The sequence below is a fragment of the Vanellus vanellus genome (assembly GCF_965231255.1).
Source record: "Vanellus vanellus genome assembly, chromosome: Z".
Lineage (NCBI taxonomy): Eukaryota > Metazoa > Chordata > Aves > Charadriiformes > Charadriidae > Vanellus > Vanellus vanellus.
Genome location: NC_138908.1, coordinates 30,349,059 through 30,421,147, shown reverse-complemented (window position 1 = coordinate 30,421,147; position 72,089 = coordinate 30,349,059). Strand labels below are relative to the sequence as shown.

The following is a 72,089-nucleotide window of genomic DNA, read 5'->3' as shown; positions in this document are numbered from 1 at the left end:
AGTGGGAGCCACAACAACTCAGGATGAGCGAAATATTGATAAGGAATGAGTCCTGCTGTTGAGCTCCTCCTTTAGGTGCTGTTTCTGTCTGGACTGTGTTCGTTTTTTTCCCTCAGAAAGTGCTCTAGTCCACAGTTTGACAGCAGTATCAAAAACACCTCTTGGCTATACATACTGCGGTTTCAAAAGTGGTTTTAACAGAGAAGTGATACGGTATCTGTCAATACAGTTGTGTATTGTGCTGTTGCATCTCTCAGTCTATCTCTCTAGCTATTGATCACTTATTTTAAAATTTGAGCACTAAGTAAAAATTAGTATTAGTGTCTTAGAAATATAGGTTTGAGAGAGATGAGGAGGGAGAGAGAATCAAAGAACCTAATATGTGGAGCAGCATGTTCATTTGCTTAGTGGTTAAATTAATGAGGTACTGTGTCTCAATGTCATCTGTTACTGAATAAAATCTATACATTAATGGCATCAGAAATCAAAGAAAGCATAATTCAGTGCTGTTGGAAGGATAGAATTGTAGTTCCTTTCATGATATAGTCAGGGCAAATTTTTTGTAAGTGTGAACTGCTTCTTACAGCCATTACAGTTTTTAGATCTGCTTGTCAGATAGAATCATAGAATTGCCCAGGTTGGAAGGGAACATCAAGTCCAATTATCAACCTAACACTGCCAAAACCACCACTAAACCATGTCCCGAAGCACCACGTCTACACGTCTTTTAAATATCTCCAGGGATGGTGACTCCAGCACTTCCCTGGGCAGCCTGTTCCAATGCTTGATAACCCTACCAGTGAAGAAATTTTTCCTAATATCCAATCTAAACCTCCCCTGATGCAACTTGAGGCCATTTCCTCTTGTCCTACTGCTTCTTACTAGCTAGAAGAAATTGACCCCCACCTCACTACAACCTCCTTTCAGGTAGTTGTAGAGAGTGATTAAGGTCTCCCCTCAGCCTCCTTTTCTCCAGGCTAAACAGCCCCAGCTCCCTCAGCCACTCCTCATAAGACTTGTGCTCCAGACTCCTCACCAGCTCTGTTGCCCTTCTCAGGACATGCTCCAGCACCTCAGTGTCTTTCTTGTAGTGAGGGGCCCAAAACTGAACATTGTATTTGAGGTGAAGCCTCACCACCTTTTTTTTGAGAAGGTGATAGGTAAAATGGGTGATGAGTTGCTGCAGGTTTAACACAGTTACTAATTCAGTTTATAAATGTTGTGATGGCTGTTATTGCAAGGTTCTTTTGTTAGCTTTAAAGTGGTCAAGTCCTGGATTCAAGGGACACCTAATCCTACCATAAAGCCAAAGTCTGACTCAATCCATTTTCTGAGGAAAACACTCAACCCTGCAAGTTTTCATTCTCAAGCCTTGGAAGACAACTAAAACAAATTCCCTCATAAGTTACAAAACCAACGTAAACTCATGTCAAGTAAATATTGTGGAAATACTTTGTAGTATCAACCATACTTCACATTCTTGAAAAGTAAAGGCTAGCAATAAATTATTTTCAGAATTCACCTGCTATCCCAAATTCCCAAGTAAGGTGTTTTGCTGTGGTGCATATATTCCGTATTAACTTTTAAAAAAAGATGTAGTGGCAATGAAAAATGTGTTTGCATATGATAATTTACTTGCACAAAGCAGACAATTACCTTACAAAGGTCTTGGAAAACAGAAAAGTATGTTGAGCCAACACATATTATTTTCCATAAAAAGATATACTGCAATGACAAATGCCTTTAAATATTCAAAAGTTAAAAGAAAATACAGCTACAGATGAACATGCAACTTAAGCAATGCCTTTGTAAATACATATTCATTTCTAATCTATTCTGGCCTGGCTTTGAGTACTTTATACTGCTGCTGACTGGCAATATGAAATCATAGCATTTCCCCAGCACATGTACATGCAAGGTTTAAGGCATTCAAGAGCTAGATACGCAATTAAAAGAGGAAAAGTCATAGCACTTTGCAAGAACGTGTACCTGTATTTGACTGCTTTGCTACAACTGTAATAATTTCTTGGTTTTGACAGTCTGAAAACCCCACAGACACCCTCTTTCTATTCTAGGTTTCCATACCAGTTTCCTGGACCTTGCAGGACACAACTGCTGTTCAAATTGTGCAAGAGATGTGTTTAATAATAGTGTAACTAGGTATGTTCAATGCACAGTTTTCAAAGTCTTTTAACTTGGATCAAAGACAGTTCCAGAACAAATAATGCATAAATGGAATAGCTAATATAATAAACCTATCCCTGCCAGCAGTTTTTCAAACTGGGCTGCTCAAAATGATTTGTTTTTAAGACTGAAGCATGTTTTCTTCCTGAATTCTGCACTATGACTTAAACACCTTTAAACTAAAAACAAGTATTGGAAAGCATTTCAACACATTTCAGAAAGCTGTGACTTTGTTTAAAATGGGAGTTAGGTGGGAACTGTTTTGTAGTCTCTCAATAGTTTCCAGTGCTATCAAATTAATAACACACAAAATCTTGTTTGTGTGTGAAATTATTTGGTTTTCTTCTGTTATAATTTCTATATATAGTGACTCTGTACTATCCTGATATAAATAGCTATGTTTCCGCATTTAGTACAGTCAAGCATTAAAGTACGGAGGGAAAAATGAAAAGATTTCTACAATTCTCTGTAGTAAGTTGCTTTGTGTCAGTGACCAAATGTGACCAACAAGCCAGACAACAGACATGGGTACTGTTATAATGGGCTGTCATTCCCTCCCTGAAGATTCCAATAGCATGGACGTATGTATTTGGTCATATGATGGAGGTAAAATGACATGTTAGGAAATACATTGCATAAACTTTAGCTAATGTGGTGAAAATGCATCTGCTCTTGTGTCCAGCTTAGCCCATAAAAGTGCACTGGAGTCATCTGGAAGGGAAAAATGCATTTTGGTCACATCACAAGTAATGCTTGGTCATAGGATAAGTTATGGGATACAGCTGAAGAAGCTTTGTGTGCTTAACCTAGAGTCTCAACTCTCTGTACAGCAAATATTCAACTTACTCATCTGTCTCCAAAAAGTAATCATACTTTGATTAGGGCTGAAGCAAATGCATGTTGTGTCTTGAAATGATTTAGATTGACTGTTTTCCAGGCTATATCTGCTTTGGGATAAACAGATTTGTGTCCTTTGTTGACAGGAACACTTTTCTAGTACAACCATGTCGTGAGGGGAAAAAAAGAGAATGTCTTCACAGCATATGTTACAGTGCATGCCATTCAGCAGCTAGGCACAGTAAACGACCTTACCCCTGAATATCTTTCCTTTGAGCTGGCTAAATCTAACTAGAATATTCAGCTTGCTCCATGTAGCTCAATTCAATGACCTGCAGTTGACAGTCATAGTTAACAGTAGCAGTTAAAGAACTATTCACACCTGGATACAAAGAAAACAGGTGCGTTTAGTTCCATCTTCAAGAACAACTTTCTTGAGCTAGTCCCTTCACCTCAGAATCTACCCCCTTCACCCAGTATTGGAAAAATCGGGTGGTAGCAATGTTCATGCCCATAAGCTCACAAGTCTCCTGCTGTCAGAAAGGTAGAGTACTTTGCTACAAGAAGATGCTTTCTATAAAAAATGCGCAAACACAAACAAACAAAAAAGTGTCCTTTCATAAATCACATTCTGTGTAGTTTGCCTTTTGCATGTTTGCTGTCATTCTATGCAGGTTCCTTTTGATATTTCCATAATCATAACACCAGTGTATTCTTGAACCCCACTGGAATCCAGGCTAAGTCAGACAAGGTTAACTTGGCCAGCTGCCTCCCTGTCAAGAATCATTCAAGGACAATTTCTATCAGTTCGACTGGAGGCATTCAACAGTAGCCAAAATGTTTTTATGCTGGGGTTTTTTATACGTATATTTTATTAGTTATTCCTTTCTATGCTTTTTCCTAATGAGAATTGCTACCATTTTCTGGTTCTGGTGACACCTCTGTCAAGTTGCAGAGAATTGGAGGTGGAAGAATTTCTTTAAGCAGCCAAGCACCCTAAAAGAAATTACTTGAAGTTTCAGTTCTGAAAAGAAATAGTTTTCAAAATATGTTCTTCTGGAAGACATTCTTCAGGTGTTGTTGATCTTCTTATTAATGTTCTTCTGGAAAGGAGGCAGTAAAATAACTGCCAGAATCCTCCAAAGAATTGCCACCTGCCATATCAGCTGTCACAATTCCTGTTGCTGTTATCATTGAACAGGCACACAGTGAAAACCTCTCAAGGCAAGCTGGTTTGAGACCCATTTTAGTAAACTTTCCACAAAGATACAGAGGTGAAAAGCCCTACCCCAAAGAATTTCCAGTTGCCAAGCCAACGTAATATGTGGATAAGGCAGACAGAAATCTGAAATACTGCCAGGAGAGAGCCAGGAGACTAATTTTCAGATTGTATTTTAGTGCATGCCTTCATAAAGTTAAGCAATGGTTTTACATATTCAAGTTTGCATCTTTCCTGCTTAGGAGGGGGAAAGTGTCTTACAGCTAAGGACAGCTATGACTTCTCAAGACTGCCAACACTGCTCTGACAGAAGTCAAACTGAAGATTTGGTAGAAAGAAAAAGCCTGACCTGTGGAGAACTATCAGTGAGATGGAGAAATAAAAGAAAGGTAGAATACAGTAGAAAGAATTCATGTTCTAGATCATTAAGCAATATTGAGGGCTCAGGGGAATTAAATTACAGACAAGACCAGCCAGAGACGAGTTTCCAGCAATCAAGGCACTGAATAAGTGCATCAGCTCTTTCTCTAAAACAAGAACATTTTCAACAATAGCATGTGACTGTTTCTTGAGCATCCAGCTTTAACACCTTTGATTTTCAGAGACAGCGAACAAGTTGCCAACTTCAGTGCCTGAATCACGAGTCACATGTAAATCAAATCGTACATTTGAAGATATGTATCCTGAGTGTTGCATGCTTCCTGTGTGAGAAAGAGTAGCAGGTTTTTGCACATAGCCTGGTGTACCATTCCAGAATGACCAGAACAAGATCAAAGGTCTGAAACCTGGAGAAGGCTAAGAAGGTGTTGTGGATTATGAACTGAGACTGATTCATAATTTAGGGTTTTTTTCCTTTTCTCTTCCTTACTATTGAATGCAAAAGAGACAGTATTTGTTTATCGTTCAGACTGTTCTTGCAGTTTTGCTTTTTGGGTAAGCGAGTGGAAACAGATTCTACCAAATTTGAAGTATGTGACCAGAACTTGTACACAGAAAACTTGATATAAGTTATCAGTTGCTTGCCATTTTCCAGTCAATTATCTAAGATGACAAGTATCAGCTCTGAAGTAATCAAAGCTTTGTATTGCTATATAAAGCCTTTCTAGGTAATTTAGAATGGCACGATGGCACCAGCAAATTTCCACCTCTGAGTCAACATCTGGAACCATGGAATGATGGGGAACACGAGTAAATGCCACTTTTTAGTTGTACTATAGCCAATACATGATGACCTCGTGTGTCACACACATCACAGCTGGCAAGAAGCAAAAGACATCATTGGTGTTATTACCTGTTGGCAGCTTTAAGAGAAAGCCCTAGTATGAATACCTGAGTATGTTTCACTCCCAGAGGGCCAAAGACTGGGAACGGACTGCTCTACTGCAGTTCTTCCATGAAAATCAATGTCACTTGTCAACTTGGTTTCTGGTCTGATCTTCAAGCTTGTTTTAAAATTATTTTAGATGAAAAATAATACTGTTTTGTACTTGTGTAATGTCTTTTATGAGCACAGGGAATGCTTTTCTTATCAAAAGCCAAACTCTCATAGAATCATAGAATCATAGAATTAGTGAGGTTGGAAGGGACTTTTAAGATCATCAAGTCCAATCATTAACCTACCCTGATAAAAACACCACCACTTCTAAACCATGTCCCTAAGCACCTCATCTACTCTTTTCTTAAACACCTCCAGGGATGGTGAATCCACCACCTCTCTGGGCAGCCTATTCCAATGTTTAATAACCCTTTCAGTGAAAAAATGCTTCCTAATATCCAATCTAAACCTGCCCTGACATAACTTGAACCCATTTCCTCTTGTCCTATCACTTGTCACCAGGGAGAAGAGGTCAGCTCCCATCTCTCTAAAACCTCCTTTCAGGTAGTTGGAGAGGGTGATAAGGTCTCCCTTCAGCCTCCTCTTCTCCAGGCTAAACAACCCCAGTTCCCTCAGTCGTTCCTCATAAGGTTTGTCCTCCAGACCCTTCACCAGCTTTGTAGCCCTTCTCTGGACACACTCCAACACCTCAATGTCCTTCTTGTAGTGAGGGGCCCAAAACTGAACACAGTACTCGAGGTGAGGCCTCACCAGTGCCGAGTACAGGGGGATGATTACTTCCCTAGTCCGGCTCACCACACTATTCCTGATGCAGGCCAGGATGGTGTTGGCCTTCTTGGCTGCCTGGGCACACTGCTGGCTCATATTCAGCCGGCTGTCCACCAACACCCCCAGGTCCTTTTCTGCCAGGCAGCTTTCGAGCCACTCCGCCCCCAGTCTGTAGCGCTGCATGGGGTTGTTGTGACCCAAGTGCAGGACCCGGCACTTGGCTTTGTTGAACCTCATACCATTGGCCTCAGCCCATCTGTCCAGCCTGTCCAGATCCCTCTGCAGACCCAATCTACCCTCAAGCAGATCAACATGCCCCCCTAGTTTACTGTTGTTTGCGAACTTACTGAGGGTGCATTCGATCCCCTCATCCAGATCATTGATAAAGATATTAAAGAGAACGGGCCCCAGCACCGATCCCTGGGGGACACCACTTGTGACTCAAAAAGATGAGTCTCAAAAGAGAATAGCAATAAGAAATACAGTTTAAATTTCACTTTTGGCTCACAAAATTATATTCCTCAATGTACAGATTAAAACACTAAATCTGAAAAGAAGGGTATTTTGGGGTGGCCAGTTTTTGTAGTCATCTCTATTTATTAATTTCTGTTACCTTTTCAGTACTCCTGAGTATGACAGCATCTGCCAAATTGAATATTTAATATGGAGTCAGTGTGTGGGCACAATAAGCAGCAGCAGACTTTAAACCAGGTGAACTCATCTCAGGGACTTACATGGCACCAGTTCAGTGCTTTGTTTTTATGGGTCATTGTTAAGAAGAGCAGAACTGAGAAAAACTTGTGGGTCAACACGAAGAACAGTTTTATAAATGAAAGAAAGCAAAGTAAAATAAGGCATTTATTAATTACTTCAAGTTGGCAGGTAAATGCTTATCCCCTTCCTGGTAAGAAGGGCCTCAGCACATGCACAGCATGGAATATCCCTTTGATCAATTTAAGTCAGCTGTCCCAGCTGTGTCACCTCCCAGCTTCTTGTGCACTCTTCAGTGTTGTGCAAGCACTGGCCAAAACACTGGTGTGTAGTTGTCACAAATCCAACACACAGTACCATACAAACTACTGTGAAGAAAAATAGCTGCATTCCAGACAGATGGAGTACATCCCAGTATAGTCATTTTCAGTGGTATAGAACAATAAATAGCAAAAAAACAGTGGTAATCTTAGGGATTTGGGGCTAATACATTGTATTTCATGGGGTACATAAACAGATGTTGTGGTTTAGACTATGACCTTGAGACCATTTGGATTCCAGAAATCTAAATTTCTGAAACATATAAAAATTCATTTGAAATTAAATTTCTGTCTTGGATATCATTTGCACTTCCTTCTTTATCAAGTGTATGACTCTGCATCAAACAAAACCCCCACTCAAATATATATGGTATTTTAGTGTTTACTTAAATTCAGCCTAATAAGGGCATTTGGCAGAACATTGCGTAGAGTTTTTTCTGTCAGAAAATGGGATGAATCTGGGCATCCCTAAACTGAATAAATTAAAATATTTGGCCTGCCTTGATTCTTGCTGAACAGCTCTTCATATGGACTCTCATGGCTTTATGTTATTTTTTAGCTCAACATGTCTGTAAAGGTAGAAGGGTAGATGGGATTTCCACCAGGGAAAACGTATGAAGAATTTTCATTAATCTGCTGGGGAAAATATTAGACATGCGGATGACAGCCTGGCCTAGGTGATGGGCTATTATTCCTGAATCTGCCACTGATACACTGTGCAACCTTGGATAAATCATGCTGCCTGTCTTTTTTGATTGACCACCTGCTGCTTCTCCTTTTTTTTTTTTAACTATTTAGGCTATACGCCCTTTGAGGATGTCCCTTACAATTTGTATATACAGTGCCCACTGCAGTAGGGCCCTGATTTTATTTATACCATCTAAACACAAGTGGAACACAAATAATGCAAAGGAAAAAGTACAGACTCCCAAGTGCATGATACCTCAAAGAAGCTTTTAGTCACAGGAAGAGCAGAGCCCACTGGGATGAAAAAATGTCCTGAGAAAATTGGGAAGATACATCCACAATGTGTATTTTGTTCCCTCATGAGGCTCCTGGTTTTCTCTGCTCCTGTCTTGCTTCCTTCATGTAGCCAGGCAGCTCAAATAATTCGTATTCTTACCAGCTCTGCCAGCTCTGTAGGTTTTTGATGAAAACATTTTTATAGCCATGAACATTAAAAAAAAAGTTTTTTTTTAAAAGTGGGAAATGTAAAAATTTTAATAAAAAATTAAGTCTGCATTCCATGGGATTCAGAGAAGCACGGAAAAAACACTCCACCATTGGACTGATGTTCAGTCCATCAACATACTCACTGCCCTTTCTCCGTGCTTCACTAATTTGGATTAAAACGTTCTTCAGTACGAACAGCTCACCTTGATCACATATTTTATGTAGTAAGCATTTATCTTCTTCATTCCAGACATCCATATACTCATTAGGGCCCCATGGCTGGCACATGCTGTCAGAAATACCAGTGCATCTAGCAGACATATACTTTCCTATGAATGAGAGAACAACAAGTAGGTCGTTTGCAAGAGCACACCAGCTGCCTAAGGAGTTAAAAATTTTGACAGAACAAGAGGGAATGGCTTCAAGCTCCAACAGGGTAGATTTACACTGAACATTAGGAAAGAATTTTTCACAGAAAGAGTGGTCGGGCATTGGAATAGACTGCCCAGGGAGGTGGTTGAGTCACCATCCCTGGATGTGTTTAAGAGACGTTTAGATGTGGTGTTGGGGGATATGGTGTAGGGGAGAACTTTGTAGAGTAGGGTAGATGGTTGGACTCGATGATCCCAAGGGTCTCTTCCAGCCTAGACAATTCTATGATTCTATGATTCTATGCTCACAGAATTTTAAAAATTTTGATTGCATGGGGCCTCTAGTCCTCCAGTTTGCTGTGGGATTATCACCAGCCTTTGATCAGGTCAGCCGTGTCTCTGTCTAGCACCATCAGACCTCCAAGGACAGAACTTCCATGACTGCCCTTGCAATCAATTCCAGTCCTGTCCAGTCCTTCTAGTGAGGAAAACTTTCCTAACCTTCAAATCCGCAGTCTCTGTCATGTGTTATATTGTCTGGCACTGTTGAGACGAGTTTGGTTCCATTGTCTTTGTGACTATCCTGATGTGTGTATTAGCTGTTAGATTGCCTCTTACCCACCTTTTTGCCACATTAAACAAATTCAACTCCCTGAGCTTCTCCCTACCAGGACACATGCTTTTTATCCCTGACAATCTTAGACTGTGATGGACACTCCAGTTTTTCCACATCCCACTTGAACTGGAAGTCCAACATTGGAGAGTGTTCCTGGTTCAGCCTCACCAGTGCTAGGCAGACAGAGAAAGATAATGTCTCTTCTCAGTTTGCTGGCTGTGGTCCCCCTAGCATAACCCTATATGTGGTTTGCTTTATTCACAATGAGAGTGCACCAGTAGTTCATGTTCAGCTTAGTTTTCTCTGCAATGTACCAGTGTCTGTTTAGGAAAGTGAGGTGTGGTTCAATAAGAGCTGTTATTGGACAATGATGTGACTTTTCAGGATGCTCCCATTTGGACATGTAGTCCTGCTGCTCTGAATGCAAAGGGGAGCAGAAAGTTCAGTGCAATGACAAAGCAGGCAGGGCCCACCACCACAGCAGCCCAGACCGCCGGATAAGTCAAGGCCACACTGGTAAGGAAGGATGTGGCTCAGGTCCAGGGTCTGGGTATGCATCAATGGGGCAAATGGCCAGGCACGGGCAAGGTTACAATGTCAGCTCAGGCAGACACCATGCTGGAAAGCCTCAGCTCCAAAGCAGCATCCAAGGAAGGAGGAGAGGGTCTTCCTCAGGCTTCTGGTTTTGTCTCCACCAAGGCAGGCTGAGGCTTTTCTTATATTGGAGCTGGCCTTGAGTGCAGAGAGCTAGACTGACAAGAGTGGGGGTGCCTGCGCCAAGCCCTGATAACTCCAATCACTTCACTGTTAAATGGCAATATAAACAAGAGGACAAATATAAACAAAGCTTGGGTATCACAAGAACAGACTTTTTCAGCTAATTGTTCACAGTTTTTCTGTTACTAGTTTTGTTTTTATTATGGATATCTTATATAGATTGCATTTTTGTTAAATGTCCAAAAGTCTACCATAAAGTTATGCAAATGAGATTTGTAGGGCCCTGGATAGAGCAGGTTGGAATTAAATTCCTCTTTACACTGAAAAACACTACTCCCAGTGATTCCCTTGGATTTTAGAGTTCTAGTATAGAAGTGAATCTGTTTTCAGCTTCAGTCCTTACATTCTCAAGAGACATTTAGAAATACCTCACATCTTTTGATCTCTTGTATTTACAAGGTTACTATAATATTTAACTGATTTCTTTGCCTAAAATCATTTTAAAAACACTGAAGGACTTTAGACTCAACTAAAGGATTTGCTAGGGTTTCTTAGCAATATTTAAATTTTATTTTAGCAGTATTGCCAGGTCACACAACCCTTAGGCAAAACAGAGTCTGCAGGACTTTTCCACAAGATTCAGTGGAAAGATCCACAGACATTAAAAGGTCTCAGTTTCTTTCCTTAACTTGTTCTTCTGCTTCCTGTGGAAAGATGTGATTTGGCAATCCCAAAGATGGAAACTTAAAGGTGTATTTAAACAGCAAACAATTCAATAGTATTAACTGGATAAAGCTTTACACAGAAGCTGTCATATTGTTATTACTGGAAGCAAATTGAATTGCATATTTTCTGAGGTAATAGACTAGGCAATGACCTCCAAAATTCTTTCTGTGTGGATCAGAAGCATTATACTGTTACCCTTTTTTGACCTAAATAGTTGGCCAAAGTTCAGAACCCTGCTGTTGCTTCCATTTGGAGAACATAGAGCAGGTAAAATGTATATAACCTTGTTTATTTATAATGGCTACCTTAAGTCTTCTTTCAGAGGGTCCAGGAAGAACCAAAGAACAGGGACTTGAATTTTGCTTCTTCAATATCCTTCACCTAGTACTTGTGCTGAAGACTCTCTGTCTTTTTCATTCTTCATGGGACAACATGACCAGTATTTGTTGAGTTACCTTCCTGCCTATACTGATTATTGTTTCTTTTTCTCCTGTTGTGTACTTAGGATTGTACTCCTCCTGCTTCAACTAAGTGTCTTTTAGACTTAATTTGAATTAAGGTTGGTGACCACATGTCTGCATCAAGAATGCGTAACTCAACTCATTATAACAGGTTTCTCCGTCCAATTTGATATGATGCTAGCTGTTCAGGCAACTGTCTTTGTCAGTACAAATAATTCTGACAGCAGAGAATTTAACAAGCCACACTCTTGTCTTTTGGTGAAAGCTATTAAAACTCATTGTGGAAAAGGAGGTGTTACAAGTCATCGTACTGCTTTCAAATACTTGTCTTCAGCATTAAAATGGAAAATAAATTCATTTGCTGTTTCTCCAACACTTTTTCCCAGATGTAAGGTACAATTTGCACGGTAGTTGCCTTGCAAGTAGTTTTGCCTCCTTCAGTGCTCTAAGTACTACTTTGCTCTTACAAAACTCTGCCAAGTGACAGGAAAGAATAGTAGCATCTCCCATAATGAGAACTAGTTTTCACTTGTTTGTCCTGTACCAAACTTTAACAATGATGTGAAATTTCATACAGTAGCTGTCAGCTTAGGGTCAAGTTGATATTTCAAGAGAAACCTAATTTCAACAGGAAATACAAATTCAGGATTTTTTCAGAATAAGGTCTGGGACAGCGATGTTTTGTCCCTTCTTGCCATTATGATTTTATTTTATATTATTTTATTGAACAGCTTTAGGATGGCAGGGAATATTTTGGAGCAGGTATTTCAAGTTTGAAGAATGGAAGAACACATTAGACTCATGAACATGCTTTTTGATAGCCTTCTGAAAATTCTGACTGGACACAAAAGAAAAATTTTTCACTATGAGAACAATCAGCCATTGCAATAATCTCATCAGGGAAGTGATGGATTCCCCATCATTGGACACTTTTAAGATTCAGCTAGGCAGGGTGCTCAGGCATCTTGTCTAAACTGTGCTTTTGCCAAGAAAAGTTGGACCAGATGATCCTTGAGGTCCCTTCCAACCTGGTATTCTACGATTCTATGATTCTGTGATTTGGAAAATGGCCTGGATAACAGACTTTAACAATCGGACAGCCCTGAAGTGGTCAGACAGTTGGACAAAATGATAGTTTTAGGTCCCTTCCAATTGAACTACTCCTATTCTATTCTATTCTATTCTATTCTATTCTATTCTATTCTATTCTATTCTATTCTATTCTATTCTATTCTATTCTATTCCATTCCATTCCATTCCATTCCTTCTCCACAAAACACAACTATTCTCTCTCTAGTACATTATTTATACATTAATTCATCAATAAAAAAAAGTTTCCAATATTTCCATTTCAAAGTTAGGAGCAATTGAATCTCTTGAGCCTCTGAACTATTTGCAACCTAGCATAGATGTTAAAACTGATTTCTGAAAGCATTGAATGTTGGTTAAAATCAACAACAAACACTAACTTAATACCACAGCTGCCGTCTTGATCCTAGACTCACAGAATGGTTTGGGTTGGGGGGGGATCTTAAAGATCATCTAGTTCCACCCCCCCTGCCATTGGCAGGGGTACCTTCCACTTGACCAGGCTGCTCAAAGCCCCATTCAACCTGGCCTTGAACACTTCCAGGGATGCAACATCCATGACTTCCCTGGCCAACCTGTTCCACTGTTTCACCACCCTCACAGTGAAGTATTTCTTCCTAATATCTAATTTAAGTCTACCCTCTTTCAGTTTAAAACCATTACCGCTCACCCTATTGCTACACTCCCTGGCAAAGAGACCCACCCCATCTTTCTTGTAGGCCCCTAAGCCCTATGCAGCAGCTTGCTCACTCCCACCTGGTGGGATGGGTAAGAGAATCGAAAGGGTAAAAGTGCAAAAACTCATGGGTTGAAATAGAGACGGTTTAATAGGGAAAGCAAAAGCTGTGTGTGCAAGAAAGCAAAATAAGGAATTCATTCACAATTTCCCATTGGCAGGCAGGTGTTCAGCCCTCTCCAGGAAAACAGGGCTTCATCGCAGGTAATGGTTACTTGGGAGGACAAATGCCATAACTCCATATGCCTTCCCCCATCCTTCTTTTCCCCAGCTTTTATTGCCAAGCACAATGCTTGTATATCCCTTTGGTTGGCGTCAGCTCTCCCGGCTGCATCCCGTCCCAGGTTTCCTGCACCCCCAGCTGCTCCCCGGGGGAGCAGCATGGGAAGCAGAGAAGGCTTTGATGCTGTGTAAGCACTGTTCAGCAACAGCCAAAACATCCATGTGTTGTCAACACTGTTTTGGTCACAAATCCAAAACATAGCACCATATGAGCTATTGTGAAGAAGATTAACTCTACCCCAGCCAAAACCAGCACAAACATTTAAAAAAAAAAAAAAAGGAGGGGGAAGAAAAAAAAAAAGTGGAATAAATGCTTAAAGAGCAGTTATTTTAATGAAAAGGTAGAAAAGACATTGATAAAATCTTCGGTATGTAGCAGCCACCATCCAACCCATACTGGGACATGTGTACAACTGTATTTCTGTGCAGTAAAAGACATAAAGTATAAAAAGCAAGAAATAAGAAAGCCTACACTTTGTCACCTAAATGACCACATTTTGGTACCAATACTGCTATCTGTCCAAACAGCACAATGATTTATAAAACTGCTGAAGTTTAACAGTACCTGCAGACTGAATTTCACTAGAGCCCAAATTTGACAGGAAACTGACAGGACAGACTTTTAACTCAGCTTATACAGTCTCATTATTGCTGGCTTAGACCAACTTCTCTAAAAGACAATGGTCACATTCCTGCTGGTTTCAGGGGGAATGGAACAGAGCTCTTTTAAGCTCTTTGGGAGTTACAATACTTGTGCCATTTGTCCACAGCTGCAGATGCAGCTCACTGTCAGGATGATTTGTGTCTGTGCATCACTGACAGCCTGCTTAGTAACCAGGGTAATTAACCCTTTTTCAGTGCGGTCATAAACTCGTAACCTTGTACAGAGGTCCCTCCCATGCTTTTGTAGACCTCTAATACAGTTCATGTGGATTTGCCAAACCTTCACAGTTCTCTGTGCCAGAGAACACAACCAGAACACAACTAGAAGCTTTCCAGTTACACCAGAGTACCTTATGTTCTTGGGACACACTCCCTTTTTCTTTGGCAGTGAAACAGAGCTATCTGTATTTTCTGTGAGAGAACTGATAAAACCAAAGTTAAGCAGCTGGGTAGTGTGATTTCAGTGATAGAAAAAACATTTCGTGTGAGTAATGTACTGATATACGACTTGAAGCATGTGTCTATAGCTCATTGCAGCAATCACTTGGTGAGTTACACCAAAGATTGTGATCAAGAGGAGAAATGGAAATGTGCAAAACTGTCTCAATGGTTTCATTGGAGAAGATTTAATTATTTTTTTTCTCAAAAATTGAATTATCAAGGAAGCTTTTCTTTTTAAATTCAGTATTTGGTCAATGTCAAAAGCACTAGTGAGGTATAAACATCAGGAATCTTTTTGAACCCACAGAGTGGTCAGAGCCCAGGTTGCAGTGTTGCAAGCTTTCCCACAGTTTTGTCAGTGTGTCTTGAGCCTAAGTAGGAAAATAACATTAGGGCTGAGAAAGCAGTTTTGACTCCACCCCTCATAGGTTCCTTGCTAAAGCACAAAACTGCCAGTGCCAAGGGTGGCTTGGCAAATCAGACCCATACCCAGAGATCTGTGACAAGAAACTATACCTCTCTAGTTCCAAGACTGCAGATACTCAATGGGCAGCAAAGAGTTGCAACTACAGATTCTGTGAGACACATTGTGCATACTTATTTCCTTCACTCGTCCTGTGATGACATTCCTGGTGAGCCTGAAATGTTAACATGAAATAACTGGTCTACTTTTTGTGCTATGGGCTGTGTTTTGGAACAATAAAAAAGGAGCTTTCCTTGAGTGAGAAATTGTGGATAAGATAAAAGACTTTTGTCCAAAAGAAAGGCCCATAATTTCCTATTCTGATGTGACACTGTATGCTCACACGCACATACACATGCTGAATTACCTGGAGGGACAAAAAAATGTATTCCCTGAGTAGTACTCTTTCTGTCAGGACACTTTTGGCATTGTGTGACAGCCAGATGATGAATGAATAATTAAGCTGTGATGAGGTACTACAAAGAATGTGTGACTGTCATGAAATTAACCCTTCCCAGGGTCTTTAAGGCATCAGTGGCAGATGAGTCCCCAAGTCAATCAGATGTGATTGCATCATGTGAACAGCATTCCCTAGACTTGCCTTATTTCCTCTTGTAAAATTCCTGTCAGTTTTTGCCCATAAATAATTCAGGCAAATGGCTTTAGCCGCTGCAAGCTGCCAATTATTCCAATGCCACCACTCACCATCATTAGTTACCTTTGTGTTAGCTACTCCATTATGTATATCCCAATTTCCAGATGAGAAAAACATTAGGTTTTTTGCTCTAGGACACTTGTTTTCCAAATTCCTCTATATGAAACAACGTATTTCACTCAGATTGGTACCTTGCTCTGACTGTTAAATTTATTCATATTTTAAAATATCTAGCAGTTAGTCCTACATGTTTCTCTGGATGTAGTAAATCAGCAAAGCTTGACTGACTTTGATACAGCAGTTTCTACCAAACAAGTATTTCACTCTGTAATTCTGTTCTTCAAGTTTTGAAGGTGACGTATTCAACCAGTGATGTTGACTTAGTTGGTTATCTTAGCCATCACTGCTTATTTGCATTGTGTAACTTTCTGGAAGACAAAACCATACGGGGTTGGTCACTATATAACCACTTCAAAAAAGATGTCTCCCATGAGCAAACCATGATATGAAGCTATTTGTGTACTAAATGAGTGGTCATTACTGTCTTTAGTGTCCTGAAAAATTAACTTATTTTGAGCAGGTTTAATTCATTATGCAATAACAAAACTGAAAGAGAGGGTTATTTTGTTGTTTTGGGTTTTTTTTTTAACATGATGACTGGCAAGAGTAACAATGATTTCCAGTGGTGACTGTTGAGGAGCCCACAAACTGAAGACAGTACCATTTTGACTTATTATTTACAAGGTAAATTACAAGATACCTCTCTAAATTATTAAGATGCAAACTACAACTCTTTTTTTTTTTTTTTTTTTTGCATTTTAATCTGAATCTGTAAAAGAAAATTTACTTGTACTTAATCATCAGTAATATTTGTCCAATCTACCAAGCAATGAATTTAGCATTTTCATTTTGGAATCACTAATCTAGGGAGGAATGTGTGGATGAATGTAGAAGAGCTGTATTTTGGGAGTTAGTACCATGGTTTTGCCTGAAGACTTAAGTAAGACTGAATATAGGTAGGTGGAAGACATGTTGCTGAGTATGTTGGTGACATTCAGTAAGTTCCAGTGACAGTAGTCATGCACAAAACCAGTGTAGTTTTTCCAATTTGCTACATTGACTATTTTCAAGTGGATTCTTTCTCTCTTCTTAATACACTGTTAAAATCACAGCAAGAAAGCATTTCTCTTGAGACTGTCATGCCTAATACATTGTGTTGGCAGCTTTTTGTCAATCCTTATGAAAAAAAAAGTATTGTAAACTTTATCATATGAAGTATGTGGTTTCGTTTTGTACCGTAGCACCACAATGCATTACTTCCAATACTTTACTACAGTTTGTGATCTTTTGTGAGAGAGAGAGATTTCTGGCCTTGAATCAGCTGTTAACCTTTTTCCGGGTAGCCTAAATTGCTGTTCTTTGGTGACTAAATGATGCTTCACATGCTACTAAGCCACAGCAAATCAATAAATTCTTAGGGTCATCATCATCATCATTGTGTCACAGCTCAGACCTGAACTGAGTGATTAGTTCCATTATCAGAGCCTTAGCACCCTGTGGCAAAAGCACACTCAGTGCTTTTTGGAAAATTTACATACAATCCAAAGGAAGCATGAAACACCCACAAACGTCTGTAATTCAGACTATCTAGCCTCTTGAAATGCCAAGATTCTTCTTTTGTCTATACTGAGTGAGGATTTTAGAGAGGAGGTTCAAAAAGGAGAGAGGAATTAATCTCGGTAATGGGCCAGGAAAGCCCTTTCGCCTGGCAAAGCAATATTCTGGAGTCCTTAATCCCAAGGCAAGGTAAGAAAAGAATGCAGAGAGGTTTCCACTATGCTGATTTGCATCATGTGGGGAAACATGGCTAGTTACTAGTAGGCAATGTCTGTGAAATGACCTCTTCTATTACTGTATTGTCCAAGGATTAATAGTGTAGACACTCAGATATTGCTCTTCCCTTGGGTTTGGGATTTTTTTCTGTTTAGCTTTAGTGCATCTATCTTTAATTCAATTACTGTTGTAACTATACAAAATCTTTGTGGATAATAATTTACGAAGCTGAAAACAACAACAAAAAGCTGTGGGGTTTGGGTCATCCTCATTGAGAAAAAATTGGCAAGGTCTCTTTAAATTACCTCTTCCTTTATCAGAATGCTGTGGAGGCAGATAAAACTCAATGGACTCCTCTCCAGTAAGATCTGTGACTATCTCCCAAGCAATAAACTACACAGAAGATAGTTTTATAAGCTGCTTGAGAAAAAAAAATCACCCTGTAGCTTCTCTTACTTTATACATTCAATGTGAAACAGCAAATATTGCTACTGACTTTTAAAAAATACATTTTAAATTAGCATAGCATTTAAAAATACCACCTCATTCTACAATATTTTTTGAAATAATTGCACTATTGCATGTATAAGAAGAACTGCTATTGGCTGTCAGAATTAAAATATTTCTTTACTGAAAAAGAAGTGATGTCACTTCCACTAACCGTATAGACGCAACAGACAGATGTGGTTTATAAAAGATGACTTGCGATAAAAGGAACTCTTAATGTTGAATGCTGTGGGTTGACCTTGGCTGGATGCCAGATGCCCACCAAAGCTGCTCTACCACTCCCCTCCTCAGCTGAACGGGGGAGGGAAAATATAATGAAAGGCTCATGGGTTGAGATAAGGACAGGGAGATCATTCGCCAATTACCGTCACAGGCAAAACAGACTCGACTTGGGGAAATTAATTTAATTTACTGCCAATTAGAAGTCAGAGTAGGGCAATGAGAAATAAAACCAAATCTTAAAACACCTTTCCCCCACCTCTCCCTTCTTCCTGGGCTCAACTTCACTCCTGATTTCTCTACCTTTTCCCCTCACAGCAGAGCAGGGTGATGGGAAATGGTCCCTATCAGTTCAGTACATGTTGTCTCTGTTACTCCTTCCTCCTTGGGGACAGGACTCCTCACACTCTTCCCCAGCTCCAGCGTGGGGTCCCTCCCATGGGAGAGAGTTCTCCACAAACTTTCTCCAACATAAATCTTTCCCATGGGCTACAGTTCTTCATGAACTGCTCCAGTGTGGGTCCTTTCCATGGGATGCAGTCCTTCAGGAACAGACTGCTCCAGCGTGGGTCCCCACGGGGTCACAAGTCCTGCCAGCAAACCTGCTCCATCATGTGCTCCTCTCTCCTTGGGGCCACAGGTCCTGCCAGGAGCCTGCTCCAGCATGGGCTTTCCACGGGGCCACAGACTCCTTTGGGTATCCACTTGCATTGTCTCTATCAGACATGGGGGAAGATTTTAGCAGCTTCTCACAGAAGGCACCCCTGTAGCCCCCCCCCCTAAAACTATGCCATGCCAAGCCAATACATTGAAATAAAAGCTCAAGTCTCCTGACTTTTGTTCGAGGCAGGTCCTGGTACTGTGAATTATTTTGAGAAATGCCTTTTCAAATGAACCATGCTATTATAGTAGACCTATTGAGAATTACAAGAGCAAACGGTCCATTCAGGATTTGGGAAGAATCTAGGCAGACCTGAAGATATGTAGGATGCGGTTAGGCAGAAGAATGGAGCACATGTTTATATGAAAACAAAACATCAGGACAAAATCATTATTAGAAGATCTTTTCAGCAGAGAGTGGAAGTCATGACTTGCTGTTTGTAGTTTGTTGGGTTTTGTTATATCGAGGTTAATTATTGGCTTAGCAAAGTGTGGTCTAGAGGTAAATGACTAGACTAAAGTGCATAAGAGCCTGATTCTGTTCCCATTTTTGTTTCTTTTGCTGTTTGACCTGAAATGTTCATAAGTAACAGTGAGGAATACAGAATATTGTCTGAAACTAATTATTCATACATCAAGTGCGAAGCTTTCATAAGATTGTGCCCTGGAAGACCAGGAGTACTGATTTTCTTTTTTCTGTGAAGAAACACACCAAATGCGTATGGGTGAGTGTGTCTGTGTAAGCATTTGTGTAAACAATATGTAAATACAGAAATATTCTGTGAGGGTGATATCAATGTGATCTACATTTCATATATATTGCAATCTCAGAAGATCAAACTAACTGAGATACCTTGGGACTTATGTGAAGTCCTGACTGCTCAGCATCCCACCCACACGTGAGCCAAAGATGACAGTCACACTATAGTGATTGCTTTAAGTAAAGTTCAGGCAGAATCCTGCGGGGAGAAAAAGGACTTTTGATTCTTACATAGTCTTTCCTTGATCTTGAAACACGATTAAGTTAGGTAAAGTGACAAAATGGCACTAAAGTACATTGTGCTCACCATGTTTTGGGAACACAAAAGTGCCTGTCGAATCATTATTAATTTCTTAGCAATAATGTCCTATTTCCCTCCCTGTTCACATATTCAGTTCACTAGTACTGACGTGGGCAGTCAACACAGCGTTGCTAGCTTTATACCAGCTCTACATGTTTATATGTAGGCCAATTTGCAGGGACGTTTTTCAAACCTTATTGTGTCAATTTGTCATACTGTATCATGGTGAACTGTAGGGTGAAGACAAGAATGTTTGGTGGTAATAGACATTTTACCAAGGTGATTCAGCATCCACTTCAGGCCCTTTAGGAAGACCTATACCTGTGCATTTGAATGGATAGATTTTGTCTGAAACTTAGACTTTTGCTGTAATATGCCTCCTTTTTTCTAACCAAGCAGGTAATGTATTCAAGGGATAAGAGAATTGCTTCCTATCAAGAGGAGACTGCAGGCAGCAAGATCTCAGTTTTCTCTGGTTTAACTTTAGTATTGGGGCTTTTCTGTTATCATGGTACAGAAAAGGATGTCTGGTAATGCAGAACCATCCAGCACTCAATCTGTAGTCTCCCAGTCATGTGGTTCATTGCCTTGCAGTAAGAGACCATTTTAAACATAAAACTGGCTTTTAGCTTGAATGAACGTTTGTGATGTTTGTATAGGTCCTTCTTAATTCAGCTATTCAACCCTGGAAAGGGAGTCTTCTCGCTTGTATAACCAATGAGGACTCACACCTTGCCACTACTTTACCATGAGTTCATGATCATCAGAATTAACTGGCTCAGTTATTGTCATGAGAACTACTTAACAGTTTAAAAAGTGAAAAGCTTTGTATCTAGATTGTTACTGATACTCAAGGACAAAGTATTTGCTTCCACAGACTTTATAGGGAATTTTCTTTGAATTTGTGAAACTACTGCATTTTTTTCTTATATGTAATAGCACAAATATTTTCATTCTTATACGTCACAGACCTGCTTTCTGTGACAGTTCTTTTAAAGAAGGTTCCTAGGGTGGTGCCATTGCACAAGCGGTGCTCATAAAAGGGCTTAACAAATAACACCATAATTGTGTTTATGTAAGGAGCTGGATAACAAGGCATCAAACGGCTTTATCTGAATTTGTAGCTTGTGTCTCAGAGGACAGCAGTTTTCATAAAGCCCAGCCATTGCTCACTCTTTCTCCTTACTTATCCAGCAGGCACATTTCTCCATTTGGAGACTGTCTGCAATGGCTCAGGAAAGAAAAGAAAGGGATATTATGCATATCCTAATATAGAATACACCCCCCAAGGAAGCTGTAGAAAAAAAAAAACCAACACACTTTTGAAAAACTTGGCCCATTTAACTAAGGAAGTTTTATTGTTGATTTTATCAGGCCCAGTAGTCCACCTCTGGCCAAAACAGAACACAGTGTGTCAACTAATTTTAGTGGTAGTAAGATATCTTTCCCTAGCTGAAGCTTTATTACTTTTTTAATGGCAATAAAAACCCTACATCTTTAAGTTATAAATCAAGTTTTCCTACTGTTTCTCTTACGCAGCATTAGTATAAACGGACACAGATATGACCTGTTTGCCCACACTCAAACCTGGCTCAAGCCCACCCTGACAAACAAGCTGTGGTTAGCACAGGTTTGTAACAAAGCTAAATCCAAGCTAAAAGCCTTGCTGACAGGCTACGACCAGGGCTGGCTTGTATCCCACTTGATGCTTATCTGGATGGTTCAAAAATACAATGGCCTTTATTTAGGTGGATGTACTGCTGCCTGTGTTCCGGTCTTCTTTGACTGTGATTTCATTGTAACTGAAACAATGATTTTAAGCTTAGGTGGGTAGGGGCAAGACCTTGTTGAATAACGTCATTGGGGCAGAATGTGTCTGTTCTTGCCATCAGGATTTTACAGCATCATTCATTATAATGATTTACCATTTATTTATTTACCCTTAATCATGGAATGTTCTTGGGAAGAAAGTGAAAGGCAGTTTTAACACGTTATCTTCATTATCAGTACCTTGCAAAAACACCATACAAAAAAATATTCTGCAGCTTGCTATCACAGAGAAATGTGACTGGAGGAATAATCTTCTAATAAATTACATCATAAAACCTATATTCAAAAAGTCAGAGGCAGCATCATATGACTACAGTGAATCCTAAGGCTGCCTCAGAAAAGAGGAAAGAGGAAAAATAGAATGCAAACATAAATATTTAAGCCATGTGCTCACAGCCAGTAGGGGGGGGAGGTAAGGGGAGGAGAAGACAATTTCATGCATAATCTGTTTTTCTTTCAAAAGGAATAAGTGATAAAGTATGAAATATAGAACAGAGCATGTTCTTGGCCATGTTTCAAGCTTCAAAGAAGTACCTTATTCCTAAACACCACAGCAACATTTTTTCTTCATATTTGTAACATCTTGAGTTTTTTCAGTATTTATGAGGCCATGAGACACAATTATCAAAAAAATATGCTGAATATTTTCTGTCTACATTTTTGTATTGATGTTTATGTCCCAACCAGGACTGGTCAGGTGTCACAGAATCTCTCCCATGCATGTTTATTTGGAGTTCTTAAATTGAACAAAGAACTCTGACTGTATTTGACCATGGGTATGTGAAGAAGTGAAAGTGCTTAACTAATCTGATGTCTTGTGGCATGTGATTAAAATATTTTTTCATTAGGGTTGTCTTTTGAAAGTAGATTTTCAAAAGAAAATCTGTAACACATCTAGTGTTACAGAGAAAACCACCAGCCTTTTGGGAGGAGAAATGAAAAGAATTAAGTCTTTGTAGTTTCAAGAGGGAATGAAAGATGTTCTTAGGGGAGGGAATGAAAGATGTTCTTAGGGCATTGGCCTGTACACATCTTTGGGGCAAGTCACAGGAATGTCATGGGTAACTGGATGTTTCTAGTTTCTGGCTGCTTCTCTAGATGCTTCAAGGTCTTTTTTGTTTTGTTCACAGGAAAGCTTAATAATATATTTGGTTATGTAAAAATGATTAATGAATAATTCCATGTTATGCATTAATGGTTTCCATTTCAAGTGCCATCTCTTCATAATTAGAATGACAGTAAGCAACAGAGTGTCGATACCAGGATTTGGTCATTCGCCACAGAAAAAGATAAACCCATTTTTTGATAGAAAAATCAATGTATGTTTCTTCCTCATTATACATGTTTACTTGTTACTAAGTAACACATGTACCCAGTAATACCTTACAAAAATCATCATCTCCAAATTTACCACAGAACTGTGTATTCAGCAGCTCCACAAAATAGAATGGATCTCTTTGGTTTAAGTGATTTTAGTTTTTGCTAACATGATTGTTTTGATTTCCTTGGAAAGTTCTTTCTTCTACGCCACAGAACCAACACAGCATGAAGAATATGGTCTTACTTTCTCTCTTGTTCTTTAATCACTACCTTGAGTGACGACTTGCAGAGGTGAGAGGCTAAACTAAAGCTAAGATTTAGGCTAACTTTTCCCAGACAGATACTTTCAAAACTTTTTAATATCTAACTTGAATTTAGGATGTGTTTACACATGATGCTCCTGGCAAACAAGAACTAACTCTGTCATTGCTTGGAGCTGGAAAAAAGCCATACAACCACATTTATGGCAGTGCTGAACTCACGTTAATGTACCCTGTCTTCCACCTGTCTCTGAAGAGATTTTATTAGCTTGATGTTAATGCTGTCACATGGTCATTTTTTTAGCTAGGAGGACAAGAAAAGCAAGTTCACATCTGCTGAGAACATGTTGTAGAGATATATCCACTTACTCCATATTCACATCTGAGACTTATTTTGTTTTGTTTTGTTTTAATGCGCTCCCATTGGCATCCTGACCATTTATTGCTGAGTCAGTACTCTCCCCTCACCTTGCCCTAGTTCTTCTCATTATCCTTCCTAGTCCCTTGCTGTCATTTTCTACCAGCCTGTCTTCTGACTATTTTGCTTGTTTAGCGGAGGAAAGACGTCCTCAAAGGCAAAACATCAGTGTAGTATTCACTGTCTGGGTTTAACGTCTCCAGCTATTGCAGATTTCCTTTTCCACTTTGACCAGGCTACCTCATACTTCTCTTCCTCATCCATAAAATTTGTTTATAGTCATCAGAGGAACCAACTAACCCTTGGCAGTGAGATCCTTTAATATTTTTTGAGATAATGAAGTGAAAAAATCAGTAGAAATCCATATTTGGTACATATGCACAACTTTCTTGGTTTCTGCCAGCTTTTCCACCTACTCCATTGCATTTGCCTAAGCCAGGGCTTTTGATCACAAGACCAGTCCTGTGTCTAGGATTCCAAACATGACAAGCTCATGGCTAGTAGCAAGTGACAGTAGAAATGTGTTGCTTTACTTAGACGCTATTAGTAGCATGTGATCCTTAGGATAGCTTTGCTGAATTTACCTTCTCTTTAAATGCTTAGAATTTCTCCCTAAGTGCTTTCCTTCCTAAATACCAACAAAATGTGTGTACCCTTTCACAGTTTGGACGGAACAGATTGGTCCAACAGTGCTAGGTAAGAAGCATAGTTGGCAACTACTGTTGTGCCAGCTGCAGGGAGTCCAGAGTCCAGGAAACAGCAAAAAGCTGTGGCAGATTTGTCATCTGTGTGTGTGCGTGGGTGAATGTTTCCCGTATTAATCTAACAACTGCAAGAATTTCACACTGAGGTTTCTAATCTTCTGATGATGAATGAGACTTTGTAAAATTCAATTGCTTAAGCTGTGATTTAAGGAGGTCTCCAAGAAGTATTTACAGTTGCTTCCGTCAGAGGGTCTGATGGAAAGGACTTCTTCCACTCAGAGCTGCATTTGGTTAGACTTTTCAGAATATTTTCAGAGGACAGTATAAGATGGTCTTTATAAATGTCTTAGGTTTCTCTCTTCGTTTGTGTGTGCTTTTAGTGCAGGTTCAGTGTTTTAATGCTATAACATGGTTAACGTAGTATCTAAGGAACCTGAAGGTGCACAAGTCCATGGGACCTGATGAGATACATTCGTGCGTACTGAGTGAACTAGCAGATGAATTTGCCAAACCACTATCCATCATATTTGAGAAGTCATGGCAGTTCAGTGAAGTTCCCACTGACTGAAAAGGGGGAAACATAAACAGTCAACACGCTGGAGGGAAGGGATGCCATCCAGAGGGACCTGGACAGGCTTGAGAAGTGGGCCCACGCAAACCTCATGAAATTCAACAAGGCCAAGTGCAAGGTCCTGCATGTGGGTCAGGGCAATCCCATGCACAAATACAGGCTGGGTGGAGAATGGATTGAGAGCAGCCCTGCCAAGAAGGACATGGTGGTGCTGACTGATGAGAAGCTCAAGATGACCCTGCAATATGTGATCCCAGCCCAGAAAGCTAACTGCATCTTGGGATGCATCAAAAGAAGCATGCCCAGCAGAGTGAGGGAGGTGATTCTGCCCCACTGCTCCACTCTCATGAGACCCTACTTGGAGGACTGGATCCAGCTGTGGGGTCCCCAACATAAGAAGGACATGGACCTGTTGGAGTGAGACCAGAGGAGGGCCACAAAGATGCTGGAGCACCTCTCTGATGAAGACAGGCTGAGAGGCTTGAGGCTGTTCCGCCTGGAGAAGAGAAGACTCCCGGGAGACCTTATTGCAGCCTTTCAGTACCTACAGGGGGCCTACAGGAAAGATGGAGAGATACTCTTTATCAGGGAATGTAGTGATAGGATGAGGGTTAACGGTGTTAAACTGAAAGGGGTAGATTAAGACTAGATATTGGGAAGAAATTCTTTACTGTGAGGGCAGTGAGACACTGGAACAGGTTGCCCAGAGAAGTTGTGGAGGCCCCATCCCTGGAAGTGGTCAAGGCCAGGCTGGATGAGGCTTTGAGCAACCTGGTCTAGTGGGAGACGTCCCTGACCATGGCAGGGGTGTTGGAACTAGATGAATTTTAAGGTCCCTTCCAACTCAAACCTTTCTATGATTCTATGATGGTCCAAAGTAGTCCTTGAAAAAGCAGTTATCAAAGAACAGAGATGAATTTCCAAGGCGCCGGAAAAATTAGAAGCAACGAAGAGGATAGAAACACAGTGTAAACCAATCTGTCACAGGAGATGTTACATCTTATTTACCAGGAGATTTTCAGTGCAATGCAGAGGATTCCTGTTTGGGTTATTGTAACATAGCAAGTTATTCTCAATGACAGCTCCATGGGGACAAAGATGTCTTTGCAATGCACAGTTTTTGAAACAGATGAAGTTTGCAGTTACTGTAGTAACTTGAGTGATAAGAGGAAAGTGATATTAAGAGAGGTTATTTTTTGTCTTCACTTTCTCTTCTACACCTTGGGACAGTCTCCTTCTCAGTAAAGTTAAAATGCACTATAATAAACAGAATACACAGGTGTCTACAAATTCAATTAAAAGCATATTTGTAAAAGGTCAAACAGCAACAGTGCTTTTAAGTTTTCTAGCCGCTAAAATCCTAATTTAAAACACCATGAACTCAGTTGGACTCATTCTATTGACTTCAATGAATTTGTGACCAAGCTTTAATTTATATAAACTGAAGTACTTATGCCCCAGAGCATTATCTAATTTGAGAGGTACTTTCTGAAGAAAGATGTGTTCAAATTCCTCTGAATTGTCAGGTGTTAACTGTTACCAGGATCAGATCTGATGGCTCAATCACGTAATGCTTTGGTGGAAACCCTGATTCAAATCATAAGGCTTTTTCAACTTTCAAGTTTGATAGAATTGTTGCAGCTGATCTTGTTTTCCATACACACAACTAGAACCTACATGCCCACATCTTCAGGAAAAGATGCTCCTTATGTTGGAACTTCATCTATAATAGTCCTTGTAAACAAACAACTGCTCAACTGTGTATAAATATATACATATCACACATACACATGTGTGTATTTTACCTTTCTCTGTCTATGCATGAAAACATTGTTCACATCTTTCTGTTTTTGCAGGAATGTGACGTCTGTATGGCATTGGCCATAAAAGGTAGGTCAGACTCCTACTTACAATAAATTAAAAGCATTGCAGGGTCCATGTGAGTATAATAGAACAGTAATCACACTGACAGAGTAAGATAATGTTAATTATTTTAGTAGCACTGCTAATTAACACATTAGTGTGACTGGATTCAGGAATTAGTCTAACAATGTGTGATTGCAATTTATTACATTAATTTGCAATACAAAATAATGTGCTGCTGGGTGTTGCCAGGGCATGGATCTTGTGAGGATAAGCCCCTGTGAGACAGAAGACAGACAATAACCAGCTAAGTCCTGCACTAATACAGCTACATGGCTTCTGGAACACAAGAACAGACAGAGTGAGCCCATATCAGCATATAAAAGAAGCACATAGATATACCCTTGCTGTGACAACATCCAAAGTTAAAGATGGGTTCATGCAACACAAGTAGCTGTACTACATTGTTATTATCAAATTATTATTATTCTGCTAGTGCTGTACAAAATTAAAGTAGGTAGGAGTTGCCTCTTAATAGAGCAAAAAGCATGAATATTTCTTGGAGAACACTGAAGCAAAAGCAAGCCATAGGTGACATGTTCTCACAGCCACGTTTCTATTGATGAATAGCAACTGACTTACAGTAAAACACAAAGGTTTTCTTCCTAAGTTGTGGCAATTTACATTCATTTTAACTGCTAATAAAGCTCATATTTTTGCTTCTATTTTCTTATTCTGTTGATATAGGCACAGTTGATAAAATGCACAGTTGCTTTCTTGGAATTTTTTTTCAGAAGCTATCCTAATAAAGGAGAATCTAAGGGAATCAGTTTCTTTCTCACTATTTTGAATATTGGCTATGCTTTTCCTGAGGAACCATATATGTTGACTTGGCCTTGGTGAAGCCATGCTGGCTGTCACCAATCACCTCCTTATTTTCCATGTGCATTAGCAGAGTTTCCAGGAGGATCTGCTCCATGAACTTGCTGAGCACAGAGGGGAGACTGACCAGCCTGTAGTTCCCTGGATCTTCCTTTTTTCCCTTTTTAAAAATGGGCATTAGGTTTCTCCTTTTCCAGTCAGTGGGAACTTTGCCGGACTGCCACAACTTTTCAAATATAATGGACTTCATCCACCAGTTCCCTTAGGACCCGTGAACAGATTTCATCAGGTCTCACAGACTTGTGCACCTTCAGGTTTCTTAGACAGTGTCGTACCTGATCACCTACAGTGGGCAGTTCTTCATTCTCACAGTCCCTAACTTTGCTTTCTGTACGTGGGTGGTGTAGTAAAAGCCCTTGCTGGTGATAACCAAGGAAAAACAGTCATTGAACACTTCAGCCTTCTCCATATCCTGGGTGACCAGGTCTCCTGTTTTCTTCCAGAGAGGGCCCGCATCCTCCCTAGTCTTCCTTTTGTCATTGACATACTTACAGAAGCTTTTCTTGTTGCCCCTGATGTCCCCAGTAGATTTAATTCTATCTGGGCTTTAGCTTTACTCACCTGGTCCCTGGCTGCTTGGACAATTTCTCTGTATTCCCCCCAGGCTACCTGTCCTTGCTTCCATCCCCTGTAGGCTTCCATTTTGCTTTTGAGTGTGTCCAGGAGCAACTTGTTCATCCATGCAGGCCTCCTGGCTTTTTTGCCTGACTTCTTCTTTGTTGGGATACATCGCTCTTGAGCTTGGTGGAGGTGATCCTTGAATACCAACCAGCTTTCTTGGGCCCCTCTCCCCTCCAATGCTTTATCCCATGGAACCCTACCAAGCAGATCTTTCAAGAGGCCAAAGTCTGCTCTACTGAAGTCCAGGGTAGTGAGCTTGCTGTGCACCCTCCTCACTGCCCTAAGGATCTTGAACTCTATCATTTCATGATTAGTGCAGCCAAGGCTGCATTTGAGCTTGACATTCCCCATTAGTCCCTCCTTGGTGAGTCCAGCATAGCTCCTCTCCTCATTGGCTCCACTACCACTTGGAGAAGGAAGTTGTCATTGACACATTCCAGAAACCTCCTGGATTGCTTGTGCCCTGCTGTGTTGTCCCTCCAACAGATATCGGGGTGGTTGAAGTCCCCCATGAAGACCAGGCCTGTGAACGCAATGCCAGTCATACCTGTCTATAGAGGGCCTCATCTGCTCCGTTGTCCTGATCAGGTGGCCTGTAGCAGACCCCCACTGTAACGTCACCCACCCCTGTGTTCCCTTTAATACTGACCCATAAGCTCTTGGTTGGCTCCCCATCCATCCACAGGTAGAGCTCCATGCACTCTAGCTGGTCCTTGACATAGAAGGCAACACCTGCTCCTCGTCTCTCCTGCCTTTCATTCCTAAAAAGCCTGCATCTTTCCATTCCAACATTCCAGTCATAGGAGCCATCCCACCATGTCTCAGTGATGCCAATGAAATCATAGGCCTGGAGGTGTACATGACTAACTCTTCATTCACTCCCCATGCTGTCTTTGCATAGAGACACTTGAGCTGGGTTCTCATTGAAGCTGACTTACTGGCTGCAGTGGCTGCAATTCTTTTGTGCTGCTCTCTAGGTGACATTCCTTTGAGGTGTTTTATTCGTGTTTTCCCGTTGGCTCCTATTGCCTTAGGAGCCCCTAGCTTGTCTCCATAAGACTGAGTGTGCTGCAGTGTACCCAGCAGATCTCACAGCAACAGGTTGAGCGCCCTCGCTACCAACCCATGCCTCTAAGCTTGGTGTGCTATCCCTTGGCTTGTCACAAGCAAGCCTGATAATACCCACCTCCCCCATCAAGTCTAGTTTAAAGTTCGGTCAATGACCCCTGGTAGCTCATGAACAAAGACCCTCTTTCCCCTTTGAGAAAGATGAACACCATCTGACGCAAGCAAGCCTGGTGCCGTGTAGGCCATCCCATTCTCAAAAAAACCCAAATTGTGGCAGTGACACCAGCCACAGAGCTATGTATTAACAGACTGAGCATGTCTGCTTCTTCCAATGTCACTGCCTATAACTGGGAGAAGATAAGCTGCGCCCCAGATTCCCTTACTAACTGTCCCAAGGCCCTGAATTTTCTTTTAATCACCCTGGGGCTACATATTGCCACTTCATCGCCGCCCACATGGAAAAGCAGCAGTGGGTAATAGTCTGAGGGCTGTACCAGACATGGAAGTTTCCCCAGGGAGGCAGAATACTTCCCTATGAAGAGGGTCTGCCTGGCGTATTGGACCCTCTGTTCCCCTCAGAAGGGAGTCACCCACAACTGCAACCCATCTTTTCTTCCTTGTGGAGGTGGTCATTAAACAGGGGGTAGGCCTTCCCAGTCCTGTCAACTCCTCCGCTGTGGTCAGGCCGTCTTCCACATCATCCATGGGCTGGCCTACCTCATCCAGAGCCTCACACCTATTGTACAAAGGCACCTGGGTAGGGAATGTGGGCAAGGAGAGGGTTTGCTTGCCGTCCCTAGCACAGACTTGCCTTCATTCTCCATTTGGCCACCTCTGTCAGCCTGGCAGGGGGAGGATACGGTATCCCCTTGATCTTTTGTTTTCTCTGGTGTCTGTCCCTGTTTCCTTCTCAGAGAGGTCAGAGCATGATTCCACCAATCTATTTCTTAAATTTCCACTGGAAATCAGATGGCTTGATACCTAGCTAATGAGCTTGTCATGGCTGTTCAGAGCTTTGAGAGCTACAAAATTTGTTTTACTTACTCTGATGCCTAAGCAAGTGTAAGGACAGAAGAACTTTTTCCAGCTGAAGGAAACTGTGAAGCAGCGTTTCCAATATGACAATCCTATTCCTGTATGCCGTGTTTTGAAGCAGAAGGTTTATGCAGGGCCAAGGTATTAGCAGGTCCACATTTACCAGAATAAGGCCAAGGATTGGAGGTGAAGAGGTGGGAGGAGCACGGGGAAAGAATACCTTCAAATCTGGAGATTGTCCAGCAATTTAGCAAGGGAAGCTAGTGTCACTGCATACTCTTGAACTTCATTCCTTCCACGATTTCAACAATGACAGAAAAAAGAATATTGTCTGCTTAAGCCTCAGGGCTCAGGTAGACAGAAAATAGGTGTACACATAATCACACACAGAGACACAAAGAAGATGCAAGAAGACAAAAATGTATTGAACATGAAAAACACATACAGCTGAACATGTGCTTTCTATGCAAATAATTCCCGGTGTAATAGCTAAGAAAGATCAAGAGGTTTCATGGATGCATCCCATGTCTGTGGAGCACAGACACTGGCAGCAACTGGCAGGCATCAGAGCCATGCTGGGTTAGCACTTGGAGATTGCAAATGCAGCAAAGAGGGCCTGGAGGAATCTCTCTGTGAGCACTATTACTGAAGATCTTTTAAGGCCCCAGGGCTGAGGCCAACAGGGAAAGTGAGTGATTCCAAGGGCAACACTTTTACTTCTTCCCCTGCCTGAGTTTGCTCATTTTCCTGTGGCAGATATCCATACAAAGTATTTTCTAGAGAATCACAATAGCAAAAGTGCAAGGCTCTCACATGAATTATGCAAATCATGCAAGGGTTTATACAAAATTGTAAATGCAGGGGACACACGAGGAGGATTAAGTACAGGTTTGACATACACATTTGGTTAAGTTCCCATGCCTCAGCTTTTGTTTCCATCTCTTGCCAGTCTTGGCTGCGTCTGCTTTGGGCTTCTATACCATACAACCTGCTTCAGCATTATAACTGGACTCCCACAGTCCCACATGTAATACAGCTTCATAATGACAACAATAATCCTTAAATCCTTTCATTATCTAAGGTTATTCTGTGTCATTAAGCACTGTAAACTGTGAATAACTGTGTGTGTATATGTGATGAAATGCAAGGGACAGTCCACTCTTCGAACAAGCAGCTTTAAAAGCAGTAAAATGATCACAAACTAGTTTCAAACAGATTTCAGTCTCCCTACTGGAGTCGTCAAGTCACTCTGTCTAATAATGTACCAGTACTAAATGACACTTTTCCCACTGTTGAAGCAGGTCTCCCTCTCTTCTTCCCTTATCTCCTCTGTAAAGATTCTGCAGCATCTAATAATAGCAAAACTAACCGTACTGCCTTCCTTCCCAGGGAAGGGCTTGCTTTCTTCCTTTGTTCCTTTCAACAAATTGGAAATTAAAGTTATAGGAGTTTGTTTCCTTGCAGCCTGTCCCCTACTGCTAAGTAGATTGAAACAGTGCAGAAAATTTAGAAATCAAGTGGGAGGAGTGGTAGGTAGGTAAAAATATGCATACAGAGTTAATCACATTAGCATTTTTCTTTGGTTACCATGCTAAAATAAAGATGTTTTAGAACAGTCAGCAATTTGGAAGCCTGACATGGGACTGATGGTTTATAGCACCCTAGATGGCAGCATATGGGAAAATCTTATTCCACAGCACACCAAGGCACTAAGTTGATGCCCTTGGGTAATATTAGGTTGCCTGAGAGCAGGCAAATGGGATGCAAGACATCGTAAGACAGCTGCATGTGTTTCATGTACTGCACCTGGCATTCACCCCCATTCACACACATCCCCCATGCCCTGTCACACCACAGCTGTAGCAATTTGAAACACATATGCCTCTGATAAACCATTGGTGCTCTAAAATCACACCACTGAGCTCCTGCAGTTTGCAGCCACTTCAGCCATTGAACTGTGATTGGATTCAACTGGGTTAGGTATGGGATGGCACAACTGGGAAAGGGAAACTAAATACACCAAGGATCAGGTCTGAAAAAAAGCCACAAGGCAAGAACTGTGGGAAGGGAATAGGAATTTCACAGAGAAATCAAGTGAGGTTTGAAGACAAGCAATTGGGAAAAAAGCCTGCAAAGAGCAGAAAGTGACAGAAAATGGAAACAAGAGAAGCGTGAGGGAATAACAGGACAGAGACAAAACTGAGACAGAAATGCAAAGTCAAATGTGGGCAGAATGGGGGACAGAAGAATCTGGAAACGATGCACAAAAGCAGTTGGTTAAAAATCAGACTTTCAATGTCTTTTGATTTAAAGAAGACAAAAAAAAAATCCTCAAAAGAAGTTTATTATTTCCCTACAAAAAGAAAAGGAAAAATGAAAGTGAAAAAGAAACAGTAAGAAAGAAAAGTAATAAAGAAAAAGTAATAAAGAAAAAAAAAGAGAAAGAGAAGAAAGAAAAGAGAAAAAGGAAGAGAGAAAAAGTTTTAGTCCTTACAAACTTATTATACATAAGAACTATAACATCCCTTTAACTTCTCTGGTAAGCCTCTCCAAAATAAAGATAGGAATACAGCAACAATGAAACAATAAGAAAATTCCACAGAGGCTACAGATCTGTCAACAAACACCAGTAATCTCCAATGCTCCCCAAAGCATGTAGTGGGATGGTTCTCCACTGCACTGTGAACAAAAACCTGGAGGTGCAGAGGCTACAGCCCTTCTGCAGTTCCAGGATTTCCCCGGTAACTGCAATGAGAAACCACGACCTGTCCCTTCAGACTGAAAAAAGGAGCTAAACGAATACTGCACACGGTAAAGTCTTGCCTCCTTCACTTTTTCTTCAATCAGCCTAGCATTAATGCTCTTGTACTCCAAAAGGACACAAAGACCTTCATCTGGTACCTTTCTGTGTTTTCCAAACACTGTCGCACATGCCAAAATTGTACCAAGTGATTACCTCAAAATGATCTATCCTTTCCCGGATGGATGGGGAATAAGCTAATTTGCAATGGGGAAAACTGTCCTTTCCAGATCCCCAGACTGGCAACAAGGCTTGGCAACACCAGAGGTGCAGCAATTAATGAAAGACGGGGGATAAAATAGGACCACAGTACAGCCTCAAGTTAGCAAACAAAATCAGATGTGGCATCAGCATGGTTTCCAGTGACTGCTGGATCAAAACATGTTATATCCTCCCACTGACTTGTACTGCAGGTGGAAAGTACACCCTGTACTTCCAGGTCCATCAATGCTGGTAGATGTGCTAGCAAGGTGAGAAAACAAGCTCCTTAATGATGGGGGACACATTGCGCTGCCTTGTGTTTCCCCCTTAAAATGCATACAGAAAAGTAAGCCTTAAAGAAAAGAAATATAAAGGCCGACATAATTTGTTAAATACTTTTGTGTTTTTTACCCAATCATGAAAGGGATGCCAGAGGTGAGAATTACAATTTCATTTCTCCATCTGAAGACAGTAAGATTTGCTGAGCGCTGTAAAAGCTGAAATAGTTACTACATTTTTATTCCTACCAAAAAGACAAGTAAATCACAGTGGCTTGACAGTTACGCAGCAGGTATAGGGGTGTGGTGGGCAGGCCTGGGTCTCTGCTTGGGTCACACCATATTCTGCATGGAGGAAGGTCTGTGAACATAATGTACTTGCTCAAACATTATTTTTTTCTCTGAGAAATTGCTAATAAAGGTACAGATGGTGAGAGTGATAGAAAAAGAGATCCCTTGGCATAAACTCAACAAGATTGGGTTTAACACCCTGTTTGCAAGGTGAAATGAAGCCAGTACTTGCATGCCTGGAGGAAACCATTCCAACTGGCTGGAAACTTAAAGCCTGCTTTAGCAAGCATCAACTCAGAAGAGAAATTATGACAGTGAAAAGGATTCTGTCATGTCTACACAGATTGAAATACTAATTGAAGCTTTCATAGTGTCTGGGTGTTCAGATTGTGCTCTCCATCCTTCCTCAAACAGGTTTTATGCCCTATAGGGATTCTCCAATGTCTAAAAAGTGTTGGTCCAGCCATGCATCTTTCTCTCTACAGCCACATGAACAAGGGCTTCTTGTCTATCAGGGTGCCTCTTTCCATGAAACTTGCAAGGAGTTCACATATTTGCGCCGTTTCCTCTCTGTCAAACTTGCATAGCAATACCCAGTGAGCTTCCAAGTTAGCTGGGAAAAGGGGCACACACACCTTACACTAAGTTTGGTTGTGTAAACCTTGTCGCCTTACAAAAATAGAGTAGACGTGGCCATCTGGATGACCTCCCTGGAGGTTTTTAAGGCCAGGCTGGATGGGGCTTTGAGCAACCTGGTCCAGTGGGAGGTGTCCCTGCCTATGGCAGGGGGGTTGGGACTCGATGATCCTCAAGGTCCCTTCTGACCTAAACCATTCTATGATTCTATGATCTGCCCCTTTTGTTTCCTCATATGCTGTATATATAAAGAGGGGTAATTTAGCCCAGTAATGTTTTCCAAGACACTGACAGAGACTAGCTCCTGCTGTAAGCTGGTGACGGTTAGACACCTCTCCATTACGTACACATTTACGTATGTATCTCTTCCTTTCTCAAATAGGGAGAATAATATAATTTGATTACATTAAAGAAATAACAAACATAGGTCTACATGGCAGATGAATTAAAAAATAAACCACTTAACCTTGAATTCACGGAACTCCAAAATTACAAAAGGCTCACACAGCCGACCAAAGCACAGTACAAGGTGCGATTAGATGTGGAAACAGACAAAATCAAAAACCCATTCACATTTAGCCCAGTTCATGCTAAACAGAAGCAGCACCTCTCCTTGCTCCCAAATAATGTTTCCACCACAGCACTGGTAAGCATGATGGGCTTTCAAATGTCCTTGCTTAACCAGATGTCACAGCGTTATGTACTCTTCCTCCCTCCCAGCAGGTTAATAAAGAAGATTTTTAGTGAAAATATTTCTTTTAGAATAAAAGTTTTGGAGCTATATTTTTTCCCCTTATTTTTAGATTAGCATTTCAGAGTAGCGGTAGAGTACTTCAAAGCAATCAAAGATAAGATGTCTTCATGTGCTCAGGTATCCACGCTAGAACTAAGCACTGTGTATTGCTGTATAAATGGATTAATAATTCAAAATATTATGCTGTAAAGAAAAGTCGCTTTTTTAGGTATCTCAAAACAATTTGTGGTATAATTCATCTCAAAAATATACCAGAAATTCAGTGTCACTAAACTATGACATAGAGATGAAAAATTAACACCCGTGAAGCGAAGAACAGGAGGATAATTGGAAAACTCTGAGCACTCTGTCACCTGCCTGCTACTCTGCAAACAAATGCCAGTACTGTGAGGAAAATTAATAACATAACAACAGACTTTTCTCTTTCATACTGTGTGTCAGATTGCTTTAGAATTTTAATTCTCTTGACTTAAAATATCTTTCAAAAAAACTTTAGAAAAACTTCTCTCCTTGCTGCCATATTTTTGTAATAATTTTAGTTTTCATTTAATAAAAGAAGATAACAGAAAAAGCGCAGTTTTCTTAGTTCCTGGCATCTGTGTTTAACTCAGATGACAATATAACTCACTTAATGCACTCAGATAATGAATGCAGAATGAAAACATATAAGCAATGCTTTTTATTTAAATAGAGAAGCTCAGCATTTCACAGATTCGACTTCACACTATAAAGGAGAAGGATCCTGAGGTAGTTAAAAGGGAAATCCTTATCAAATTTAGTAATGGAGTATCAAACTATTGTATTTCCTTACTTTCTTCTGAAGTCTCACTAGATTCTTAAGAGGTTTGTGAGTTGATCAGTCAAAAGCAAAAACAATTTGCTACTGTTTACAAACCTAAGCTCAATAGGAAATGCAGAAACCTTAACAGTGTAATTCTGATCTAAAACACAGCAGTTCCTATTCTGCTCAGCTGAGTCATTTCACTTAGAGCAAGAACAAATTAACTTTTTCTGAGGATTTACAGAAGAATACCTCGAGCCAAGATTGGTTCTCTGGCAGGGGAAACAGGAGCTTCCATAAAAATGCTTATGCAAATAAAAAATAAATAATTAATTGAAGTCTTTCAGTCTTCTCTGGCACTCCAGCCTTGTGCTGCCCCTTGATGATGTCCTTTTTCTCTCCCCACAGATCAGAAAAGGATTGGACTTCTAAGTAACCACTCAGATACCTAAAGTCAGGCAGGAGCCTATAACAGAGATTCATACTGCTCTAGCAGGAAGAATTAATTAGATCGTGTTTGGCAGCTTTGTGTGTGAATTAGCGTATAGTCAATTAGTGCTACACAGCAACCCTAGACTGTGGCACATGCCGGCAGCAGGAAGCGCTGCCCAGCTCTTACACCCTAGAAAGAACTGCCCTGCCAGCTCCTGCCAGAACAAGACCCAGAAAGCATTATTTTTCCCCAACAGTCCTCTTTTTCTGTGGAAAAGAAACCCAAATGCCAATTTCTGGTTCCAGGGCAATCATTTATGAATTGTCTGATATGCTGTGGAAATCCTGACCGTCCATGTCTCTTGAGGAAAGAAGCTGGGTCCATCCGTGCTGTGGGACCAGCAGTGGTAACACCAGTGATGTGTGACACATATGAACCCTATGAAGCTACCTCTCTGAAACTCACCTATTCCAGCACGGCATATTTTCTCAGAAATGGCAGTCTGTAAGCAGGAGGAGAATGTTCCAGCATAGAGCTGAAACTGAGGGCTCCCAGCCTGAAACCCAACCAACATCACCTTCTCCCTATGAAATCAAGACTTCAGACGCTCCAGGATTATTAGTTTTGTGTAGTTAGCAGATACTATATAAGTCAACCCCAACAGCATGAAAAATCCTTTACCAATGTTAGGAAAAAAGGATCAAAATTAGAAGCTGCATACGGGACAGGGCACTGGTGCCCCAACCTCTACATCTGACATGGGGAGATCCTGGCATACTAGCAACTGTGCACAGTCTGGGGATGCAGCAACTGCAGCCGAAGGTGAAGGCTAAAAGAGACATATTTTGATGTGTAAACCAGTCATTTGCTTGTTACGTGTCATTATCTCACCTCCTCAACAGCAGCTTGCTCCTCCACTTAGTGATGCAATCATTAGGGACAGCATGGGTTCCAGCTGTCATGGCAGGTGAAAAGCTGTTTTGCAAGCTGCCCAAAAATGCAAGAACAGTCAACAGACCTATATAATTACCATGACCCAACCCACATCCATTAAGGCATCAAAATAATGAAAGAAATTTGGCTTTCTTTTACTCAAATTAATCTGTTTATAGAATAAATTACCTCAAAAGAAATACAATAGTAAATAATCTTTAATATGCTAAATAATTAACATTGTAGTAATTACTGTTCAGTGCCATCAAAACAATGGCTACAAAAAATATCCCTCAGGCACCCCCTTTTTATATGCAATGTACTCCTCAGATGTTCCCATTTGGAAAGCAGTTTGAAAGTTTAGCCTCTTTTTTGCAGCTGAACACGTATACGAAATGTTCAAGCAAGGGCATATTTACTGATCAATGATTTATCAGTAGGCAGGACAGTGGGAGGAAGTACAATATTTAACTTTCCAGCTGAGGCTGAGTGTGGACTAGGAGTTGCAAATTGGGTAAATCACTGTTTCTGATGAAATGACCTAATAAGCTCATTCTTTTTTTGTTCCTCAAGAAGACTTCTTACAGGAGTATCCTACTCAATAGCATGAGATGGGTTAACAGGCACAGGGATGAGGGAGGCTCAGTAACAACTTGGGGGGGGGGGGTGGTGTGTCAAAGGGAAGATTTCCACTTTTTCTGCTCATCACAGTGCTTTGCTTTCTATGCTGTTCCTTGAGCTTATCTCTAGCTTGTACCCAGACTGTAAATTGATCTATCCAGGCAAGCTCTTATGCCTAAGCAAAACATTTTTGAAGCCCAGGCAGATATGCACATGTGGAAGCAGTTGTCAGGATATAAGTGTAAGGGAAATACAGGTGGCAGCGGCAGATCTACAATTACATGATAACTGGAGAATACCTGTGATGCACATCAGAATCTGCAGTTCTACTTGAAATTGCCCTATGACAGGTCCTTAGATTTAGCAATAAAATTGCAATAAAAAGAGAGAGAGAAAGAGAGAGAGAAAGACAGAGAGGAAGCTCTGGTGAAACGAAAAGAGAATTTGCTCCAGGAAGCCAAACCTGAAGCTGAATTGCAGCACAGTCAGATGCAGAAGTCTCTGCCCTGGATGTGGGTTGTCTGAGTTCAAAGCAACAAGGAGGCTTCCATGACTGGTTTTCCTGATGGGCAGTGCTGCCATATACTAGATCTTAACTAATGAATCTCACCTACTGAAGATCATAAGTATAATTTCTTCCTAGACAGTCATAGTCTACTTTTGCTCTTTTTTCCCAACTTTCATGCCGTTCTCCTGCCCAGTCTACTCTCTCTTTTTCCTTTCTTCCTGATTTGCTTTAACAGCCTTTGAGCACAATGAGGCTGTGCCCGTAACAGGAACTTTTGGAGACAATGTAGTACAAGCAGGAAAAACTTGTAATAACATAATTGTTTCAATAACCCCAGTGAATTGCCATGATAAACACATCCAGATTGTGCTTACTTCCTCAAAGGGGTGTAGCTCCAGGAAAGCTAGTTCAACCATTTTAGTATAAAACCAACATGACTTCGTAGAGAATCTCAGCCATAATGCCCAGTCTGTCCTAAACCTGTTTGTAAAGCCTGTTTTGTATTTAATTGAAAGGGATTCTCTGTTCATACTATCATTACTGCTTTCTGATTAAATATGATCCATTGCTCATCCTTGCTACATTTTAATAGTAAGAAATGTTACAAGCACATGGGTTTTGGCAGTGTATCATTTCTGCAATATAAAGAGGAGAGTCCCAGTTCCAGTGGTCACCTGGGACTTCACCTGGAGTTCTGGGAGAACCGTAATCATGTTTTCACCCAATATGTCCAGGTAGAAACAGATAAAATTATAAACGAGCTGGCTCTGGAGCACAGAAAAAAGAAATGAATGTTGAGATCAAATGACTTTTACTTAACACTGAAAACGGTCATAAAAGAGAGCAACAGAATTCAATAATATATTTAACAAGTGGTTTGTGTGCTTCTTGGGTAGTGCCTTCAGTTCAGACAATAGCTCATTCTTTTTTTTTTTTTTTAAGCAGCTTTCATTTGCAGACAACACCAAACTGCAGACATTTTAGAGAACAGCAAAAAGGACAAAACCTTTGGAAAATTATAATGAGAAGTTATTCTAGGGAACAGAATCTTAGTTATCCAAACCCAAAAGATGGAATGGAAATACATCCATCTCTTCTATGGCCATATAAAGATGCTAGCAAGGAATTTGGGATTGGGATTGCATCTCTTAATAAGAATAGAGGTATGGGATTTAGGTTAGATATGGATGAGACTATGAAAATATGAGTTATTCAATGGAGCAAGTTGCTGATGGAGGCTGCAAAATTTCTGTCTCTGCCTATATTCAAGGTTATACATGAAACTCATCAATTAAAAAACATTTAAGAACAATTAAACAAATTGCTGGATGAGCACTCCAGTTCTGCTCCTTACAAAGATTTTATGTGCTATTTCAACAGAATGAAGTACTTGTTTACATTGTTGCATAGAAGGCATTAATATTCATTGCTTATCTGATGTTCACAAACAGGGAAAGACTGTCTTCTGAAGTTCAGTACCAATCTGTCCAGGTGAGCGGAGTAGAAGAAACAGGAGTTGCAATATATGGAGAAGAGATAAACTAAAGATGGAAAATTCTAAATGGGGGTTGCACAATATGTCATTCATCTTTTAAGGTCATACAGTAGCTGACACCACAAGACTGACGTAATCTACAGTAGAAAACTGTTTCAGTCTTTACTGAAAATACCTCATTTGGCCAAACAAGAACAGAAAGACAAGAAACAGCAGCAGCAGCACTCAAAAGTGTTTTGAATGCAACTATGTGAATTCTGTCTCCTTCTGGCCCATTTTAGACTTTTCAGTCCCTGAGGCAATGATCTAAAACGTTGTGGTTCATTTTTGCCTGAAAGGTTAGCCAATATCTGGGCCCTCACAGGTTGTTTCTCTGAAGAGGAGTTGGTGGTCAGTTACTTCTTTTATGCAGTTCTGTTTATTTACAAGGAATGTACACAATGCCTGCTTCTGTAACCATAGTAGGCTCAAACAAGAAAAGAATCCAAAGGCTGTCATTCTAGTTCAGAGGCCTTCTGACATCTTACTTTCTTTTGGCTTTCTATAGGGGCCACACTAGTTGTTCTCTTGCTCTCCTCTGGTTTTCTTGTTGCTTTCTGGCTTCTTTTCCCACCCACAGCCAGACAGCTGCAGCTTATGCTACCTCCAATGCTCTGGGGCTTGCTTTCAGTCCAGCCTGTGGGCACAGTTTCCAGACTTAATTATTGCTAAACAAAGGGTCATTTAGTTGTTCCCCTATTTAATCTCAATGTCGGTTGTCCCACATCCCTATCACGCCCAGAACTCACCCAGAAGTCAAGTCTTCTCATCTAACTGGAAGTATAAAATTAGGGTAAGGCAGCTTCAGCTGCATGAAACACAAGTTACCCTCAGGGGAAAAAAAAAAAAGAAGAAAAAAAAAATCACAACTTCTGCCATATCTTGAAATGTAACTCTTCCAGGCTTAGTACTATTTTCACTTAAGATATTTCTTAATGCAGTTTTGGCTTCTTTTACTAGGTTGATAACAAGCAGTTCTATAGTGCTTATAAATCAAGAATTAGCAAAACTAGAAAGTCTGTAATTTGTACAGATTAAGATTCTCTTGGATGTATCTACTTCCATCAAGTTACCACAGCACTTGTTCAAAATTATGTCCAACTTCACCACTCTACTTCAAGCATACATTGCTTGACTACTACAAACACATCCTGTGGGATTTGTGTAAGTGTACTCAGACACATAGCCACCAGCACTTCCATGACATATCGTATCCATCATTCGCTAGACTGCATTTACACTGCATGCAGGACTGACTAAAATCACTGTGCAAAGCAACCACAGTTTAAACAAGCCCCTGCTAATTCCCCATGATGTTAATTCACTGCTAAGCTGCTGGAAAGACATTAGTCAGCTGTGAAAAGGACCACTTTCCCCCCAGCCCTCCCATTCAAAGTCTCTGCAACTAGGACAAACAGAGCACCTAGACTGTGGAGTTTCCAGATTTGCCTGCAGGAGCCCTGTGTTGGGTGGAAAGCTTTCATCACACCCCTACCATTGACTTAAGAACTTGCTTTCTGCTTTATGAACAACAAAATTATTATAATGAATCGTGGAATCACGATCATCCATCCTACCCCAGAGGGCTTTGGGCCACAGAATTTATCCTTTCAGTATATCCCTGTACTGTTTCGAGGCCCAAACCACAACAACCTCTTACAATAATTCATCCTCATGCTCTAAGAATGATCTGGGTGATGATCTGAGAAGTCATCTCTCATCAGGTCTCAGAAAACTGCAACTCACAGAACACTGCAAAGTCATGATTAGACTTGCCTCCTAAAGTGCCGCTGATAGCTGGTCATATTAACACTGGATGCTCTCAGACATTCATATTCCCGATCTGGTCCTTTGCAACCAGACTCAGGATCCCAAGATAAAGAGAGTGTTTTGTAACTTTAACCTAGTTTTTTTCATACCTGTTACACCAGCCCTACAGAAATAATGTTTCTCTGCCATTCAGATAATTTTATTTAACTTTGGAAGGGATTCTATTATATAAATCTAAGTATTTACATACTGACTATAGAAAACAATTTAAAGGTCAGGACATTACCTCTATCTTGGTGTCTCACAGATATTGATCATTTTGGCCCATTAGCTCTTTAAAACTCTCTTGACTTCAGATTTTTTTTTTTTGCCAAACTCCACCTGGTTATCCTTCTCTGTCCCTAATCATCTTACTGAAAGTCACTCAGTCTTTTCCCATCCACTGTTATCTAATTCTGAAAAAAACTTTTCTTATGTTTCTCCCTCACTGCAAGAACAATCCTTGCATAGTTCAAGACCCAAATATGACCAGCTACTTCACTAGGTCCCCGTTCAAATCCTACCCAATCTGCAAAGTCTGTTCTGCTTTTGTAAAAAATGTCATCTACTTAGTGAATAGGACAGATACCTGCAACCGCAGATACCCACGACCTCCAGCGGCAGCACCTTTAAGTGCCACATTCCAGCCACTTAAAACAGCTCTTGAGACACCCCCCCTATTCCTATCTGAAGCAGCTGCAAGCTTACTTCTAAATTAAACACCTGTCAAAAGTCTTCATCATGCCTAGGTTAATATGGGAGAACATTGCAAGCCTTGGATGTCGCAGGACCCTAACGTTTAATAGCAAGAAACCAAAACCCTTCCCAGGAACATCTGAAAAAGTCAATCAACCAAATTCTATTCAAACACCAACTAGTATTTTAGATCTTGTTCTGAGCTCACTGGAGGTTGGCATTCCCCTTTTAAGTTTCCAGCTTTGCCTTGCAAGTTCAATCTTCTGCTACCCATAGCAGACATCTGTCCAACAGCTGCCAAACAGTTTATATCAGGTGTTAGGAGACCATATTTTGGCACTTCATTTGGCAGAATTATGCTGCTGTTTCCATAAGTGGGCTCCAATCATACATCTTCTCACACCGAAAGACTGTTTGAAAGTCTCCAAAAATAAATAAAAGAACTAGATGCACTGAAATAATATTTTTTTTTCTTATCTGACAGTAGCTGATGTTCAAACATGCCTTGCCTGCCTCCATTTTATAGCCTATGCTCAGGTGTCAATGTCAGCTCTGAATTCTCTGGTGGCAATGGGACCTTGATCAGAAATACATGTATGTCTGTAGTGCACTAGAAGGACACTCAGGACATGTCTGCAGAAATACCAGCTCTGGTATACTATGTCACTTTGGTGACAATAATTAACCACTCTCATCAGGACTAATTATCTTGGATTCACCTCCACACCCACCTCCCACTACCTTGTGCCCTTCAGGTTCGTGCCCAGCCTCAGAAAACTCTGATTCCCAAACTGCCTGTCTTCACACGCATCAGCTGCCAGACTTACCACTAGACCAACTATTTCAGAGGCCTCCACCTAATGTGAAGAAACTCCTTAGTTTTAAGCTTTCTTTTAACCTTTCTCCTTTTATTTCTCATTTTATTTTATTTCTCCTGTTAGTTATTACCAAAGGGCATTGGGGGTAGTTCTAATGCATGTATATCAGTGTAACTGAAGAGGAAATAAAGCTCTTTAAGGAAAAAATGTGTGTTGCCTAGGCCTGTGTGCAATAAACAGTGTCCTAAATTTTAAAACCATAGCCCTTAGCAGCTGCCAATACAGACACTGAGCAGTGGGATTTCTATAAAGAGTAATGTGGGTAAAACAGTAACATTACTTAGAACAGTGGCAGTAGTAGTAATGTAGGGATGAAGGATACTCAACTTCCACCTTGACTATGAGAACATCACACTTTCCTTTCTATTTCTTGTCATTTCTTCCTTTCTTTTTTTTTTTTTTCAGTGTCATTTAGGAATGTATAAAATTGCATTCTACTAAAATATTTTCTATAAACTCTGCTAAGGCACATGGAAAACAAGGAGGTGATCGGTGACAGCCAACATGCCTTCACTAAAAGCAAATCATGTCTGACAAATTTGGTGGCCTTCTATGATGGGGTTACAGCGTTGGTGGATAAGGGAAGACCAACTGACATCATTTACCTGGAGTTGTGCAAAGCATTTGACACTGTCCCGCATGACAGCCTGGTCTCTAAATTGGAGAAACATGGATTTCATGGGTGGATCATTTGGTGGATAAGGAATTGTCTAGATGGTCATACTCAAAGGATTGCGGTGAATGGTTTGATTTCCAAGTGGACACCAGTGACAAATAGAATTCCTCACGGGGCTGACATTGGGACCAGCGCTAACATTTTTGTCATCTTTGTCAGCGACATGGATCAGCAAGTGTGCTGATGACACCAAGCCAAGTGGTGCGGTCTAAATGCTAGAGGGAAGAGATGCCATCCAGAGGGACCTGACAGGCTTGGGAGGTGGGCCCATACAAACCTTGAGAGGTGGGCCCATACGAACCTTATGAAGTTCAGCAAGGCCAAGTGCAAAGTCTCGGATGTGGGTCAGGGCAATACAAAGCACAAATACAGGCTGGGCGGAGAATGGATTGAGAGCAGCCCTGAGGAGAAGGACATGGGGGTGCTGACTGATGAGAAGCTCAAGATGACCCAGCAATGTGCACTCACAGCCCAGAAAGCCAACTGGATCCTGGGCTGCATGAAAAGAAGCATGGCCAGCAGGTTAAGGAGGTGATTCTGCCCCTCTACTCTAGTCTCGTGAGACCCTACCTGGAGTACTGCGTCCAGCTGTGGGGTCCCCAACATAAGGACAGTGACCTGTTGGAGCGGGTCCAGAGGAGGGCCATGAAGATGATCAGAGGGATGGAGCATCTCTCTGATGAAGACAGGCTGAGAGACTTGAGGCTGTTCCACCTGGAGAAGAGAAGACTCCCGGGAGACCTTATTGCAGCCTTTTCAGTACCTACAGGGTGCTTACAGGAAAGATGGGGTGATACTCTTTATCAGGGAGTGTAGTGATAGGATGAGGGGTAATGGTTTTAAACCGAAAGAGGGTAGATTAAGATTAGATATTGGGAAGAAATTCTCTACTGTGAGGGCAGTGAGACACTGGAACAGGTTGCCCAGAGAACTTGTGGAGGCCCCATCCCTGGAAGTGTTCAAGGCCAGGTTGGATGAAGCTTTGAGCAACCTGGTCTAGTGGGAGACGTCCCTGACCATGGCAGGGGGGTTGGAACTAGATGAATTTTAAAGTCCCTTCCAACCCAAACCGTTCTATTATTCTATGCCTTAATAGAACCTTAGCAGTTCTCTTGTTCTCTGCCTAGTATTTGATCTCTCTTTTGCCTTCCTCCTCAATTTTTGCCTTCTAAATAGCAGGAAATCTCTCATCTTCTGCATGTTGGGATGGTGTTGGCATAACAGTGCATCCGTACAGATAAAATGTGTTGGGGACATGTCTCAGGGGGATATTCCAATCATCAGTTCCTACTTGGAAAGCACGTTAGATATCTGTGATATAGATGTGAAACACCATTTCTGGTAAAATCAGAGTGATGATCAGAGGCACTTCTCAACCTGCTAATAATGAGCATCACTATAAAAGTACAGAGATACCAGATTGCTAGGTAAAAGATACAAGACAGCTCATCTCTGAAAAGTTGTGAAAGAGAAGAGCTTGCTATTCTTTGTGCTTTTTTTGCCCTTCCCCGACAGTTATTCCACACTTGAAAATACTGCTTTGGAAAGAATAATGCCTCTTGGTATCAAACAGCTCAGGAATCTGACAAAAGTCATAGGTGAGGAGACATTTCCCTTACTGGGCCCCTTGCCTTGATAACAGAGGAAAGATCTCTTTCAGACCCTACTCAAAGTGTTTATTTATTGACTGCATTTCTTTAAGATTGGACAAGTTGACTTCTCAGACACATTGACTAATGTTTACTGAAAGAAAAGGGCTTTGCCTTGCTAAATTATGTTTGTTGTGTTGGCACTTACTCAACGAAGAAGAATGGTAAAGAGCTGGAATCGCATCAGAAAACAACCTCTAAGGCCAGCTTTCTGGGATTGCTTTGAACTCGCACTCATCATTATTTTATGCACCCAATCTCCTTTGTGCTTATATAAGGAGAGTAAGAAACAACATGAGTCTTGCATTTGGGATTTTTAATCAAAGCCGCAACTTTCCTGATTGCAACAGTGGATTTTCAAGCTCCAAAGCGATTGTATAAATTAAAATCCCATGTTTCTGTGGGCTATGAATGGAGCTGTTTGAAATGCTCTCAACAAGAAGACTCTGCTTCCACTGCCAGAAAGGGGAAGGAAGTTTCAGGAGCTCTAGGCTCCCACTGCCCCACACAGTGATCTGTGACTGCCAGACCACCGCAGGCTGTGGGTGCAGACTTGTGAACAGACTGAGGACTGCCTCCCTTCTGGATTAGGGCCTCACCCAAAGCACCTTGAAGCCCTTAAGAAATTTCCAACAGGTTTTCTTCAGATCCATCTACCGCTGAAGAACGGAGAACTCAGTGACACATGCGGCAGAGGAGGCAGAGGACTGGACATTTTAAGATGTACCTACCCAGGGCGCAACACAGCCCCTAGGCCCCCAAAACATCAGAGGCACATCTGCTCCTCCAAAACACCGTGTAGCAAATTCAGGGGTGAAAACATAACAAGCCAGAGAAACATGAGGTTGGATCCATAACTTTTCTAGTAATCCAACCAAGACTTTCGCAGCCACAAGGCCAAGTTTGGAAGTTTTTTCCCCCTCTCTGTTTGCCCATCTGCCCAGTTTCTACATTCTGCCGCTGCATTTGTGAGGTCAGATTTCCAGATAGATGTTGTATATGAACCTGTCACTGTTATTCCGACAGGTGCCGACAGCCTCTGAACTGGGTGCCCAACATAAAGATAAGTCCACAGGCAGGTGCGAAAAGAGATGGTGGGCAGCCTCACAGGGGGGAACCCAAGCCGGGGTGGGGGCCTATGCTGTGTGTGCAGCTTGTCAAGTGAGCTCCCAGCACTTCGGTTAAGAGCGGAGCTATTGGCGGCGGCGAGCCGGGAGATGTGGGGAGGATGGGCACTGAGCCACGGCAGGCACAGGAGGGTGCCTGGGGCTGCCCCGGCGGGGCGGGTTTCAGGCCGGGTGTTGGTGGCGGGGGACCAAGGGCCGGGGTCGGCCCGATGGTGCGGGTACGGGGCAGGTGAGTGCCCGGCCGGGAGGGGAATGGAGGGGCAAGCGGAGGAGCACCCCGGGGGAGGGGAGGCTGCCCGTGCTCCCCACTTTCTCCCCACCTCAGGGGTACTACGGAGTTTTTCCTGCTCTGTGCCTAAAACGTATTCCCTTCCCGTCCATTTCATTCCGCCGTTTCTCTGCCGCGGGCGCCCTTGGAGGTGGGAACGCACCGCCCGTTCGGCCTGCGGACCCTCCGGCTGCTATGGCAAAGCCGCGGGTATGGCCCGCGCCGGGACGGGCCCGTCCCTCAGCAGGTGTCACTCCCCCGCCTGGCGCAGGACCCTCCGCCGGCAGCGCTGTCCGCCCTACGCCGCCACCCCGCACTCCCCACACGGTCGGGCCGCGCGCGACCCCTGGCGGTGACATCCGGCACTTCGGGCCTGTGCCGCGGGGCAGCCAATCGGCGCCGCGGGGAGCGCCGGGGGCCGCCCGCCGGCGCCGCCGCGATTGGCCGCCCGGGGCCGCCCACGGGCCGGGCGGGGGAGGGGCTTCCTGCGCCGCTAGGCGAGGCGCGAGGGGCGGGGGAGCTGGGGGAACACTCCCCCACCGGAATCAGCTCCGGCCCCGGGGGGCGGGGCCGCGGCCGCGGCCGCGCCGACGGCACTCGTGGTGTTTGTCGGACAGGCTGGAGAGCCAATGGGAGGCGGCGTGACGGGGGGGGGGCGGCGCGGGACGGGCGCGGCAGAGGGGCGGGCGCAGTGCGCTGGGCGACGCGGGGCCTGCGGGCTGCTCGGGGCTGCGGGCGGCCACCGCCCGCTCGCCCGCCCGCTTTCCTTCGACCGCTCACCGGCTCCTTCCTTTTGTGCTCGTCTCCAATTGCCGCCATGCCGCGCCGCCCCGCGCCCGCCCCGCTGTGGCCCGGTGGCCTCCGCTCGCCGCCGCGGCGCTGAAGGAAAAGGAGACGGAGGAGGAAAAAGCAGCGAGGAGGAGGTTGCCCGCCCGCCGCCTCATGCCGCGGCCCCGTCCCGCCGCCAGCCCGGGGACCTGCATGGACGGGCATGGGGAGAGCTGCGCCTTCCCGCTCCCCCGGGGCTGAGCCGCCGCGCCGCCGCGGGCCGCGCCGCCCGTCGCTCGCCGCCCTCAGCCTCGTCGCCGCCCTGGGGTTGCTGCTGGGCTCAGGTAGCGGGGCGGGCCGGGACCGGAGGGGGGGGGGAGTTCCGCAGCGCTTGTGGCCGGGGTCGGTGGTGCAGCGGCGGCCGCAGCCTGGCCTCGGTGGGAGCAGGGCCGGAGGGGGGTGGCGGGGAGCGGGGGGCTGTTGGGTGCTCGGGCGGCGCGGACCGGTGCGGGGTTGCGAGCGGTGTCTGCGTGGGTGTGGTCGTCCCCCCCCCACGCGTGGGCAGCGGGGGCGGGGCAGTGGGCTGCGGGTGGGATGGCGGATGCAGCCCTGTAAGCGGCGGGAGGGGAGGCCGGGCAGCGCCGGGCTGTGCCCACTGGCAGGCGCGGGGAACCGCTGTTTTCTGCTTGCCGCAGGCGGAGCCGGCGTTCGGTTGGCGGGTTGGAAAGCGGGGAGGGGGTGGGAGGTGCCCCGCACGCCGCAGGTGCCCCGCTGCAGGAGTCGGTGTTCTCAGCCGTCCGAGCAGAGCAGTTGGGGTGCTGTGACAACGTCTCCCTCTAGCGTGAGGGCGCTTTCGTGTATTCACGGTTTTACTGAAATGAATGGTAGGGAGAAGTCATCCGGTTTTAGTCAAATAGCTGTTCATCCATCCACCCTTCTCTGTGCCAAGAATCCGCTGAAAGCAGCAAGAAAATTTCCTGAAGTGCGGAGGAACGGATTTATTAGACTATTTGGTAACTTGACAGACTTGCTTAGCTAGACTAATTCATATGTGATTAAAATATTATCACAAATAGTAACCGAAGGGAAATATAGGAAAAGTTCTGATGCTTTGAAAGTCAGGCTCTGAACCAGCGTTACCTGTGTCGTTTTGTTTGGCATAGGTCTTTATTTGCATGTCTGAAAACACAGAATTTGATCAGGGTTGTTTTTTTTTTTCCCGTTCTTTTACAAAGCTTCATATCAATTGGACAAAGATCAAGTGACAAACTTACTGCTTACTCATGGTCATGCTTGGGTGTAGGTTAGAGACTTCCTCTTAGTTTGTTGTCTTGGGATTTTGACAGGAGATTTGCATTAGCTACCAATCACTGGCAAAACATGTTGCCCTTATAAATTCATGTTTCCGATAGTCGGAGTAAGTCATGTGAGTACTGACTCACAGGAGGGTCAGCTAAGGGGCAAGCAAAGAAATTGCTAACATCCACTCATCACTGTATTAATTGCAGAAAACAACTGTGTTTAAAAACGAAAAGCGCTGCATTACTATTCAGTCAATTTTCCACTCATCATGTCTCAAGGGTTTAGGAACATTTTAATTAGGCTGTTAAAATCAGACTGGACCCCTGTTTGAGGATGCACAAAACAAGTGGTAAATGTTGTAAAGAGAGGTTTGAGGGGAGGCAAAAGAATATGTTAGGTATATTGTATTTTCCCCTTTTTTCACACTTCCGTGTATCTTTGAAAGCGTTATTGTAGTGGTCAGAATCTGCTATGTGACAGTTTGGAATTACAGGTTAATGTATGCACAGCTGAATTTTACAGGTCATAAAAGGAACAAATAAGCATAGCATGTTTTTAGGAAATAGTTTTGGGTGCTTGGACAGCTATTGCATGAAGTTTTGCCCATGTTCTTTATGAAGGTCCATTTTCTGTTATGCCTGTTTGCAGCTCTTTGGATGGGAGGGAACCCGATCTTTCCTTTGACTGGGGATTGTCCTAGTTTTAACCCCTGTGGATCGTGTGGCTCTGTTTCCTTTAGTGCAGCATTCAGTCTTGTTCGTTTTGTTTCTGCTGCTCATGAGTTCTTGTGTAAAAGTTGCCTGCAGAAGACTGTTGTTAACTGCCATGAGAATCTGGAAGGATTTCAGATCACAACAGTGAGAGCTGTGGAGGAGAGGGCTGTAAAACTCCAGTTTTCTTGCTGGGATGGTAATTATGCTTTCTTTGCAGAAATCAGGTGACCAGATAAGGTCTGACAGGTTTGTTCAGGTAAACTGAACTGTGTACCTGTTACGTACCTCTGATAAGTACTTCAGGTTTTCACGGGGAGAGGGTTTCTTTGACCCTTGTCTTATTATTGAATTACGCTGTAAGAGGTACTGTTGTTGCAATGTATGGATTCCTTAGCTGGCAATTTGCACTTCAGGCAGCTGTGGGTTTTCCTACTCGCTAGTCCCAGAAAGCGAGCAGTGAAGTTTTAGCAGTGGCACTGCCAGGGAAATAAAGCAAACTGAATGTATGGCGTGCCTGCTTCCCTACCCTTCTTCCCCCCGCCCCCTGGCTTTCGAGGAGAGAAACTTTTTGACTTCTGCTTCATTCAGTCTGGTTTTGTCTAAATGTATATTGCTTGCAGCCTTTACCACATCCTTCTGAAGGGCAAAACTCTGTTTAAAAGTTCAGTACCTTGTGTAAAGCACTGAAAGACTGAATGGAGACCTGCTTATTGACTACGTGATTAACTTAAGCAACAGAATTGCATCATCACCTTGGTATCTGGAAAGAAATGGTGGGCTCATACTTGGCAGGAGTTAGTGCTGTTAATTTTCATCTACACAATGTCAAGTAATGGATTAAGTCATGCATGGGTCATCTCAGCCTTTGAGGTGGTCTGTATTGGTATCTATATGCCTCCCAACCCCTTTTTCTCTATTATATATTGTTTCCCTAATGGATGAGCACTATAAGTTGTCTTCAGGTTGTTTTCTGCAGACCTGGTGGGTGTGGAATGAGGTTTGCAATCTAACAGGTTTGCTTGATTTCTCTCTACCATGTTTTGTGCGTAGGTGACTGCCAGCTGCAAACATCTTGTCGAATCCAGAAGTGCACCACCGATTTTGTGTCCTTAACGTCACATCTAAACTCGGCTCTTGAGGGCTTTGATTTGGAGTTCTGCAAGGCCCTGCGAGCATATTCTGCCTGTACCTATCGCAATTCCAAAGTATGCCGTGGAAACCTAGTCTACCATTCTGCGGTGCTTGGGATCAGCGACCTCATGAGCCAGAGAAACTGTTCCAAAGATGGACCTACATCCTCCACCAACCCTGAATTGTCCCATGATCCCTGCAATTACAGTGGCCACACAGAAGCCAGAAAACATCAAGGAGGGGAGAAGACTCCTCCTCCTACTTACCTGTTTTGTGGCTTGTTTGGTGATCCTCATCTGAGGACTTTTAAGGATCGCTTCCAGACATGCAAAGTGGAAGGCGCGTGGCCCCTCATAGACAATAACTACTTATCAGTGCAAGTGACTAATGTGCCTGTGGTCCCAGGATCCAGCGCTACTGCTACAAATAAGGTATGGATTGTTCTTTACCACTGAGCATGCATACAGAATTAAAAGGCCAAGACAATAGAGCAAGTCACTTAGCCCTTGACAGTTAAGAAGTGTAGCAGCTTGAGAATCTGCTATGCAGTAGCCTAAGAAATTAAGACTGTTAGCCTCTTCTGAGAATTGAACAAAACTTAAACCAGATCCTTTTTTTAGTACTTCTCCCCACCACAGATGTAGTATCCTTTCGGGATACTAAATATAACACTTCAAAGCAGTTATCGGATTGCAGTATCTGTGACTGCCTCTGCACTGAGTAAAAATTCTAGGCAAGGAGCAAGGAAAAAGTGTAAGTCTCTGCTTTTCATTAATTCTCTAAGTTGTATAGCCATAACAGTAGAAAACAAAAAATATTGTCAGAGTGGCACAACAAATGAGTTACCAAGGCAGTGAGGGTTCAGAGCAAAGATAAGAAGGGGAACTGTGGAGAATAGAGAGGAGGTAGCAAAAAATTGCATTGATGCCAGATGGTTGCCAGAAGGTGTTAGTACCCTGGCTTTACTAAAGAAGCAGCAGCCTGAAAATTCTGAGAGTGTAAGTCCCTCTTCAGACAGATGAGACTTAAGATTGGCCACTTGAGGTGGCTCGAGAAGGAATACATGTGCTAATATTGATAGCTTATGCCATTTCCTTACCTTAAGAAAAGTATTTGTCTCTTTCTGCGGAAGGCAGATAGCAAGTGTGTCTGTAGGAAGAAAGCAAGGTATAGAGCATAAGCCTGGCTAAGGTGTCCTTAGATTTACCTCCAGAGCCCCAGGTGAAAAATGGGACATCTTTCTATCAATAAAAGAAATTACGTACACATACATTTGAAGCTGTTACTGTCATGTATCTCGTTCCCTTTTTGGAGTGAAATGGCCTTTTCTAAGTGTGGTAGTGTCAAGAAGGTATGTCAGGCTATGTGTACACAGTTTCAAGACTATCAATATTGGAGAATTTTCACTGTGAAGTTAGGAAATATGTTTTTAATTACTGGTGTTAGAAGCAGGGTGTATACAGGTCACAGTAGGTTAGAGCCTGCACATCGTTCATGGAGATGTCTGTGTAGTAATATTAATAAGTGAAAATCAGTTTTGCTGTTGTATTTGTGCTGGATTATGAGGTACTGACTAACATCTGTGCTTGTATGAGTGAGGCAAATTTTTGCATTTGCCAGAAACCAGAGATTGGGCTGATACATCACTGAACTTCAAAATCACCTTTTCTTAACTTGTGCCTGTTCCAAGAACAGTCTGCATTGTGAATGAGTTCTGAGGAGTAGAAATGAGGGAACGAGGCTAACCTGAGTAAGCTTTGCAAAGGAGACTTAGATCCCTTGAAATCTGCTCTAGTGACTTTTTAAAAAAAAAGACTCTTAAATAAGTACAAGAAAAAGCTGCATTTCATATTCAGTTTTGCTGAAGTCTTGCAGGGTGTTCTTTGTTTCCTTGTTCCTGGTAATTCTGGAGGAAAAAGTTGAGAGTTGTCTTGTGTACAAATTGTGTGGGTGGCTAGGGCGTGATGGTAGTAGATAGGTGATCTTATCTTACCCTTTAGCCACATTCTGAAAATGAATCACTGTGGTAGCACGTTATGCTGGTATACTTCTTCTCAAACCAAGGGGAGAACTTCAGGAGATAAATGTCTTGTACATACTGGGGGAAAGTATGTGTTTTAAAGTGAGAACCTGCTGTCTTTATTTATTCTCAATGTTTTTGCGTTTGACTTGTCATTCTGGAAAAAGCAGTAATACATTTTTCTCTTTTATAATAGTGGCTTAACATCACTGCTGTTGAGCAAGTACAGCTAAGTATGTAGAAGGAATTAAATGAAATAAGATGTATGGTCTGGGATATTAGAAATGTCTCTAATGCTAAGATCTGTTACATGTTGTACAGTCCTTGAGTTTATTTGGCAGGTAATCAAACTTACCAGCACACTTGTTTGTAGAAGATGAAAGTTGTTTGAATGTACAAGTAACTTAGCAAGATAAGTTTTCATATCTCTAATGCATCTTCTTGATTCCTTTATTTCTTTATGGAGCAGGCTAGAAAAGGTTCAGAAAAGGCTTGTTAAACTACACTGCTGCTGCTAGTTTAATTCCTGTAACATTCTTCTGTGCAAGTATTCCTTTTTTGTTGTGGTGGTGGACTATCTGCTGCTGGGTGTACTTTCCTGATTTTGGCCACAGGGTAGCTTAAGGCGCCTTTAAAGTGCTACCAAGAGAAATTCGGTGACTTTTCTCTACATAGTGTTTTTTCCTCAGCTAAGAGTGTGCAAATAGGTCTTCTACATTCTTCATAAGAAGTTTCCAGAACATTACCATTGTTAGTCTCGCTACTTTTTCATTGCAGATATTTGAGATAGGTGTTTAATGGGAAATAATAACGAAGCTTTCTGCTGAACTTTAATTGTGCAGAAGCCAAAGCAAATACTAAATTTGGGAACTAACCTACTTAATCCACTCTAAAGCAGACCTGATGAAAGCAAAGACAAAAAGAGTAGAAAATTTAGTTTCTCCTAAATGCTCTTTTTTAGGGGAATTGTTTTAAGCTGTAGGAACAGAATATTTAATCTTCACACTATATGCAGTGTGGTTTTGAAAGGGGCATACTATCGCTTGCCTTTGTAGGTAGTTATTACCTTCAAATTTCTTATAGCTTTCTTGTGTACCAAGCGTTAAGGGCAATGAAGGGAGCGTTCTGTGTAAAGTAAGTTGTCTTCTCTCTCCAAAACCTATGAGACTTGAGTAACCCCACCAGTCTGAGGGCTATCCGGTAAGTTCATAAAGGACAAGAGAATGCCAGGAGACTTTAAGGAAGAATGTGAAGACTAGGAGTACATTCCCCGCCCCCTGGCGTATCTGGCAGGGAAGTATGAAAAGCAGGAAAAGTCTTCCTTTAATTCCTTAATTGGAAAGGTACATCCTCTTGTGGGAGTTGTGTATTCACAAAATGCTCTTGGCAATTTGTTTATAGGTGTTTTGCATATTTGTGATGCCCATAGTAACAACATCTGTTTATTCACGGTGAGCAAAGCTATTGTATGTTCTGTGGTCTAGCTGAAACTTGAAAATCCAGTTTTTTTGAGCTTGTGTGATGTGCTTATGCTGCTTGGTATAGGATCCTAGGGCCTTCCAGATGGAGAATGAAGGATCGTCACCAAGTAGCTGGGAAACTTGAGTTCAATTTTTCCTTTCTTCTTTCTGACTGACTTCCTGTATGAGTTTTGGATAGGTCACTGGCATCTTTTTGTGTAATTTCTCCAGTTATAGATAAAGAGCTCCCCTGTCTGTTTGGGATTTCCTGAGGATAAATGGCTATTACGAGGGGCTGTAGCAGGAGCAGGTATGAAGGGTATTGTAGGATGGATTAAATAGAAGGTGTGTTGGTTTTTTTTATTTATTTCTTGTGTGCTTTATTTGGAGGGATATAAAGTCTTTATTGGCTTTCATTGCTGTGACAGGTGTTCTGGATATCACTAGTGTAGTTGTCCCTGAATAGCAAATGAGGCAGAGATTCTTGGGCTTGCCTATGGAAAACTTTCCTTCTTGTTTGCAGTAATTAGAAATGGAGTTTTTCCTATCCTGGTGTTTCCCAGTGGATAGCTTGAGGGTAAGAGTGAATGGAAGGACAGAGAAGGAGAAAACCACAGAACTGTTACTGTAGTGGATTTCCTGGGCATAAAGCTTTGAACCTGGGAATTGGTGGTATTAGCATGTTAGGGAAATATTGGGTATAAGTATTCCTTTTCCCAGAGTCAAAACATTTAAATATCTTTTGCAGCATGGTTTCTATTTTTGCAGGAAATTGTTGCAGACTAGACACAGTGTAATTAGCCTCCTTTAATATTAAAACATTTGTCTTCCAGTTACCATTCAGTTGTTCTTCTAAGTAAGAGCGTCAGATAACAGAGCATGTGTGATTAGTTTTTTCATCTTTGTGGACATCCTGTCTAAGGTAAAGATGAATTTGTCTTTATTTCTCAGAAGTAGTACATATTAGAGTTTTGTTGGAGGACATAATAGGATTATAGAATCATTTTGGTTGGAAAAGACCTTTAAGATTGTCGAGTCCAACCAGAAACCTAACACTGCCAAGTCCCATGAAACCATGTCCCTAATGGCACATCTGCACCTCTCTTAGGTGTGTCCAAGGATGGGTGACTCAACCACTTCCCTGAGCAGTCTGTTACAATGCATGACAACTCTTTCAGTGAAGAAATTTTTCCCAATATCCAATCTGAACCTCTCCTGGTGCAGCTTAAGCTGTTTCCTCTTGTCCTATCGCCTATTACTTGGGAAAAGAGACCGACCCCCTCCTTACTACAACCTCATTTCAGGCAGGTGTAGAGTGTGGTAAGGTCTGCCCTCAGCCTCCTTTTCTGCAGACTACACAACCCCAGTTCCCTCAGCTGCTCCTCACAGGACTTTTGGTCTAGACCCTTCACCAGCTTCGTTGCTCTTCTTTGGACATGCTTCAGCACCTCGACGTTTTTCCTGTAGTGAGGAGGCCAAAACTGAACACAGTATTTGAGGTGCGGCCTCACCGGTACAGGGGGGGTGATCACTTCCCTAGTCCTGCTGGCCACACTATTTCTAATACAAGCCAGGATGCTATTGGCCTTCTTGGCCACCTGGGCACACTGCTGGCTCGGCTCACGTTCATCTGGCTGTTGACCAACACCCCCAGGTCCTTTTCCACTGGGCAGCTTTCCAGTCACACTTCCCCAAGCCTGTAGCACTGCATAGGGATGTTATGATCCAAGTGTAGGACCCGGCACTTGGCCTTGTTGAATCTCATGCAGTTGGCCTCAGCTCATCAATCCAGCCTGTCCAGATCCCTCTGTAGACCCTTTCTGCCCTCAAGCAGATCAACAGTCTGGCCCAACTTGGTGTTGTCTGCAAACTTACTGAGCTTCACTGGTGTAAAGATAAACAACGGTCTTTCCTGGTGTCCAGGACAGCCTGGCCTTACGAGAGGTAGTTTTGTAGGGTAAGCTGTGGCAGTTTGTCAGGCATTAGACTGTTTACTTGTCTGTGACATTTTGTGGGGCTGCTGGATGACTGTTAGAGACATTTTCAGTGCCTTCAACGCCTGCTTTTAGGGGGTGGAGAGCAAAGAAGAGATGCAAATATACTCAGCAGTATCTATCTGATTGTCTTTAAAGCCTGTGGAGGTGTCTTGTGGGCAGTAGGACAGACAATACATTAATGATTAGAAGTGGCAGTTTTTTCTCAGGCATGGCATTTGGAGTTAAATGTTAATGTTGTGCACTTAAACAGGCTTTTCATTCCTGTTTGTTGCAGTGTAAGTTTTACAGTCCCACTGCAGGTGTGGGTGGAGAACCTTTCTTCTTGGGTTGTCCACCTGAGAAAAGGAGGTGGAATGTTTTAGATGCTGTTCCCGTTGAAGGATGCTTAACTATAGTTAAGTTCTGGGTAGTTTGGAAATTAATCAATAATAGATTGATTTCTAGAGTGGTTTATGAACAGTGACCTTCTTGCTTAACCGCATTCAAGAAACACTTTCCTGAGTGATCTTGGCTTTCCTTCTGGAAGTCATCTCATGCTCAACTGTCTTGTTTTCAAGTTGACTTCCTCTTTATTTCTCTGTTCTGCACGGAATCCACATACCTTCCCTTCCCATTTTCTCCCCTGACATGAAATTGGAATGTGTCGTGGTAAAATCTCTTGTATGCTTCTGTACCACAGAAGCAAGCTGCTGAAGTACAGCAGGCTGAAGAGGGTTTACTGTGTTTAATTTTGTAGTGCTCCCAGCCGTTCTTGCTTCCAAGAAGTTGGCCCCAGTAGTGTTACTGAGGCAGTCCCTAAATCTTCCCTGGACAATTTGCCCTCACCATGCCCTCTCCACCCCTAATATGCATGGAAGAAGCAAAGTGGCTTTTGCATGTACATCTTTTGCTGATGCACTTGAGCTACATCGACTTCAGCGAATGGTGCACCATGAAGGCACGGGTATATGGACAGAAACATGAAGAGATCCTGCTTTGCGTGATGCCTAGTGCTGTCTGATGGACTGAGCATTTGTAATACAACTTGCAGTTTTGTTTCATCCCGGAAGACCTGCTATGCATATAAAAAGGAACTAGCCTATGATGTAATTTGAAATGAGGCTATTGAATCAAAATTTTACAATGAGTCCTTATGATTTTCCCTTACTAAATCTTTCTACTTTCACCTTTTGGCATAGGCTGATTTTTTAGTTAGGTGATGAGTGATGCTTGGTTTCTGAGATAAACTCACATGCTTCACACCTGTTGCAGGCCTCTGGAAAGGGAAGCTGTAACATTTTTGGTGTCAGTGATTGAAAGGTTAGTGCATTCAAGTCTATGTTTTCCTATATGTGTGTATAAACTCTAAAAGCTTTTGGATGGCATTGTAAGACCCCTTTAGAAATGTCATGTATGCTATGCAGTTATCTACCTATGAACTTCTAAGAGCTGGCTTTCAGAGATCACTTGTTAAGTCCCTTGCAGGCTTCCCAGGGATATTTGATAGACCACTCATCTCGTATCATAAAACTTCTTGCTGAAACATCTCCTAACTTTTCTCCAGTGCTTGATGAAATCATTAGAAAAACATCAGGGCTGTGGTTTTCTTTAAACATCCCTCCCTGTCTTTTTCCGTAGACTGAAATTGTGCATGAGGAGAGTATCTGCATGTTTTGTCATGATGATAGGCATGAGGTAGGGCATGCAGACCTATGCATAGATAAAGCTGAGAAGCATGGATAGCAAGGTGGTTCTTCCGCTGCATCAGAGTGCCATTTCAGCAGTCTCCCTGACCTACTGTTCTTTATATGGATTTACATGTTACTAGATAGGCGCACAGCGGGATCTCTCTGCTTCCCTGCTGCTCTCTGTTAGGAAAATAGCTCAAAATCTCATGTCATAAGAAGCATTGTGGAGACACTCTTTCAGTGCACATATTCCACTGGTTGGGTATTCAGTTGTTAAATAACTTGCATAACATATTTGCAATCAACATTCCCTGCCTCTAACTAGCTTTCCTTGTTATGTACCTAAATGCTGACTGTAACCTTTCCAAGATGTATATTGTGGCCATATGTGCTTGGAGTAGTAATTGGGGTGGGTCCGTGAATTTTAGTAGCACCTTGGGTCTTCAGCAGTATTGAGGTAGATTCTGCATCGTGATACAAGCCCTTGCCTGAAAGTACAACCCAGTCACGACAAATATCTGGGGAGGAAAATGGACTTGGGGACTATTACAGTAAAATCCTAAGTAAAACTAGGCAAGATCAAAATCTGTCTATAGAGGGATAGGAACCTTCTGTCTTTCTATGTTAAAAAAAAACCAAAACAACAACAACCAAATCGAAAGAACAACCAACAACCTTCAGATTTTTCATAGTCACTGCCTGTTCACTAAGTAGTGTCACCTTGCATGTAGTACCTCATATCTTTGTTTTTTACTGTCTGGGTGAAGTCTTAATTCTTAGGCAGGTTTTGTCTGAACTCTCCTCAGGAATTTTGCCTGTAGTAGAAGACTTGAATGCTTGAAATTGAATTTGTAGATACAGGAGTTGGACTTGGGTCTTGGTGTGGAAAGACTAGACCATGTTGAAGATGTTACAAGAAAACTTCCTACCCTGATACAGCTCTCAAGATTATTATCCATTATTGCTTTATCATGTAGGCAGTGATGGAAGTTGCAATAAGAAGTCCAAGGGAGATCAAAAGAGACTTCAGAGCCTTGGGACCACTAGTTAAGGGATCAGTAGCACAAGTGGTTTTTTCCTCTGTCCTTCCAGTTGCAGGGAATGATGTTGGAAAAAACAGGAAAACCCAGCTAATATCTGGCTCTGAGCTGGGTGTCACTGGCAGAATTTTAGGTTTTCTGATCACGGGTCGGTCAATACGACGCCAGGCCTGCTGGTATACAGCCTGTTCTCTTTAATATCTTTATCAATGATCTGGATGAGAGGATTGAATGCACCCTCAGTAAGTTAGCAGATGACAGTAAGAGAGGCGGGCCTGTTGATCTGCTTGAAGGTAGGATGGCTCTGCAGAGGGATGTGGACAGGCTGGACCGATGGGCTGAGGCCAATGGTATGAGGTTCAACAAGGCTAAGTGCCAGGTCCTGCACTTGAGTCACAACCCCATGCGGCACTACAGGCTTGGGATGGAGTGGCTCGAAAGCTGCCTGGCGGAAAAGGACCTGGGGGTGTTGGTGGACAGCTAGCTGAATATGAGCCAGCAGTGTGCCCAGGTAGCCAAAAAGTCCGACGGCATCCTAGCCTGTATCAGGAATAGTGTGGTGAGCAGGACTAGGGAACTGATCATCCCCCTGTACTTGGCACTGGTGAGGCCCCACCTCGAGTACTGCATTCAGTTTTGGGCCCCTCACTACAAGAAGGACATTGAGGTGTTGGAGTGTGTCCAGAGAAGGGCTACCAAGCTGGTGAGGGGTCTGAAGGACAAATCTTACGAGGAACAACTGAGGGAACTGGGGTTGTTCAGCCTGGAGAAGAGGAGGCTGAGGGGAGACCTTATGACTCTCTACAACTACCTGAAAGGAGGTTGTAGAGAGGTGGGTGTTGGTCTCTTCTCCCTGGTGACAAGTGATAGGACGAGAGGAAATAGGTTCAAGTTATATCAGTGGAGGTTTAGATTGGATATTAGGAAACATTTTTTCACTGAAAGGATTATTAAACGTTGGAATAGGCTGCCCAGGGAGGTAGTGGATTTGCCATCCCTGAGGTGTTTAAAAAAAGGGTAGCTGTGGTACTTGGGTACATGGTTTAGAAGTGGTTTTGTCAGGGTAGGTTAATGGTTGGACTTGATGATCTTAAAGGTCCCTTCCAACCTCAGAAATTCTATGATTCTATGACAGATTGGGGAAAGGGGGAAAGGACCTTTGCACAAGAGATCGCAGGACTCATTGAAAGAGCTTTAAGCTAGATTTGAAGGGGGAAAGGGATAAAACCGGTCTCATGAGTGATAAGGCATGGGGCGGTATGCCAATGTTTGAGGGATGGTGTGTTAGCGAGGTCCTTCAGTCTGCTCCACAGTGTGCTGAGAATGGTGCAGCACATTTGAAATGTCACAGTACCTCAGAGCAGGTAGGGGATGGAAGTCATGTGGCAGCAGAAACACAAGGGTTGTTGATGTGTTAGAAACTGTGGAAGTGCCTGAGAACAGTTACATATTAATTAGGGCTTCTCCCCCAGAAAAAGGTGGCAGGATCAGTAGCCCAACTGAAGTGCATCTGTGCCAATGCACATACTGTGGGCACCAAACAGGAGGAGCTGGAAGCCATTGTGCAGCTGGAAAACTATGATATAGTTGCAATTACGGAACCATGGTAGAGTGACTCAACTGGAGTGCTGCAATGGATGGCTATAAACTCTTTAGAAGTGATAGGCAAGCAAGGCAGGAGAGGCAGTGGGGTAGCCCTGTATGTTAGGTAGTGTTTTGACTATCTAGAGCTTGATGATGGTGACAATAGGGTTGAGTGTTTATGGGTAAGAATCGGAGGAAAAGCCAATAAGGCAGGTATCATGGTGGGAATCTGTTATAGACCACCCAACCAGGATGAAGAGTTGGATGAAATATTGTATAAGCAGCTGCGAGAAGTCTCACAATTGCTAGCCCTTGTTCTCGTGGGGGACTTTAACTTGCCAGATGTGTGCTGGAAATACAATACAGCAGACAGGAAACAGTCTAGGAGGTTCCTGGAGCATGTGGAAGATAACTTCCTGACACAGCTGGTGAATAAGCCAACTCGGGAAGACACCCTGCTGGACATGTTGTTTGCAAACAGAGGACTTGTGGATGATGTGATGGTTGGAAGCTGTCTCGGGCACAGCAATCATGAAATAATACAGTTTTCAGTTCTCGGAGAAGTAAGAAGGGGAGTTAGCAGAACTGCTACCTTGGACTTCCAGAGGACAGACTTTGGCCTGTTTAGGAGACTGGTTGACAGAGTCCCTTGGGAGACCCAGTCAGCATGGGTTGATGAAAGGCAGGTCCTGCTTGACAAACCTGATCTGCTTCTATGACAAGATGACCCGCTTAGTGGATAAGCGAAAGGCTGAGGAGGTTGTTTATCTGGACTTTAGTAAAGCCTTTGACACCATTTCCCACAATGTTCTCCTGGTAAAACTGCCTGCGCGTGGCTTGGATGAGTGTACTGTTTGCTGGGTAAAAACCTGGCTGGGTGGCTAGGCCCAAAGAACTGTGGTGAATGAAGTTAAATCCAGTTGGCAGCTGCTTGAAAGTGGTGCTTCCTAGGGCTCAGGACTGGAGCTGGTTCTGTTTAATATCTTTATTAATGATCTGGATGAGGTCATTGAGTGCACCCTCAGTAAGTTTGCAGATGACACCAAGTTGGGCCAGACTGTTGATCTGGTTGAGGGTGGGAAGGCTCTACAGAGGAATCTGGACAGGCTGGATTGATGGGCTGAGGCCAATTGTATGAGGTTCAAAAAGGCCAAGTACTGAGTCCTGCACATGGTCACAACAACCCCATGCAGTGCTACAGGCTTGGGGAAGAGTGGCTGGAAAGCTGCCTGGTGGAGAGCCGGCAGTGTGCCCAGGTGGGCCAATGGTATCCTGGCTTGTATTAGAAATAGTGTAGCCAGCAGGACTAGGGAAGTGATCACGCCCCTGTGCTTGGCGCTGGTGAGGCCGCACCTCGAATACTGTGTTCAGTTTTGTGCCCTTCACTACAAGAAAGACATTGAGGTGCTGAAGCATGTCCGAAGAAGAGCAACAAAGCTGATGAAGCATTTAGAGCATCTGGGGGCACTGGGGTTGTGGAGTCTAGAGAAAAGGACACTGAGGGGAGACCCTGTTGGTCTCTACAGTTAACTTGGGAGGAGATTGTAGTGAGGTGGGGGTAGGTCTCTTTTCCTGAGTAAGAAGTGATAGGACGAGAGGAAACAACCTCAAGTTGCACCAGAGAAAGTTTAAATTGGATATTGGGAAAAATGTCTTCAACTGAAAGGGTTGACAAGCATTGGAACAGGCTACTTGGGGAAGTGGTTGAGTCACCATCCCTGAAGGTGTTAAAAAACAGTGGGGACCTTAGTAGTGTTAGGTTAATGGTTGGACTTAATGATTTTAAGTGTCTTTTCCAACCTAAATGGTTCTGTGATGCTATGAAATGCGTAGTAAAATAGCAACATATAGTCAGACCTAGAGCACTGTAATTGCATTTTGGCACTAATGAAGACTAGTACAAGAACTCAGTGTTGGTTTCGTTTAAGGCACACAAGCCAGGCATCTTCTGCAAATACATGAAGGTCTTCTAGAAACTTCACTTTGGTAGCTCAGTAACACCATCCTTGAAAGGTTTTGCATGTGCAGTGGGGTTTAAGCGTTCTTTGTGATCAGTACACTCACAGAATGACAGAATGGTCAGGGTTGGAAGGGACCTCTGGAGATCATCTAATCCAAGCAGGGTCACCTACAGCAGGTTGCACAGGATGGTGTCCAGGCAGGTTTTAAGTGTCTCCAGAGTGGGAGACTCCACAACCTCTCTGGGCAGCCTGTTCCAGCGCTCTGCCACCCTCAAAGTAAAGAAGTTCCTCTTCCTGTTAAGATGGAACTTCCTATATTCAAGTTTGTGCCCGTTACCTCTTGTCCTAAAACTCGGTGAGGATATTGTTACTGGCATGAGTAGCAGTGAGACGATGAAGTCCAAGATGAAATATTTCAAGTGCACGTTGAATGGTGGGGCTGTGGTTTTTTTTTAGTACTCTTTGTGTAGCTGATGTTTGTGTATTGTATCTTTAGATAAGTCTCTGGAACAACCTTATTTTCACCTTTTAGAGTTCCTCACTGCAGTATCTTAAGAGCTCTGTACGTGCCTAGAGAATAAGGCTCAGATACTGGTAGCTTTGAAAAAGGCTTTCCTCATGTGAAGATTCTGCCATTTGGGTTTCTCTGTCCTAGGTTTAGAAAGGTCAGCTAGTTTATAGTCCATAAAGAGTGATGCATAATCAGCTTTGTGAGGCCATTCTTAAAACCCAGCCAGAGTTAAAAAGTACTATAGGTACCTGTACGCATATAACACATGTTAAATTTGAAATAACCTTTTTCACTATTCAGTGCTTTCTGTTACCTTGAGAACTTAAACAGAGAAAGCTTTGCAGTGAAATTTGCGTCATCTCCCTTTGCAACAAGCTCTTGACTATCTCTCAGTACCAGGGCGTGGGATTGAGGTAGGAGTGGGTGATAAGGGAAGGAGACTTTACAGAACTCTGCTTTTACTGATCTGGCCTATGGGTTAGATGGATGTTATACGACAGAAAATACAATATCCAAACCTAATGTTTTAAGCTGCAGTGTTGGACAGATGGCTGAATATGAGCCGGCAGTGTGCCCAGGTAGCCAAAAAGGCCAACAGCATCCTGGCCTGTGTCAGGAATAGTGTGGTGAGCAGGACTAGGGAACTGATCATCCCCCTGTACTTGGCACTGGTGAGGCCTCACCTCGAGTACTGCGTTCAGTTTTGGGCCCCTCACTGCAAGAAGGACATAGAGGTGTTGGAGCATGTCCAGAGAAGGGCTACCAAGCTGGTGAGGGGTCTGGAGGACAAACCTTATGAGGAACAACTGAGGGAACTGGGGTTGTTCAGCCTGGAGAAGAGGAGGCTGAGGGGAGACCTTATGACTCTCTACAACTACCTGAAAGGAGGTTGTAGAGAGGTGGGTGTTGGTCTCTTCTCCCTGGTGACAAGTGATAGGACGAGAGGAAATAGGTTCAGATTATGTCAGCAGAGGTTTAGATTGGATATTAGGAAACATTTTTTCACTGAAAGGATTATTAAACGTTGGAATAGGCTGCCCAGGGAGGTAGTGGATTTGCCATCCCTGAGGTGTTTAAAAAAAGGGTAGCTGTGGTACTTGGGTACATGGTTTAGAAGTGGTTTTGTCAGGGTAGGTTAATGGTTGGACTTGATGATCTTAAAGGTCCCTTCCAACCTCAGAAATTCTGTGATTCTATGTCCTTGGAAAGTCTTAATGGTCTCTATTGATTCTCTGTTTGGAGCATCCTTGCAAGGTATGTGGAGGCCTTCATTCACTTAATAGTTATTCAGCCTTCATTGAGCGTGCAGTGTTCCTGTTAGTCTTGCCTTAGGGTGAAGGCTTCTGTTCTCACTCTGTCTCTGAAATTGTGTGCATTCCATTCTTGCAGAAGAGGAAGCTGTGGAGAGAATAGTTTGATGGCTGCTTCCTGATAAATTTTGCCAGGTGCCTTGCTTAACTGTTTTATGAAGTAGCCAGTTGTTCTTCCTGGTCATGTATCTCTCATCTCGCTGCATGTTGTGTTGGTGGCTGATAAAGCACTAAATACATCAGTGCTTTTAAAGTAGCCTCACACAGCTAATCCTGGCTACACATCCAACAAGTGTACAGTACCCTGACAAGGGTCATACTGTTGCTGTAAAATGAGTGATCAGAACGTTATGAGTGGGAGAAGCTGAGTTCCCTTGCACCTTTCTGTGATTTTGCAGTGTCTCATTCTGGTTTTGTCATAGTGGCTAGCATTGTGGGAATGACTTGGCAGTTACACTTTGTGACTGCATTCCAAAGTGTTAAAAAAACATCAGGCAGGAGGGAGTTGTTGTGATGCTTAATTAAATATAAAGCCTTTTCCTTTCCTGACCTTGTGGCTGTTGCCACATGCTAATAGTCTTGCTTCCAGGCCAACCTAAGAACAAATTTAACATTTGCCATCTGGTAAAATATTGCTTTAAGCATGTGTACAAACTGTTTTACTTTAGGCAGGTACTGGGGACATCTATCAAGCTCTGAGGCAGTGGGCAGTCCAGATATGTTCAGCTGCAAAATGTAAAAGGGATTGAAATGATGATTTTTTTTCCACTAACTTTGCTTTTTTTTTTTTCCTTCCCCACCCCCAGATAACTATTATCTTTAAATCATACCAAGACTGTACAGATCAGAAGGTATATCAAGCAGTGACTGATGACTTGCCTGCAGCTTTTGTTGATGGTACGACAAGTGGAGGTGATGGGAACACCAAGAGCTTGCAAATTGTGGAGAAAGTCAGTGGCAAATACGTCGAAATGCATGCCAGGTACATTGGGACCACGGTGTATATACGCCAGCTTGGGCACTACTTAACATTGGCCATTCGCATGCCTCAAGAGTTGGTTATGGCCTATGAGGAGAGCCAGGATCTGCAGCTGTGTGTGAATGGTTGCCCTTCAAGTGAACGTATTGATGATAGTGGCCACTTACCGTTGCCTGTCATGGGGCAGTTGCTCCCTCAGAGTGGTGCTGCTCATCCCTGGTCAGTGTACACACTGGAAACTGCCACCACCAAATGCCATGAGAAGATGCTGGTGAAGGACATCTATTTTTACTCATGTGTGTTTGACCTACTCACCACTGGTGATGCAAATTTCACGGCTGCTGCTCACAGTGCCTTGCAGGATGTGGAGGCACTGCACCCCAGAAAAGAGCACTGGCATATCTTTCCCAGCAGTGGAGGTGGTGGTGTGGGCAAGGGTAGCAAATTCTTTGTCGGTATTGGACTTGTGTGCTTCGTCCTTGTTGCGTTTTTGTAGAGTTTTTTTGTCTATAACAAAGTTTTGAAATATATATTGTCATAATATATTGAGTAAAGATGAGTATATATGTATATACCATGTATATGAAGGGATGTTTTATCTCGGGACACCCACCAGAGTGTACATATTGTGTTAACTGTTTTCGTGTATGTTTGATGTAGTATTCTTTGTATCTATTTGTTTTGCAGTTGGTGAAATGTTTTATAATGTCCCTGCACTGGGACCTGATAGAAAGCACTTTATTTTTTATATATTAAATATTTATGAGTGTATCTGAGTAACTATGTATTATATATATAAACATGTATATAAATACTCAGTGCTCCCTCTAAGTACTACTTGGTTTAACAGATTTTTTTTTAACTGCATTAATTTGTGGGTTTTTTCTATAATTTCTCTTACTCTAGAGACAGTGTGTCTCTTGTCTTGTAATGGCATTGGTGATTTGCTGGGTTCACTAGTTAAAATCATTAAGAATGGAATTGTATTCTGTCCCTCAAATAAATGGCCATCCCTTCTTTGGAGGGAGAGAGTGAAGTGCTTCCCATTAGCTCAGATGACCATAACATTCTTGGTAATTCTGACATTTCCTAGATTCATGTAATGAGTTTCAAAAGAAGAAAAGGGAATGAGTTGGAGACTTAAGTAGCTTTATAGAACCACTGGAGAGATAATTTTAAAAGATATTAATGGTCTAGTTGTGTAAGCATGTAACATAACTGTTGCAGCTGCCTCTAACCTCAAGGGTTAAATCATTCGATAATACAGACTGGAGAAATCACAAGCCTGAGTTCTGTCCCTTGCTTAGGTGCTAATTCTATCTATGCGTTCAGAAGGAGGAGGGGAGTAAGGCTGCAGGCTCTGACTACTTTTACTGAGGAGCTAGGAGAAGAATGATCTGGTGGCCTGAAGATTGGTTTTACTAGTGCCTTAATCTCCTGCAAGAAGTGGAAGTTCTAATGCATGCTACAATAAACCCAGCTCCAAGATGGGCTTATTTAACAGGCTTCCCAGGAGAGTGGTGGCATTGCTGTCCCTGGAGGTTTTTAAAAGACACAGACATGTGCTTAGGGACATGGTTTAGTGGTGGTTTTGTCAGTGTTAGGTTGATGGTTGGACTCGATGATCTTAAAGGTCCCTTCCAACTTAGACAATTCTGTGATTTCACTTACAAAACTGTTCATCTGAGGCTGGACTGATATATTAGAAGTGCTATCTGAGTAAGACTCAAATGGCACTTGCCTTTGTTAAGCAAACTTGAGCTAGTGTTTGCCTTGATGGAGGGAGACAGAGTTCATTCATGGAGTGAATGCTTCTAGTTTTTATGAAGACTCTTGGCTTGGTTAGGGACTGTTGGCTGGTAAGGACAACGGTAGTCTTCTCAAAGAAACTAATTAATTCCCTGAATGGATGGGTAACTGCATACAGGTGTTATTCAGGGAACACTTGAGATGAAAGTAGTCAGAACTGAGTTAAGGCTAAAAGTAAAACTTTCTTTTAGACTGGACTATTGGCAGCTGCTTCTGTCTGTGCTGTCTGATGGTGCCATTTCAAATGAGTTAGACTTGTGGATTTATGATATGTCTGATAATGTGGCTCCTGTGGTTTCATCTGATGGTGACAGGTTTCTCCCTGTTCCATGTGGCTGAATGTCCTCATCAATGCTCTGTATTTAAAGTTGACATGGCTGAAAGCTGATGGATGAATCTATTGCTGCTTGCAGTGGTGCACATACTTACTGGGCAGGCACCATATACTAGTTAGTTTCCTCTGTCCCTGGATCCTGTATGTATATGCATATATACCCTATATATATGTATACTAGCATTGAGTTGTGAGCCTCTCAGATAAATTATATTTCAGAAATGTAATTCCTCTTTAGAGTTTTCCATTTTCTTGTTCCTGCTGTGGGATTTCTTGAGAAAATGTTATTTGCACATGTTCATTCTTGAAGTCTGCCATCACCAAGAGAGCTTTAGTTAATGCCAAACATGTGGATATTTTGAAGCTAGTGAATAGTCTCTGGAGACAACTTAAGCTTGGAGGGAGTGCTTTTTTTCACAGGCCCTCCAAATGGCTGTCTTTTTTAAAAGAGTACAGATTATATATTTTTTTTCATGCTTGGAAACCCCACAATGTGTCAGGCTTTGCAAAACCTTTTAGATGTGGTTCATGAATATACCAATAAGTGTATGTTTGTGTAAAAGAGTGGCTGTGCAGTGTGTAAATAAATTATTATGATAGAAGAATAAAGTTGCCTACCCTGCTGAGGTGCAGCCTGTAATGTGGTGTTAGTGACCCCTGGTGGGTGCAGAGAAATTGGGGTGTGGGCCACATACTGGGCAGGCAATCTATAAATAAAGCCCCAATTTGTCTCCTAGCCATCGCTTGTTGGATAGGAATGTTCTGAGTACAGTCGTCATATTTCCTTGCAGATTCTTGTTTCCCCTCTGCTAAATAAGCTGTGTAGTGAAATTTATGACCAGCAGCTGCAAACCGGGCCAGTTTATTGAAGAGACAGTGTGTGGGAAACCAACAGCAGGAACCATCCCCTCAGGATCCCACTTGTACAGTTCCTTTGCAGTGTTTGCAGAGGTATTTAGCAGAGCTTTAATATAGTGATCTGATATTGCTGCATTTGAGAGGCATTACAAAAATTCTTTTTTAAAGTTCCTAGAGAATTCGCAGACCAGAAGAACCCTGGAAGAGAAAATTACTTGCTGTAAAACAAGAAGAGATTGAGCCATTGAAAGAATAGATGATATACAAGAGTCCATAAGATTACAGAACTTTGTATAACAAGTTGATCTGCTAAGTATACATGGGAGCTGTAGTATTTCAGCCACGGGGCTAGTCACACAATGTGAAGGTAAATTGAAAGTGCCAAAACTTAAAACAGATACATACGAAGAAAGATAGACCTAATAAACGCGATGTTGACTGTTGTTTTGCTAAACTTGTGTTACAGCTAGAATTTGAGGTGCATGTGAGAGGAACATTCTTACGTGGTAGATACATCATTGAAAAGCTTTATGGAAATGACTGTAGAAAACAACAGGAGCTTTAAATATGTATATGTTTAGTGTATACAGAAGGCGGCCATTGCATCTGTAAGAGCTTACTTTCAAAGGTGTTACCTACCACCACAAAACTCTGTAGAAGGCAATATAGCATGATCATCAGTATTTTAATGCAACAACTCGTAAGCTATTACTGACACTATCTGTTGTTGGCCTTTGTCTTAAAAAAGTTAGCGGATGCCTTGGATATTAGTGGCTTGTTCAAAAGGTTATTAATCTTCTAGAGCATTTCTAACCAGAGTATTTCCTAATCCTGTGCTAACAGAGCTCTTACCAGCAGCTGAGAATAGTTCTCTGTTGTTGTGGAGTCTTGACAACTTCCCTAGGAAGCATGTCACAGAACTGGGCAGAGAACCAGGTGCTTAATCTTTTGTTTTGTATGTACATACGGCTCCTAAACAAGGGCATTAAAGAAGGAAATAGTATGCCTAACTGACTGCCAAACCAAAACTCCTTTTTTCTCTCTTCCTGAAAAGCCTGTCTGGAAGAGTAATCTGCATAGAGCACCTGTTAAGTGGAACACAACTTGAGAGAATGCAAGGTCGGAGAACAGCCTGGCTTTTGTTCTTAGGGCCCTTTAGTAGCGCGTTTCAAACTGCAGCTGGACTGCCAGATCACCAGCTATTTACATTCTCTTACCTTGGCATTTTGGATACCATGCATTTGTTTTATGGGTTTTGAGGATGTGCAAGTGGCTATTTACTTACATACACCCAAAGTGAAAGCAAGCAAATTGCAAGCTTGCACTGCCTAATGAGAGAGTTTTGTTAGGCTTCTTTTCAAAACGTGTCTACTAGGTGACTTGTGGCTTTCTTCTCTTCTGACAGACTCGTAGCACAGTTTCAAATCTTGCATTCATTTTCTTCATGTAAGTACAACTGTGGTGTTTTACACTGAAATTTTCATGCTTTGGGTTATTTTAATGCCCATCTGTGTCTTGACTGATATAAATTATATTCCTTTCTGTCTTTCCCTATTCCAGCTATTAAAGACTTCTATCTATACAATGCCAAGACGTAACTAGTAATGACTCCCTTTTTTTTTTAGAAGGTATTGTGTGTTATTATTTACAAGATAAGCATTCTCTGTATTGTGCTGCTGGTTGTCTCCCATTTTTATTCAAAACAAACAAAGATTGTGTGGGTCAATGGTGTGTATTAGATTTTATCACTCATTAATTAGCTCGTTTTTTGAGACCAACATAGCCACAGATCAAGTACAAGTATGCAGGTAAATTTATGGTGATGCTGATGTAAAACAATCCCATTTGATCTGATTGAGAATTCTTTTAATCTGACTATGTTTGTAAATTACTCTGCATTGAAATTGAAAGCTGCTGATAGTAAATTAGCTGTTAACAGTAAGGTTGATTACAGACTTTGGATACATGCGGGGGTATGTAACAGAACTGATAACTAGATATAAAAAGGACTTAATGTGGCATATGTGGAGTGCCAATAACTTTTACTTACAGGAATTATTTTCACTATTACTGCAGTTTTAAAGCTTAATTTCAACTTTTTTCTACACCATAACAGTAGAAGAATAATCCATTATATACATGAAACGCACATGTGTCATTGATTGTAGTATGTGCTGAGGGCTGAGTCTACAAAAGATTTTGTATGTCTAGTTGGTGTGTGAGGTCTTTAAATCCAAAAATGGGATACACAGTAAAGCCTTCTCAGCTTGAACCCAGACGTTTCTTTAGGATCTCTACTTCTCTCTTCTTAATGCCGTTAAGTCCCTTGAGGAACCTGTATTTTTGCTGCTGAGCAGAGAAAACAAATACATTCTTGAGGGTTGTACCTGCACCCTAGCCAGATTTGCATGTTGGTTGTCTCTCTGGTTTACTTGCAGGACTGTTTTGGCAGGTACCTGACCTGCTCACTCAGGTTTGGCAGATGATGGTAAGAGTTGTTTATAGTGTAGTGGTGGTAAGCATTCTGCCAGAGTTTGGGAAAGCCAAGTCAAAATTCCTCCTCTGCCTTGATCTTTCACATCAGTGCCAGTGCCGTAATAGCTGGGAGCTATTATCAAATAAATGCCCTGATGGGTACATTTTAAATTCCAGCCTAGGTTCCTATTCAGGGACTACCTATATGTGCTGGAGACAAGCCAGCCAACCCAGCATTTCCTGCACAGCACCACAGCTGTCTCCCTGGCCTGACCGATGGATACACTTTGGCCTCTGAAAGCCTCACACGTGTAGCGTTGGCCTGGCCTGTACACTGAAACGTTCAATATTTGATTTCTCTTGAAAGCATACCTGAAGAAGGCAACAAGGCCACCCCGTACTTTCTGTACTGGTCCCGTCTCCCTCCTCAAAGCAGCTCTATGCAAGAGAACGGGGGGAAAAAAAAAAAAAAGGCAAAAGTTGTGGGACAAAGAGGAAAGAAGTGATTGAGTGGAATCATAATGGGTAAGGCTTCTAATCTTAATTTTGGCCTTTAATTCCGAGACTGTTTACGTTGTCCAGTGACACAAAGTATGTAAGAAGTCTGCAGAGGAGCA

General features: G+C 42.3%; 1 protein-coding gene across 1 annotated transcript; it reads left to right on the top strand.

Moving 5' to 3' along the window:
• Positions 1-48,474: 48,474 nt before the first annotated feature.
• RGMB (repulsive guidance molecule BMP co-receptor b) lies at positions 48,475-66,830 on the top strand. The gene is made up of 3 exons (XM_082498108.1): positions 48,475-48,665; positions 51,387-51,898; positions 65,824-66,830. Exons 1-3 carry the CDS (start codon positions 48,545-48,547, stop codon positions 66,490-66,492), a joined length of 1,302 nt encoding a protein of 433 aa, XP_082354234.1. The 5' UTR covers positions 48,475-48,544; the 3' UTR covers positions 66,493-66,830.
• The last annotated feature ends 5,259 nt before the right edge of the window (positions 66,831-72,089 follow it).

Bases quoted from the DNA above. Each gene is read 5' to 3' on its own strand.
- RGMB (XM_082498108.1), top strand. From the start codon at position 48,545: ATGGGGAGAGCTGCGCCTTCCCGCTCCCCCGGGGCTGAGCCGCCGCGC. The intron at 48,666-51,386 runs GTAGCGGGGCGG...TTTTGTGCGTAG, and splicing joins GGGGTTGCTGCTGGGCTCAG to GTGACTGCCAGCTGCAAACA. The intron at 51,899-65,823 runs GTATGGATTGTT...CCCCACCCCCAG, and splicing joins GCGCTACTGCTACAAATAAG to ATAACTATTATCTTTAAATC.